The sequence below is a fragment of the Lolium rigidum genome, chromosome 7 (genome assembly GCF_022539505.1).
Source record: "Lolium rigidum isolate FL_2022 chromosome 7, APGP_CSIRO_Lrig_0.1, whole genome shotgun sequence".
NCBI lineage: Eukaryota > Viridiplantae > Streptophyta > Magnoliopsida > Poales > Poaceae > Lolium > Lolium rigidum.
In genome coordinates this window covers 79,986,645-80,058,733 of record NC_061514.1, presented here as the reverse complement: position 1 = coordinate 80,058,733, position 72,089 = coordinate 79,986,645, and the positions used below count along the sequence as shown (strand labels likewise).

General features: G+C 43.3%; 1 protein-coding gene, 2 long non-coding RNA genes and 1 pseudogene across 6 annotated transcripts; 2 read left to right on the top strand and 2 right to left on the bottom strand.

Moving 5' to 3' along the window:
* Positions 1 to 15,862: 15,862 nt before the first annotated feature.
* Positions 15,863 to 22,563, bottom strand: LOC124669655. Of its 4 annotated transcripts, none has more exons than XR_006992278.1 (5): positions 22,241 to 22,563; positions 19,097 to 19,411; positions 18,860 to 18,976; positions 16,428 to 17,409; positions 15,863 to 16,272 (listed from the first exon to the last, which is right to left on the bottom strand). It is a non-coding gene; the product is annotated as an uncharacterized LOC124669655 (long non-coding RNA). The 4 variants fall into 4 exon arrangements; XR_006992279.1 differs by having other exon boundaries at positions 18,842 to 18,976; positions 19,097 to 19,374; XR_006992277.1 differs by having other exon boundaries at positions 19,097 to 19,374.
* Positions 22,564 to 26,073: 3,510 nt separating this feature from the next.
* Positions 26,074 to 26,677, top strand: LOC124669657. Its single transcript, XR_006992281.1, has 2 exons — positions 26,074 to 26,161; positions 26,568 to 26,677. It is a non-coding gene; the product is annotated as an uncharacterized LOC124669657 (long non-coding RNA).
* A 952-nt stretch (positions 26,678 to 27,629) lies between these two features.
* Positions 27,630 to 35,024, top strand: LOC124669653 (annotated as a pseudogene).
* Positions 35,025 to 36,605: 1,581 nt separating this feature from the next.
* Positions 36,606 to 37,919, bottom strand: LOC124676941. Its single transcript, XM_047212952.1, has 3 exons — positions 37,616 to 37,919; positions 37,357 to 37,511; positions 36,606 to 36,966 (listed from the first exon to the last, which is right to left on the bottom strand). Exons 1-3 carry the CDS (start codon positions 37,785 to 37,787, stop codon positions 36,814 to 36,816), a joined length of 480 nt encoding a protein of 159 aa, XP_047068908.1. The 5' UTR covers positions 37,788 to 37,919; the 3' UTR covers positions 36,606 to 36,813.
* Between the last annotated feature and the right edge of the window lie 34,170 nt (positions 37,920 to 72,089).

Sequence of the window (72,089 nt, the reverse complement as noted above, 5' to 3'; positions counted from 1 at the left end):
AAATCTAGTATCAACCTTACTATCAAAGACTTTACTTGGCACAACAATGCAATAAAATAAGATAAGGAGAGGTTGCTACAGTACTAACAACTTCCAAGACACAAATACAAAATAAAAGTACTGTAACAAAATAAACACATGGGTTATCTCCCAAGAAGTTCTTTCTTTATAGCCATTAAGATGGGCTCAGCAGTTTTAATTATGCACTCGCAAGAAATAGTAGTTGAAGCAAAAGAGAGCATCAAGAGGCAAATTAAAAACAAATTTAAGTCTAACATGCTTCCTATGAAAAGGAATCTTGTAAATAAACAAGTTCATGAAGAGCAAAGTAACAAGCATAGGAAGATAGAACAAGTGTAGCTTCAAAAATTTCAGCACATAGAGAGGTGTTTTAGTAACATGAAAATTTCTACAACCATATTTTCCTCTCTCATAATAACTTTCAGTAGCAACATGAGAAAACTCAACAATATAACTATCACATAAAGCATTCTTATCATGAGTCTCATGCATAAAATTATTACTCTCCACATAGGCATAATCAATTTTATTAGTTGTAGTGGGAGCAAATTCAACAAAGTAGCTATCATTATTATTCTCATCATCAAATATAGGAGGCATATTGTAATCATAATCAAATTTATCCTCCATAACAGAGCGGTACTAAAAGACCAATATCATTATAATCATCATAAATAGGAGGCAAAGTATCATCAAAGTAAATTTTCTCCTCAATGCTTGGGGGCTAAAAATATCATGCTCATCAAAGCCAGCTTCCCCAATCTTAGAATTTTCCATATCATTAGCAACAATGGTGTTCAAAGCGTTCATACTAATATGTTCCATAGGTTTTTTAATTTTCGCATCAAACCATCCATGTCTTAAATCAGGAAATAGAATAAGAAGCTCATTGTTGTCAATTATGCCTAACTAGTGTAAACAAGAAACAAAAAGATGCAATTGCAGGATCTAAAGGAAATAGCTTCGAGCACACACACAACGGCAACAGAAAAGTACTTTACCCGGGACCGGAGTATGAGTGCCTTTTACCTTTCCTCCCGGCAACGGCGCCAGAAAATAGCTTGATGTCTACGGGTGCTTCTATTCTTGTAGACAGGTGTTGGGTCTCCAAGAGCGAGAGGTTTGTAGAACAGCGAGCAAGTTTCCCTTAAGTGGATCACCCAAGGTTTATCGAACTCAGGGAGGAAGAGGTCAAAGATATCCCTCTCATGCAACCCTGCAACCACAAAGCAAGAAGTCTCTTGTGTCCCCAACACACCTAATAGGTGCACTAGTTCGGCGAAGAGATAGTGAAATACAAGTGGTATGAATGAATATGAGAAGTAGTAACGGCGCCAGAAAAGTGCTTGCTGGCGTGCAGTTGATGGTATTAATATTGCAGGAAGTAAAGATGCAGTAAAACAGTAAACAAGCAGCGATAGCAGTATTTAGGAACAAGGCCTAGGGATCATACTTTCACTAGTGGACACTCTCAACATTGATCACATAACAGAATAAATAGATAGATGCTAGACTCTACACCCTCTTGTTGGATGATGAACACCACTAACTGTGTAGAATTACACGAACCCTCAATGCCGGAGTTAACAAGCTCCACAATATTCAATGTTCATATTTAAATAACCTTAGAGTGCATAACAGATCAACATAACCAAACCAAGTACTAACATAGCATGCACACTGTCACCTTCACACTACGAAAGGAGGAATAGATCACATCAATACTATCATAGCAATAGTTAACTTCATAATCTACAAGAGATCACAATCATAGCCTACGCCAAGTACTACACGATGCACACACTTGTCACCATTACACCGTGCGGGAGGAATAAACTACTTTAATAACATCACTAGAGTAGCACACGGATAAATTGTGATACAAAACACATTGCAATCATAAAGAGATATAAATAAGCACTTCACTATGCCATTCATAACAGCGAATAAGTATTCTCGTGAAATATAGCCTAAGAGACCCACACGGTGCACACACTGTCACCTTTACACACGTGGGACAAGGAGTCTCCGGAGATCACATAAGTAAAATCCACTTGACTAGCATAATGACATCTAGATTACAAGCATCATCATATGAATCTCAATCATGTAAGGCAGCTCATGAGATTATTGTATTGAAGTACATAGGAGAGAGATGAACCACATAGCTACCGGTACGCCCCGAGCCTCGATGGAGAACTACTCCTCCTCATGGGAGACAAGCAGCGTTGATGAAGATGGCGGTGGTGTCGATGGAGAAGCCTTCCGAGGGCACTTCCCCGTCCCGGCGGCGTGCCGTAACGAGACTCCTGTCCCCCAGATCTTGGCTTCGCGATGGCGGCGGCTCTGGAAGGTTTTTTCTGGTTTCGTCGAACGTGTCGAGGTTTTTAGGTCAGGGACCTTTATATAGGCGAAGAGGCGGAGTCGGAGGGGCGACGAGGTGGTGACACACTAGGGGGCGCGCCCCCCTAGGGCCGCGCCGGCCTGTCATCTGGGGGCCCAGTGGCCCCCCTCTGGCGACTCTCGGGTGTTCTGGAAGCTTCGTGGAAAAATAGGATGCTGGGCGTTGATTTCGTCCGATTCCGAGAATATTTCCTTACTAGGATTTCTGGAACCAAAAACAGCAGAAAACAGACAATCGGCCCTTCGGCATCTCGTCAATAGGTTAGTTCCGGAAAACGCATAATAATGACATATAATGTGTATAAAACATGTAGATATCATCAATAATGTGGCATGGAACATAAGAAATTATCGATACGTCGGAGACGTATCAGCATCCCTAAGATGGAGCCGGAGAGGGCTTTTGCAATGAAGGAGGAGTGGCTACCAAGCCAAAGAGGAAGAGGAATAAGAGGACCAAGAAGAAGAAGAACAAGGAGAACATGGAGATCAACCTTGAGGAGAGCGATGCTAGCTCAAGAAGGGATGGAGTACCCAACTCCGCCTCGAAGGGTTTCGCCGGCTCTAACAACCCTTCTCATGTTCTTTTTGTTGATTACTATGGACATATTCGTGCTCGCTTTATTGGTCCTCAAGAGGACAATGTTGATTGGACTATTTGGGTTCCCAAACCCCTTGTTACTAACATGCTAGGACCCATTGAAAAATGGGTACCTAAATCCAAGACTTGATTCCTTGTAGGACTATGCTTCCGGTGGCGCTAAGTGGGTGGTTGATAGTGGAGCCACAAGTCATATGACCGGAAGCAAGAATATTGTTGTCGACCTCGAGCCTTCTCACTCTACCGTATCATATGGCGACAATACGTGCTCTAAGGTATTGGGTCTTGGCAAGGTGGTGGTAACACCTGATATCTCACTTGTGAATGTCCTCCTTGTCGAGACCCTTGGTTACAATTTACTCTCTGTTCATCAAATTGCTCGTATGGGTCTATGCACATTCTTTGATGAACATATGGTGGTCCTCTTGTGGAGCAAGACACTCAATGTAGCTTTTGTTGGATATGTAGAGAACGGATTGTATGTTGTCGATTTCTCCGGAAAGACAACATCTTCCGCTCTTTGCCTATTCGCCAAAGGTGACAAGGGTTGGTTATGGCATCGCCGACTAGCCCATGTCAACATGGGGACTTTGCAAAGTCTCCACAAGGGTGGCCACATTCTCGGACTAAAAGAAGATGTCTCTTTTTGCAAATATCGTGTTTGTAGGTCTTGCGTACAAGGAAAAATGCATGGAGCTCCTCACAAGGCCAAGACTATCATCTCTACCACAAGATGCTTGGAGCTCCTACATGTTGATCTCTTCGGTCCACCGTCTCATGAAAGTCTTGGAGGAAAGAAGTATTGCCTCGTCATTGTTGATGACTATTCACGCTATTGTTGGGTATTCTTCTTCAAGTACAAGAGTGAGACTCAATGGACCATGATGGAGTTTGCCAACCAAGTTCAACGCAAGTACGACAACAAGATCCTCGCAATAAGGAGCGACAATGGAACGGAGTTCAAGAACTACACCTTAGATGACTTCCTCGGCGAAGAAGGAATCCAACACCAATACTCCACGCCATATACTCCCCAACAAAATGGGGTCGCCGAAAGGAAGAATCGAATCTTGATCGAAGCCGCTCGAACCATGATGAAGTCTAACTACAATTTTTGGGCGGAAGCTATCTCTACCGCATGCCACGCTACTAATCCTCTCTACTTTCGCAAAGGTCTTGAGAAGACACCATATGAGATCCTCACCGGCAACAAGCCAAATGTGTCATACTTCAAGGTCTTCGGATGCAAATGCTATGTGCTTGTCAAGGACACACGCCTATCTAAGTTTGATTCAAGAGCTCAAGAAGGAATTTTCGTTGGCTATGCTACGGATTCTCACGCCTATAGAGTCTTCAACAAGTCAAATGGGCGGGTTGTAGAATCTTGTGATGTGACATTCGATGAAGATGATAGGTCTTTGAAGGAGCGAAGTGCTTCTTGTGAGAAAGGAGATGCAATTCCCCCGGATGCCATAGGAAGGATGGGTGTTGGCATTCGCCGACCTCAAGAGCTACCTTCTATGAGTACCGGGGAAGGACCAAGTTCCACCCAAGTGGAGCCATCTACACCACAAGGCCAAGCTTCTTCCGTTGATCTTACAAATGCAAGCCAACCTCTACCACAACCACAACCTCAAGTTCAACCTCAACATCTACCACCTCAACAATCAAGTACAAGCTCACCTCAACAAGCTCAAGAACAACATCCACCGCAAGTTCAAGAACAACATTCACCACAAGCTCATCTACAACAACAACCGACATCAAGTGACCAAGGCCAAGCTTCAAGTTCTTCTCTGAATGGATCGGGGATGATCTTTATGGATAATACTATTCCTAGTACCCCCGAGTCATCCGGATCTCATGATGATGATGCCCACTTCAACAACAATGAAGGTCAAGGCGAGGACCTAAACCATGATGAAAGCCAAGAAGACCCACAAGAATCTTCTCCTTTAGTCGTCACTCGCCGTGAAGATCCTATTGCAAGACACTTGCGCCTCAAGTCCCATTCTTTGAGTAATGTCATTGGTGATCTAAAGAGCAAAGTAACCACCCGGAGGCAACTAGCAAACTTTTGTGAGCACCACGCCTTTGTCTCTATGGTGGAACCACTCAAAGTTATTGAAGCTCTTGAAGATCCCGATTGGTTGAATGCAATGCAAGAGGAACTCAACAACTTCAAGAGGAATGATGTGTGGACTCTCATGAAGCGACCCGATCATTGCCGCAATGTTATCGGCACCAAATGGGTCTTCAAGAACAAGTAAGATGAACACGGCATGGTCATCCGCAACAAAGCAAGATTGGTGGCACAAGGCTATTCTCAAGTTGAAGGCGTGGACTTTGGTGAAACCTTTGCACCCGTTGCAAGGCTTGAGTCCATCCGTATCCTTTGGGCCTTTGCCTCTCATCATGGCTTCAAGTTGCAACAAATGGATGTTAAGAGTGCTTTTCTTAATGGTCCTCTACATGTGTAGGTGTATGTGAAGCAACCCCCGGGATTTGAGGACCCCCATTTCCCGGACCATGTCTTCAAGCTCAAAAAGGCCCTATATGGACTCAAGCAAGCTCCTAGAGCTTGGTATGAGCATCTAAAGGAGTTGCTTGAAGACCGTGGTTTCGAAGTGGGGAAAATCGATCCCACTCTTTTTACTAAGAAAGTCAATGGGGAGCTTTTCGTATGCCAACTCTATGTAGATGACATCATATTTGGCTCGACTAACACAAAATTCAATGATGTGTTTGCTATGTTGATGACAAATAGGTTTGAGATGTCAATGATGGGTGAACTCAAGTACTTCCTCGGGTTTGAGATCAAGCAAATGGGACAAGGCACCTTCATCAATCAAGCAAAGTATCTCCAAGACATGCTCAAGCGCTTCGACATGAAGGACGCCAAGGGGATTGGAACTCCAATGCATCTCAAGTGTCAACTCTCTCTTAACGAGACCGGCAAAGCGGTGGATCCCAAGCTCTACCGTTTGATGATATGTTCGCTTCTTTACCTTTGTGCCTCTCGTCCGGATATAATGTTAAGCGTTGGTATGTGTGCACGGTTTCAAGCAAGCCCGAAGGAAAGCCACGTTGTGGCGGTCAAAAGGATCTTTCGATATTTAGTTGATACCCCACACTTCGGACTATGGTACCCAAGGGACACGGACTTTGCTTTGGTTGGCTTCACCGACTTCGATTGGGCGGGCGACAAGGTTGATAGGAAGTCTATATCCGGAGCTTGTCACTTTCTTGGAAGATCCTTGGTGTGTTGGTCCTCGAAGAAGCAAAATTGTGTCTCCGTCTCCACCGCGGAAGCTGAGTATATTGTCGCGGCAAGTAGTTGTGCTCAAATCTTGTGGATGAGGCAAACCTTGCGGGATTATGGACTCGAGTATAGCAAGGTGCCTCTTTTGTGTGACAATGAGAGCGCAATCAAGATCGCCTACAATCCGGTTCTTCATGGCAAGACGAAGCACATTGAGATACGGAACCACTTCATCCGGGATCACATTGCTCGCGGAGATATTGTACTATCCTACATTGGCACCAAGGAGCAATTGGCGGACATCTTCACAAAGCCCTTGGATGAGAAGCGTTTCATTGAGTTGAGGCATGAGCTAAATATCATTGATCCATCGAACTTTGCTTGACCGTCGTGCGCACATACCACTCCTAACCTTTATATCTAGTTGAAAGGCCTTGGATGAGAAGCGTTTCATTGAGTTGAGGCATGAGCTAAATATCATTGATCCATCGAACTTTGCTTGACCGTCGTGCGCACATACCACTCCTAACCTTTATATCTAGTTGAAAGGCACGCATGAACATAGGGGGAGTGCGGTTTAAATCTATTGAGCTATCCCTCCCCCAAGAAATCCAAAACATATGCTATTTGTCAATTGAGTGACTTATGAGCTTCGTGTTGAGTTGTAGTCTGTGAGTCCTAGATACATCTACGCGACCTCACACTACTACACTCTTACACGGTGGCTTCGGCCACCAACCTCCTCTTTGAGGGGTTTTTCGGTTCTTTGTGTTTCTTTGTGACCTTCTTTTTGTCTTTCTTCTTCTTTCTTTTTCTTTGTGTTTTTGGAGAACCTCATTCAAGCTTGTTTTCCTTTTTGGCTTTTGCAAGCTTGGTTGTATGTTCTCTTTCTCCATCCTTCTACTTTCTTCTTCCTCCTTTTTGGTGTTCTGATGCCAAAGGGGGAGAAGTTCCTATGTGGATGGGGACCTTTGTTGTTGGTAGCCTTTTGGTTCTAGTTGCTTATCTTTTCGTGTGGCTACATCAACAACCCTTTGGAGGCATCTTATGGTGAGTTTGGGTATCCTCAAGGCTATGGTATGATAACTTCACCCAAATCTCCTTGCATGATCTTATGTTGCCTCCATATTGTGCATATGCTACTTGAACATGTCATTTATCCATGTTGCATATGTGCTTGGTTTGTAGAAACTAGGGGGAGTGATGTCTCTAGAACATGTGTATTTGTATTCAAATACATATTCATGATATGCACATGTGTAGGGGGAGCTCCGTCGAGTTTTTACAAATCTAAGTATCTCATCATAATATCATATGCTATTGTAAAGTCTTGTGTTGTCATCAAACACCAAAAAGGGGGAGATTGTAAGAGCAAAGTTTAAACCCCAAGTTTTGTGTGTTTGATGACAACACTTGAGTAATCTCACCGTGTGCCGTGAGTATCATTGTTAGATTTGCAAGTGCACGGTGACCTCGCTGGACACGTCAAGATCGGAAGACTGAAGCGTAGTTGATAGGTTTTCTGGTTTTGTGTGTGTTTCGCGAGGTGACATGGCTGAAGAGAAAAAGGGGAGAGAACCAGTTTTAGCCAGGCCGGTACTACCGGTACCTGTAGCGGTAGTACCGCTACCTCTATAGGTACAGCCCCACGGTACCGCTCTGAGTTCTGCGCTGAAATTGTCCCACAGTACGAGTTGCGGTACCTCTGCGGTACCAGGAGCGGTAGTACCGCTCACGAGCGGTAGTACCACCCTTGGTATCGGTCAGGTACCGTAAACTAGTTACGGCAGTACCGCTCTTGTACCGCTCTGGTACCGCTTCGAGTCCAGTAAGGTTTGGACCCTGTTGCGGTACCTCGAGCGGTACCGCGAGCGGTAGTACCGCTCTGCGTCCACGTGGACCAGATCTGGGGGAATTCGAACTCAGAGCGGTAGTACCGCTTACCCAAAGCGGTAGTACCGCTTAGGCGAAAACTGGGCATAACGGTTGGATTTGGAGGAGCCTATTTAAGGGCTCCTTCTTCCCCAACACGTTTTTATCTCTCCTCTCTCTCTCCTCCATTGTTGCTGAGCTTAATCCTTGAGGATCGCCCCAACCATCCAACCAATCTTGCCCAAATTTTGAGGAGTGGTGGAGGAGACCCCGATCTATAGTTCTACCAAGAGAGATTTCACCAATACTTGCTATTCCTTAGTGGATCTTGGTGGTAGGGTTCCTATTGTGGGACATTGGAGGAAGTGCATCCATGGAGGCTAGCTTGGTGTTGTACTAGCCCCATGGGTTGTTGGGAGCCTCCTTGTGGTGTGGAGCTCGCCCCAACCTTGTGAAGGAATCACCGCCTCAACCGGTGCCTTAGTGGAGAAGGGGAGCACCTTCGTGGAGCTCTCTCGAGGAAGAAGGTGAGGCCTTCCTTCGTGGTGTGGCCGTCTAGTCTCTTGTGTGAGACTAGCACCTCCTCAACGCAGACGTACTTCCTATTGTGGAAGGAACTGCGGGAAACAAACCTCGCCTCATCTCCGTGCCCCCGGTTGTCCCGCTCCTTACTCTTACTATCTTGTTGATTCCTTTGCTTGTTGCACTTGTCCTAGGATCATTGTAGGATCACCGCTATCGCTAAAGTTATCACCTTTACCTTCCGTTGCACTAAAAATTGAAAAAGACTAAAACTTGTCGTAGCGCCATTCACCCCCCCTCTTGTTCGCTACGATCCATTCATCTATATCACCTGGCCGGATTTTCCGGGCCGGATATTTGCAAAATATCCGGCCCCTGAAATTTGGCTAAGGACTTTCTGACGAGCAGCTCAGTAGTCCCCTGGATCGGGGCCGGACTTTTGCCCGGAAATTCCCGAAGGCTGGATTTTTCGGGGGGGGGGATTATCCGGCCCTCACTTACACCGGATAATCCAGCCCTCGATTTGCCCCAACGGCTCAATTTTCTTGGGGGTATAAATACCCCCCTTCTTCCTCCTTGGGTTGCTGCTTCTTCCACGCTCTCTCTCCTCCATTGTTGATCTTGAGAAGCTTTCCCTATCTCTCTATCCCTCCATGATTCTTGCCCCCTTTTGAGGGAAAAGAGAGAGGAGATCTAGATCCACACTTTGACCAAACCATATCATCTCTTTGTGAGTGAATCTTTGGGATCTAGATCTTGGAGAATTTTGTGTTCTCATCTTTGTTCTTCCTCTCTTATTCCCCCAATAGCTTTTGTAGCTTTGTTGGAATTTGAGATAGAGACTTTAGCATCTTTGTGGTGTTCTTGCCATTGCATTTGGTGCATAGGTTTGAGTTCTCCACGGTGATCCGTGGTGGTGAAAGCAAGAAGGTTGTTACTCTTAGGTTCTTGGAACCCTAGACGGATTCTAGGCCTTTGTGGCGGTTTGTTGGGAGCCTCCAGTTAATTTGTGGATGTGTGCCCCAACCTTTGTGTAAGGCCCGATTTCCGCCTCGAAGGAAATTCCTTGGTGGAACCGTGACCTATTCCTTTGTGGCGAGGGTCACCGGAGAATAAGGTGAGGCGCCTTCGTGGCGTTCGGTGTGTGGTGTGAGTACCGCATCTTGGGGTGAGGCCTTTGTGGCGTTGGTGTGCATCGAGCAACCACACCTCAAGGTGAGCCTCTTGTGGCGTTCGGGAGCACTAAGCCACCGCACCTCTCCAACGGAGATTAGCACTCGCAAGAGTGTGAACTTGGGATAAATCATCGTCTCCCGCGTGCCTCGGTTATCTCTATACCTGAGCTCTTTACTTATGCACTTTACCTTGTGATAGCCATCGTGCTTGAAGTTATATATATCTTGCTATCACATAAGTTGCTTGCATTGCTTAGAATAAGTTGTTGGTGCACATAGGTGAACCATAGTATATAGGCTTTGGGCTTAACAAAGTAAACGCTAGTTTTATTCCGCATTTGTTAAGCCCATCTCGTAAAAGTTTAAATCGCCTATTCACCCCCCCTCTAGGCGACATCCGTGTCCTTTCAATTGGTATCAAAGCGAGATCTCTCATTCTTAGGCTTCACCGCCTTGAGAGTAAAGATGTCGGTTAAGGGATTAGCGCACAATGACTTGTTTATATTTGATGGCACAAATTATGATCTATAGAAAATTTATGTGCTTAATATTTTGCGGGGTATTTCTCCGGACATGGCGATTTCTTGACATGGGTTTTTCTTCTCCTAAGGATCCTCAAAATTTATCTCTTGAGGAGAAGAAAAACTCTTGCCTCGATGCTCTTACTTCTCATGTGTTTTCCATTGTTGTGAGCAATGTAGTTACTTCATCAATCATGCCTTTTGGGAACGCTCATGAATTATTGACAAAGCTTCAAGATAAATATGATGTGTCCAATATTATTGAGGATGATTGTATTGCTTCCACTTCCGGCCGTGATGAGTTCTCATCTTCATCCACTTCACCAATGTGTGACAAGACACAAGGTAATGATATGGTGAGTGGTGATGGAAATTGCAATGTTGGTATTGCGCTTACTATTGATGACCCTTCATCTGTATCTCATTGCAATGGTTCATCTTTGGACTTAAACACATCTAGCACTAGAAATGATTTACATGCTTGTGTTGATAGTCCTTGCATATCATGTGTAACTTGCTTGAATAAATCTAATGATGATATGCTTGCTTTGTCTTGTGGCCATGATAAAAATTCTTCTATTTCCTCTAGTTGTTGTGTGACTAACAATGTAGAGGAAACCAAAGATTCTATTGGTCAAGACAAGATCTTGAAAGGAGCCTCAAGTAAGTCCTCATCTTTATCTCACGGTTCTCATATATGCCTTATGGCCAAGGGTTCCACGGTGTCTCCCACCATGGAACCTAATATTTCTCGTGGTGATAAGGATGAGGATGAGTATGAAGAAGAGGATTGGGTTGTCTCTCTACGCGATAAGGGTAAGAGTGTATTCAAGATTCTTTGCAAAGATAAAATTGCATGGACAAGAATTCTGCCAAGTGGGTTTATCTTTCATGGAAATTTCTGCCTAAGGGATTATACTATTTGAGTAAAATAAAGATCATATGTGAAATCTCTTCATTGGCTCTTCATCTCCAATGGCTCTTCCAAGTAGGCATATGCATCCAAACGGGCGGGAGGGTGAGGAACAAAATCAGCGAGACCAGTTTTGATCTGTTTACCTCCATCCATCGCATTGCTTGCCACCGAAGATGTCGAAGATGTTGAACGTGCCATCGAGATCAGCTCCTTGTCGCCTTTAATTCCCACAGCCGGCGCCAATTGACAAGGTATTGACATGTCAATGCCTACAGATTGTAGACTAGGGTTTTCGTGGAAATAGAGGGCAAGTAGATCTCGAGGGTTTCAGCCGGAAAAGTACTCGACTACTAGAAAACTAGGGTTGTGTTGACAATAAAATCGATCCTTTCTTCGTCCCTCGACTCCCCCTTATATAGGAGGCGGAGCCGAGGGTTTCGTATTACACATGTTACAGATTCCGGGAGACTCTTTGAGTTCGACCCGTAAAGTTACAAATCTCTTTATTCCTAATACAATTCTATCTTTCCATACCGACAGTTAATTGGGATTCCGGGCTTCGTATTCTTGGAGTCATGGCCTTCAATAAACCCTGGGTACCATCTTCGGCAGGCCCATTGGGATGCCTATGTCAGTAAGGGAGTATTTGTGATATCTTTTCTCTATGTAAATATAACACTGAAGACAAGGAAGCATCATCCATATGCTTATGAAAACAGGACACATGATACTCCCTTCATGTGTGATGTGGTAATATACACGGAGCATCATCACTACTGTATTTGACTAACAGCTAGAGCCATGTATTGTTCAAGCACTATATTTTTATGAACCAAAATGACAGTAATGGGAATTCTGAAATAATGACGGGCTCCTGTACTTGAGACAAAACCATAGGTTGAGAGCTGCAAATATTTTATATTGAAGAACAAATAAAAAATGCTTGGGGAAACATATACAAATATAGAAAAGCAAAAGAAATCAAGAAAGAAGGAAAATGAAAAATAAAATAGAAAACAACTAAAGCATGAAGAAAAAATAGAACAAGAAATTTTAAGGGTACGAAACTAATTTAGGAACAAAAATAATACGTCAAAAGCTCCACGAGACAAAGTGTGGCAAGAAATTTAGTGACCTCAATGAATAAAACATACTCCCTCCGTTCGGATTAAATTGACGCGGAATGGTGCCAAATCTAGCATGCACTCAGTGTTGTTCCACGTCAATTAAATGTGACCAGAGGTAGTACCTTATTCACTATAAAAAAAGGAAATACAAAACTAAGAAAAAAGAAGACAACTAAAAGAAAATAACTAAGAAGAAATAATACTAAAGTAATTGAACACAGGAAAAACGAAAAATAAATACGTAGTAGAAAAGAAAAACGGGAAATAAATTTACCGAAGAAAAAGAAAAAGAAAAAGGCGCTGAGCGTGTCCTGCTTTCCTATGATTTGCACCGCTGGCCTGCACGTTCAGGCCTCGTTCGGTTGCGGGGGGTCGAATCCGCTGGTGGATTGATTCGCTCGAGTATCTGGGTGAACCCCCACGGTCCACCCATACCCCCACTAATCCCTTCCGCAAAACGCAACTACTTTTCAGCTGTTCGGTTAACCCTTGCTAGCAGCCGGCGTCGGACGCGGCGAAGGGGGGGGGGGGATGCAGCAGATCTGGAGGTTCCAGATCGAGCGCCTTGTCTTCGGCCCGGGCTCCGTGGTGGTGTGGGCGTTGAGTAAGGGCGACGAGACTAGAGCAGCTCCTCTCTCTAGTTGGTCGGGCGGCCGCCGTCGTCCCGAAGCGATCGCCGGCGCTCCTCCGTTCGCGTCGCCGCCGCCGCGGTCGTGAGGGACGAAGTGTCGATTTGCTTATGTTTTTTCTCCCTCTGTCGATCCGGGATTCTGTCCACGCGTGCGACCAAGATTTTTTAAAACCCGGTGGAACCGGCGGGTTTGAGGGAAAAACGGGCTGGTTCGAACCCCGACAGGGATTAACCGAACACGTTATCAGATTAGACCGGAATTAAACCCGGGGCGGATCCAATCTCGGCTGACCCACGGGGTTTGCATCACGATTCCAGCCGGGTTGGGACGAAACGAACGAGGCCTCGAAGAAAAAGAAAAGCACACGCAGCTCCTGCATGTAGTATGAGCGAAGGAACTGGAAAGCGAAACGAACAGAACCGACAGAGTCAAAAATAAACGGGCCGAGCCCATGAGACGGTAGAGGCCACATCTTACCGAAGAACCCCTAAATCCCATCTGAAGGTAGAAAACAGATTGCCCATATCCTATCGTAGGGCTATATAAACAGCGGCTGGCTCCTCGTCTTCTTCGCCGCCGCCGCCGCCGCAACCGCAACAACCACCACCCCTCCTCGTCTTCCTCTTCTTCGCCGCCAAAAGGAAAAGATGCTCTGCGAAAACATCCAATCCCATGCCCAAATCCAATCCCTGCATGCCCGCTCCGATGAGCTGGCCCGCTCCGATGAGCAGATGCTTGTGAATCTCGTCTCTCTGGAGTCCGTGCGCATCGCGCCCGAGTCGTATGCACTCCTCAGCCCGCTGGTGAAGAGGGCGTCCATGATATGCTCCGAGCTGGATAGCCTCTCGGTCGTGGCACGCTTGGCGCTGGAACTCCACAAGCTCGAGCATGATCTGTTACCCCAGCTCATGGATCAGGAGGCCAAGCTGGAACGGGGCGTCCTGGAAGCCCTCCTACTCATGAAGAACTCAGCACTTGCGCTCTTAGATCTGGGGGAAGCCCACGTCTTGGCCAGATTACGTGTCGAGGATCTGGACTCAGGCCAAGTCCGAATACTGGGCGTAATGCTAAAGGATTCCGCTGATCGTGTACTGGAAGGGGGTTTCACCATCCTCTCGCTTCGGGAGCACAGACTCACGTGGCTGGTCCAGCATGTCACCGCTCTGTTGGCGACCCCGGTTCGTTTCTCTGATTCTGGATCTGAGTAGACTAATAGGGTGTCAAGGTGGGATCCCGGTGGGATATCATTTTGTACTATGTAGTTCAAATTTTGACAAAAAAGTCAAATTATACTACAAGTGGGACAAAAGTGGGATCCCACTTGACACCCTTACTATCAGCTGTTTCTTGCCAGCTCGAGTATTTCTTAGGGGCGTGGCAAACAGCTTAATTACAACTGTAGGGGTAGCTCTCAAATGTTGCCTTTTCTTTATGTTCGAATGATATTATGGATTTTAAATAGTATGTATCTTGGCTACTGTTTTTTCATTCTGTGCTAGGTACAACTTGCAATTTTAAATAGTATGTATCTTGGATTTTAAATAGAGGAGTTCCTGACTTAAATCCAACAGTGGTAGCACAACATGACACATTCAGTGAAGATTTTATCTTTTTTTTTCTATGTTCGTACCAACATGAAGATTTTATCTTTTTATGCCCATGGTTGCGCCTCAAGGAGGGCGGTGCCGCCTAGGGGGCAAACTCCTCCCGCACTAGTACAGAGCAGATGCTGTTGCATATTCTACCAATTCCGATCGAACATGCATCATGCATCCAACCAATTTCTAGCAAGCAGTATGTATTTCAATTGTAATACTCCCTCTGTACTAGTGCTACTAGTTGAATGCCCGTGCGTTGCTACGGCTTTCAAGTTTTTTTTCCTCACATGTGAATATAATGGAAGTGAAACCAGTAAACCCACTTGGTATCACTTGAGAATAATGCATGTGAACATAATTCAAGAAAGAATCTTCCACTTGATTTAGATAAGTAATTGTGACTACCATTGAATTGTGATTTCACTTGAGAACACTGTTCAAAAAATCATCCGATTTAACAATTAATTAGCTGATTAATCGCTAATCGCCAGCCAACTGAGTTGACACCGATAAGCGATTTCCTCAACATTATTTGCGAATAATACAAGCTGCTTAATCCAGTAACACATATCAAGCAAATTGAATGAACACAAAAACGGAATACATAGCGGTGTATATTTGTAGGGGTGTAAACGGATCGGATCATTTTGCACATACCATATCTTTTACCATACATTTTTCTCGGATTAGAATCAGAGCGGATATTGACCGATTTCGGATTCGAACGCAGATATACCAGACTGTGGATTTGAATCGAAAATGGGGTAGACTCGGACCGAAAATAAAAATAATCGGACATATGCTCTCATTGGTAGATATAGTTATAGTTCTGGCAAATCTTACGAGGGATTTAAACTTCAAGTCTTGTGTAGTTACGAGAAAGGAGACAATACGCTGAAAATCAAGCATTGGTAGAAATTAGAGCTAAACATGCTTGCCAAATGAATTCTCTAAGTCAATAACTACTGACTTTGTGAGATAGGCATTGTTTTTTGACTCAAAAATTGGATTATCCAGTTTAAAATCTTCGGACTATCCTAATTAAATTTCAAATGATCTATATTAGCATGCTATTTGCTATACCATATCATATACCGTATCCGGAGCACCACTTCGAAATCGGATATCCTTATTTGCTATTTTTTTTAAATCGGATGTGGATACCTTAAAACGAATTCAAGACCGGTTTCAACGTGAAAATTATCCTATCCATTCGCACCACTTCACTAAATGATCTCTGGTGACTTAATTGCACGGGACATGAAATATTCTGGGAAGCCAGCACAACCTCCCTATGTCCCCAAAAACCAAGGAGAAATGTCCTGCACGAAATGACACACTCGCCGACACAGTTTTAGGCAAGTGGAAGTTCACTATACAACGAACACCTAAAACATGTAGGCTAACTTTCTACCTGCAGCTTTCCTTCTAGTGAAACGCTCATGATGAAGGTGAAACAGAAAGTGTGGTAACATACTCCCAAACGTCAACATGGAGACACAATTTCACCGGCGCCCAACCATCGAACTACGACCTTTAACACCCCACACCCTTGTAGGCATAGCCACGAGATTTTAGGATCCTCGCCGTTGCAACGTACGATCAATCTGCATCCATTAACACTAACAATAATGCCTAATGGTTAATTATGTGACTCACAAACCTCATCATGAATCTACATAATGAGTATTGCGATTACTAAATGCAAATCTCAACCAAAAAATATTATTTAATTGATATTTTTTGCTAAATTTCAAGAAAGGAGAAACATGCGTACCCACACCCTTGTAGGCATAGCCACGAGATTTTAGGATCCTCACCGAAGAGCAGTTGCAACGTACGATCAATCTGCATCCATTAACACTAACAATAATGTCTAATGGTTAATTATGTGACTCACAAACCTCATCATGAATCTACATAATGAGTATTGCGATTACTAAATGCAAATCTCAACCAAAAAATATTATTTAATTGAGATTTTTTGCTAAATTTCAAGAAAGGAGAAACATGCGTACCCACTACATATTTTTCTACAACATCTTTCGGATAAAAAATCTCACCAACCATTTTACATCAAATATATCATTAGATTCCCATTTAAAAATCATTCATGAAAAGTGCGGAGAGCGCTACTTATTAATGACTAAACAATGTACTCCCTCCGATCCATAATAAGTGATGGAACTTTAGTTCAACTAATCTAAATTTGAACTAAAGTTATGACACTTATTCTGGATCGAAGGGAGTAATAGAAAGTGTTCCCTCGAAAAAAACAACAACTAACAATCGTCAAGGAAAGCACTATTCGACCAGACTGAGGAAACCTGCTAGCCGCCTCCATCATCGTGACCACGGATGCCCTGGAAGGCAAACCTGGTCGCTAAAAATCATCTCGGTCATCCATCTTTCTCCTCAAAACAGCATAAAGATCATGTACACAATAAAATATCATATAAATCAGAAGCTCTGTTATTATGCAGGAAGACAATGTTATACCGTGAGGTAAACTATAATTTAATCTTGTGAATTGATCATGTAACCTGCTGCATTGATAGGCTTATGGACAATGAATTACCCAGGCTGACATAACTTCTTATTAAATTAAGCCTTTAACAACACCTTTGACATGTTCGTAAAGTGTAAATACACTACCTGGTTCTTGTATTTTCTTCAATCCTCATAGAATACCAACTGAAGCTAGTTCTGGAGCCTCTCGGGCATCCTCAACATGAAATGCCACAGAATGATATATATTCCTAGGAAAAAGAAAAGAAACAAATGTGTGTTAATCCCTGCATGTATCATAGAACAATGACCTGGAGAAACCAGGATCCTTCATTTGGCTGAAACAAATTTGCCTGCAAGATGTGTACATGAGGTAAATGACAATTCATATGTATTCTTTGGACGCTATCACTACAGAAACTCATGCGTGTGCAAGGCATCGTTTTAATGCTCTGTATTGCATATGTACAGCGAAAACCACATCCACATTTTAGTGGTCATTCTAATCATTTTAATACTCCCACTAACATCTTGACTCCACTAAAATTTTGACCCATTTAACAGAGAACATCCCATGACCTTAATAAAAAACATCAATACAAAACTTTTCATTGCAGTAATACAAATTAAACCAACAGTACAGTCACGCCATTCTATCCATTCTATGGCCACAGTGACAATACTGCAGAGTTATACAAAAGGTTCTAACACAGTAGGCACCGACAAAAAAAAGTGTTCACAAATAATATTATAAGACAGTTAGTTCCCTTCGATTAATGTGGTAGCTTTCCGGTAACTATAAATGGTCTATCCATGGCTTTTGTGTTGAAATACTGAGTTAAGAAGCCCCATTGTGCTTATGAACAATTGATCGAAGTGTAAGTATGTTGGGGAGTCATCGGTTGTTTCGAGAGTTAGTTTGTAAAAAGATAAGAAGATTCCTTTTGTTTGTGCATAACAGTGAAACAAAAAAGGTTCTTAATGTTGCATATACAGAACCCACATAACAACAAATTCTAAGGCATGCATCCTTCTGCGGGCCTCTCCGCCTGATTAAAATTGCTTTTGACAGGAGCTCGTGTATAAATGTATAATTTAGCTTGCTTAGTTTAGCAAACTATAATTTCTGGGTCATCAAATTTATAAAACACTTAACTCAGAGGGTAGCAGCGACAGAGCATGCCATCATCCAATACTTAACAATTGGGAAAAAATAATTCAACGAAACAAATCTAGAGGCTCACTTGAAACACAATTCTGGCCAGCAGCAAGCACTGCTCCTTAGGTTGGACAGTTTTTTTTTAAATAAGCATTTGCAAGAAGCTAGAAAATCTAGATATTAGCACATTTATTGATTATATCATTTGTGAGTCGTGACAGAACCAGCTCATCAAGTTTGCTAAAAACATTATGCTACCTGCTCATCTTCATAGTTTAGAAGATAAGCGACACACTTTACATGCAGTTTACAAGAATGATTTATTTGAATACCAGATATAATTATATACCTTTGGAAGACAAGACTTGTCTCCAAATCAATTGAATCCATACTATAGTCTTAAAAAGAGCAATTCTTTGAGGCATTAACACAAATACATAGAGTGCAATACCACAGATTGACGAGGACAGGGGAACGACAAACATATATCAGGCATATAAATTAAGGAGACATGCATGCCATACTCCGAATGGAGAATCGACCTTGGTGAGTTCGACAGGGAGAATGCCAGGCAAAACTGGAGATATGCAGCTGCTGGATAATGCTGGAGGTGGAATCTGTATTGCCTTCCGTGCCTGTTGTGGGCTTGTGGCAACCACCTGCGAGATGAGTACACCGTGTCATAAGTTCAGGAATTGGATATGCACTAAAATCATCTGACGGATTCTTCATTGAATGTAAAGCACAATAAAATACTGAAAGGTGCAAGGTCGTCGCACCTCCCCTTCCTCTTCCTGCTGCACCCCACGATCAATCCGAGGGGGAGGTGGATACGCGTCTCACTCGGGAGGTGGTGACGACGCGACAGTAAGGCCCCCCATGCTGCTGCCGGTGAACGTGTAGGACATGCAGGTGGTGACGTCGTGGGAGCAGAGCTTCGTCTTGGAGGGCATCACCGCGCGCCGCCGTGAGAGAAAGAATGGAATATGGTGAGATTTGTCGATAGCTTCGACCACAGCGGCCGGAAGAAGGCCGGCTCCCTTCTGCTCCCTGCTCCCTGGGCAGGTGAGATTTGATATGATACGGTGCTAAGCCTAAAGATAGAGATTTAGGCAAGAATTAATGATAATTAGGTAGACTTTGGGGGAGTGGTGTTTTGGAACATGGGAGCATATGCTCCCTCTATTTTGAAATGCATCTTACACATATTTTGAATTTCAAAAATATTGAAACCAAAAATTCGCATGTAAATCTTCTCGTGCTACACGCTTAGAAAGTTGTTTCATAAAAAAACGACTTATCATGTGACGTGTGTAAAAAAGACAAAACTCAGTGCTGAAAATAATGCTTTTCACAAGATAAGTTTTGTCTTTTTTATATAGACCACAAAAAATATTTGTTTTTCGTGAAACTTGACGAACGAACATATATTATGAAGATGTACATGTAAAATTTTTTGTTAAAATTTTTCGACATTTCGAAATATGATTTTTTGGTAGAGGGTGCATACGCACCCGGGAGCCGAATTGAATTTCCGAGACTTTGGTAAGTAATCTGATTTCATAAGGATTGACGGAAGGATTCATAATTCCTTGATTCATATGTATTGACGGCGTGATTGACTGAAACGGCAATTCAGATATTTGTATGGTGATTTATGTCGTGAGCGCTAACAAAGGAAAAAAAAAAGAACTGCTCCAATTTAATACTAAAGATTAAGTTTTACGGTGATTAATTGCTACCGTGCTAAAGATGGTTGTGAGATTATTTCCTTATTAATTTGTAGCATGATTATTGTTTCCATAAATGTTTGCGAACTGTTGGATGTTAAGCGGAGGCCGCGAGATTAGATCGAACGGTCAAGATGTTCTCAATCTCCTTCACCAAACGCGTTGTATGACGTACGACCAACTCAAATATAATAGTAAAGATAGGACCTGCTCCCAACCATAATACTCCCTGACAAAAAGGCTCCCAACCATTTCTCTCTAGGATAGGAGTAAGAAAATAGACATTTCTGCTCCCGATCATATTCTTCATAATGGTTAGAGACTTTCTTATTTTGGACAGATAGGACGCTCCCCTCGGTCGCCTCCTCCAGGCGACGGGGGAGCCAAACCCTAGCCCCCGCCGCCGCCACCTAGTCCCCAGCCCTCTCCCTCGTCGTCCCCCGAGGCCGCCGGCGGCTAAGCCGTCCGCCGCCGATGAAGGGGGCGGCGAGGCTCTATGCCTCTCGGGATCTCGCGCGGCCGCCTCGGAGGGAAGACGTCGCCCTGGACCCCGGAGGTCGTCGCCGTCGTGCGCCCTCGGCCTCAACGCCGCCTCCTGCTGTTCGCCGCCCGTCGTCGGCCGGCCTTGGCGAGGGATGGCGGGGGAGGGCTCTGCGGCGCCGGGGCTGCTGCGGCCGGGCCCGATCTGAGCTTCGGCGGGCCTGCGTACGGGGCGACATCGTCACGGCCTGGGCTTCTGGCGGCCGGATCCGCTGCCTCCTGCTATGGCCTGGCCGGTTTTGCGTTTCTCCGGCGAGTGGTGGTTGTTTGGTGGATGGCAGCACGGCGGCGGCCACGGCGAGGGCCTTGGGCCGGGAGGGCTGCGCGGCGGCGGCTTCGGGTTGGCCACGAGGTTGCTGCGTGAGGTCTGCGACGGTGGCGTGGCTGCGTGCGAGGGTCGTGCGACGCGGTGGTGGAGTGTCGTCGCCGGCGTATGGAGGCCAGGGCGGAAGCGGCTTGTTCCTGGGAGGAGGAGTTCGGTGAGGGGCGCGACGGGACGGCAACCTCGGTTTTCTCGGCGGTGTGGCGGCTGCGGTGGCCGCGTGGGCGGCGTAGCGGTCGGATCTGGGAGTTCTTGTCTGCGGGCTTCGGCGTTCGTCTTCGGGCTCTGTGTTGGTGTTGGTCGGCATCCCCTCTATGTGGCGTTCCGGCGGCGCCCACGGTGTTCTTCGGCGATGCTCCGTTGGCTACAGGCGCGTTGCTCCGGGGTTCGCGATACGGCGGATGCAGGTGGTGGTCTGTGCCGGTCCTCTTTTGGGCAGGCGCGAGTTTCTTGGGACTCTTCGCTGGGCGAAAGCTTTGTCTTGGCGGCCGGCCAGGACCGACGACGGTGACGCCCGTGGGCGCCACTTCCTTCTTGAAGGCGTCGTCGAAGCGGGTGTCTCTTGATCTTCGCCCGAGCTCTCCGGGGAAACCCTAGATCCCTCACGGGATCAGGCGAGGCGGCGCTCTGGTGTCGCTTTGCCTCTTGGGGCCTCGCTTTGGACGTCCACTGGTCAGAGGGGTTTGTGGAGTGTTTTGGCGGTTCGGTGGAGGCGGATTCGTCTTCGGCCAGGTGGGACGCGGCCTCGGGGTCGGTGTGGTAGTTGGAGCGGTGGCTCCGGTTTTTTCGCCTCCGCCTGTTGCGTTAAGGTGTGGTGTCGACCTGGTTGGTCGTCGACCCGTGTGGAGCGCAGCCTCGGGGCTGGCGTGTGGTGTTGTGTTGTAACGATTTTTCGGCCAGTTTTCCTCATAAACGGGCCAACTCTTTTCTCCTATATCAATGAAAGGCAAAGCTTTTGCCTCGTTTCAAAAAAAGTTAGAGACTTTCTTCAGAAAACAAAAGAGACATTGAACTGCAATAGCCTAATTCTTTAGATAAACTTAATTCTGTTACTTTGACATTCTTTGCTATACGCATGAAGCTAACCATTACTATTTGCTACTCCCTGTATATTGCTTCAGTCTACAGCTCTAGAAATGCAAGACATATATGGCATGCACTAGGGTGCTTAATACGGAAATGGCTTCTACCTGTGCAATGTCAGAGTGTCATGCATTTAGTTAATCATGCCTCAGTTATACTGTACAGGTATCAAATGGTAAATCGTGAATCATTATTCCAGTACAAGTTGAATCTGGCAGGTTGTAAGAAGGGAGGGTAGGATGAGTTACCTGAAGCTGGTCATGGTTGTGCTGCTCCGGCCCATAAAAGTGCGAGCTTTGACCTCCAAGTCGCTGGCACTGGCGGGCGTGGGGACCAAGAGGAAGGAGGCGCCGCTACCGTGGGAAGGAAGAGGGCTGACCGGTCGCCGAGCCTCCTCACTACCAGCGCCGCTATTTCGACCTCGATCTGCTGCTGCTGAGCCCCCGGAGTACGCTGGGCCACCGGAATCGAGGGATAAAGAGTCTACATTTCCGTGGATGGAGGCTTGGGGGAGAGAGCAGGGGAACTAAACAGGGGAGAGGAGACGCGGGAGAGCGGTGCGGTGGCCGGTTCGGCGCAGACGCGAGAGGGAGGCACGGCGCGGCACGGACGCAAGCGAGGCGCGGCGTGGACTCGGTTGAGGCGCGGACTCAGACGAGGCGCAACATGGGCGACACCAAGAACGGGAAGCGGCGGAGAGAGGAAATTGCACATAACACCATATGTTGGGGCATATTTTGCACAAAACCACAATCATGTCTTGTTTTTGCACAGAACACTATATTTTGTTGTAATTGTTGCACAAAACACTAAATAGGGATATTAACTCGTTTGACACACAATTAGGCTCATGGGTTGGTTATGTGCTGCCCGCGGACAGCAACGTGTATGCACGCGTCCTCTCGGAAAATCTTCGAGCCTGCCCATTAGTGGCCGAGGGAGGTGAGGAGACGTGGGCCCACGTGCACGTACAAATGCCAGCTGGTCTTAATAAATGAAGATCGCGGTCGCGCTCCAATCACTTGTCGTCCCCACGCACACACGCTAGCTTATCTTAATAACTAGGTGCAGAGGCCAGTGTTGGCCATCCTGTTGCACGGCTCCACGTGCCGCCCGGAGATCTTCCGCAGCCAAGCCCACTTCCCGCTGGATCTGCAGCGGGATTCGGTGTACACCTTCGACTCCCTGATCTGGAGCCGGTGGTTTGAGGCCGAGCACGATAATCGGTGGTAGATGATCGAGGCACACCTCGAGGGCCTCAACGACGATGATGTCGACAACGAGGCCTAGGAGGCGTACCAACCGCTGCCACCGCCGCCCGTGAAGGAGGAGGAGTACGTGCGAAAGAAAGAAGAGTGTTAGGGTACACCTTCCCTACGCCACGCCATGGACGCCCTGAGGAGCGCGCCCGATGGATTGGCCTCGAGGCAGCCATCCAGGCGTTGCAGCAGGCGTTGCCACCACCATCGTCGCCTGCGCCGGAGAATCTACCTTCCCCTCGACCATATTGCCGTTGGACTAGGGGCGGGCCCTAGTATTGAGAATGAAAAAGTGGATTCGTTCCAGAGGAGGGAGGTGACGACGATGGTCAGAGACCGAGATGGTGGCAACAGGTACGAACAGTAGGAAGAGTTATGTGGCAGGTCCTAGTCAGGGTCCACGCCGGAGTCCACGTATGTACTGTCAATGGGCTTATAGGACTAAGGGCATCTCTAACGGGGCGACGCATTTCGTATGTCTAAATTGTCCGCACGCGTCCGTTTGCATCGTCTCGCCCGGGCCCTTGCCTCCTTCCTTGCAGCGCGTATAACGAAGAGGTCTGTGGTTGCTATTCCTCGGCGGTTCGGCGCTCCATTCCGGCGGTTGGCGCGGTTGCCACTCCGGTGGTTTCCCTCCCCGCTGCTTTAATTCGTGCCGCCTCGAGCCAGGTTCGCTGCTAGGCGGGCCCGTGGGGGAAGCGCGCGAACGCTCGGCGCGACCGCGGATACGCAAACGTGTCACATATTTGCGCCGCGTATGCATCTCCGTGGACGGCCCAGACACGATGCGTCGCCCCGCTGGAGCAGGATGTAGGCGTATTTCTGACCTGCGCGGACGCAAACGGTCGCGCGGCGTCCGTTTGCGTCGCCCCGTTGGAGATGTCCTAATTATGTATCAAACGAACGTAAGGACCCTACTTGGTGTTTTGTGCAACAATTACAACAAAATATGGTGTTCTTTACAAAAACAAGGCAAGGTTGTGGTTCCTTGCAAAACATGCCCCAACATATGATGTTATGTGCAATTTCCTCCGGCGGAGAAGAAAGAAGGCCATGAAATTGGTTGGGAGAAGCGGGAGGGGGGTTTCCCAAAAAATCACGCCGGACACCTAATTCTAGTTGGAGGGAGTACTATACTATCCCATAGGATGATAATTGTGGATCCAGATAATTAATATTTCGAATTCCTCATAAATTCAAAACATTTATGCTACTCAAAAGATTATAAACATGTCTAATACAAGTAAACAAATCGACAGGCGGACATAATTCATAGAAATACAGTGATTTTTTGTTTCAATACAGCAAGGCAGAAAAACTCAGCTTTTTTTCTGTAACTAGAGTTTTTAACAGATTTCTCCTCCCTTATTTCTTCAGAATATATAATCCTTCAGTTACCACTTTATTCTTTTTGATAGGTTTCTGGACCCTATAATTTTTTGTGATTATCCTCCAGAGATGCGCAAAATCTACCTGTGAGTTCACCTTAAAGCAGAGGAAGAAACTACGTGCAACAGAATTGGATTTTTTTTTTTTTGCGAGGAAGGACTTGATTGCATTTAACCAAGTATCTTACAGATAAGCCCAGAAAAAAGAAAAATAACATTGTAACCCATCTGAGCCCTGTCGTCGTCTCCGTCGAGCAAGACGCTATGCCGGCGAATCCCGTCGCTTCTCCTCCATACGCTTGGACTGGGAGGAACCCTCATGCGAGCAAGAAGTCGACGCTCCTCGGTGCCTGAGCACCTCCACCTTGCGCAGCAAACGGCGATGCCAGCTTGGTCACCTGCAACCGCACATCCGAGATCTTCAAAAGCCGTGGCCGCCACCACTCGACCACCGGCGCAGGGGCACCGCGCACCGCAGCTCCGACGAGCCGCAGCCGCGCAAGGGGCAGCATGACCGCCACGGCGCTCCACCGGAGCAACCAGAGCGGCGGAGATGGAAACTGCCCACCAAAAGCACACCGACGAAGCCGCCATCTCCTCAGCACCGCCAGCTGCCGAACCACTACTCCCTACGCTATATACACGGCACGATCCGTCGATCCCCCATACTCCCGCCGCCGGAGCGGCTGCCGGAGGGTGAGGAATCGGCCGGATCGACGCCGGCGAGGTGGAAGCAACAGTGGTTTTCAGAAATCGCTCGATCTATTGTAGATGGGGAACGAGGTGTCGGTCCAACTCGACTCTGTTGCTCCGTAACAGAATTGGATTTCATCGGACTAAATCATTATTCAACATGGTATATGAAAGACTGCATCTTTTCATCGTGTGAACTGGATCCTACCGATGGGGATGCACGAGTGGCTAGTTTGGTTGAAAGAGATGGGGTGCATATCGGTAAAGAGGTAACCATAAAATTGCTAAACATTAATTCATGCCAGGTCCAGATTGATATTTTTCGTCCGTTTGCGTTTTGCGGATAAAAAATCCGCTCCAGCGGCTAGATGCAAAACGTTCGCAGCGTCCATCCTGACACAAACGTGGACCAAATATGCATCAGGAATGCGTCTGTACGGACGCGCGTCCGTTTGATCTGCATGCAGCCCTCTCTCCTCATTTAATCAGGCATGCGGTCATTCCTAGCCACACAAACAGAATCTTTCCCTCTCTCCTCTCTAAATCACGCATGCGGTCAAATAAATGTGTCCCTACCGCTGGAGAAGAGGCAGACGCATACGGACATATGGACGTTTTTTGTGTCTGTGCTCGACGCAAACAAACATAAATATGCGTCGCGCCGCTGGAGATGCCCTGATTGAAAAAAAGCAACAATAAATAGTGATCGTAGTCTCACTCATGCAGACGGGAGCACCATTCTTTTATGACGTTCCACATGGGCTGGAAGAGGTGGTTATGTATTACAAACAAAGATACAATAATACAGCAACATATATCACAGAAAATGGTGTGACTCTCTCTTGCCTTTTTTTTCGCAAACATGCAACCTTTATTATTAATCAATCAAGGTTACATCATCCACCAGTTGTGGATATAAGAACAGGGGCGGTTCAGCTAACCATACATTAGTTTCATAATCCTCTTGATCTAGCTAAGACATCTGCCACCTTTGAAGCTTGAATAATCTGTTTTGCCAGTTGGGTAGGACACTGCCTATTTTGCTGATGCTCACAAGTTCACAAACAATCAGAACATTTTCTCTCTATTTGGAAGCAATTTTTTTATTCAGTCTTTCCAGAATTACAGCCAATTCGGTCAGAACCAGTTTAAATGGAGCTTGTCTATTATTGCAATGTTATAGTCTACAGAATACAATGCGTGTGACATATGTCCAAGCTAATTCACATTGTCAGGTTATGCTCAAGCAAGCAATAGCAGCCTGGCTGCTAATGATTTTACCAGTGACACAGGAAGAATAAATTATATGAGTGGCTACCTCAAATTTTTAGCCTCTGCAATAAGGTAGCGTGTCAACTCTGGATACTCCATGCATAAATTTGGCTTCCAACTGTGCATTAGAATATTAGATGGGTTCCTGGAATATTCAGCATTAACACTCGATAGCAAAGTATAGTCTGTTGGCCAGCTTTCAGAAGGCAATGCATGGTTGATTGACCTTAGCTGATGCTCTGTTCTTATGTTATAATTGTTGTTATGACAGTGCTATCAAATTGTTATTATGGCTAGTCTTGCTTCAGTCTCTGAATACCAACATGTCACTTTTCTTTGTCAAAAAATTGAAGGAAAGGAGCTGATGTACGCGGTTACTTTGTGTGGTCTCTTATTGACAACTTTGAGTGGACGTTTGGATACACAGAAAGGTTCGGGCTCTGAATTTTTTTAATATAATGAGAGCACTAGTGCCCATGATCAAAGATATTGTTTGTCAGACTTTGACTAAACCCAAAACAAAGTTTGGCATTGACTAAACCCCGAACGCAAGGTAAATAATAATATAGGGAGTAGACGTTTTACTAATAGGGTAACAAAGATATTGTTTGTCAGACGTGGTAGTTGTTGTCACAAACGACAAATGAAAGTATAAAATGTGAAATCTAAAAGAAGAGGACGAAGAGAAAGAGATATGAGGGTTTTCTGCAGAACAATGGCCATTAAAAATAAAAACAATCGATCGACCCCGTGGAAGGACCAAACGTACGCTTAGTTAACCTGGACCGGAGGACCCGATCAGCTGCCATGACCATGACGCCGAATGGGACTGGCTGTCCGACACTACAGACACAGACCCGGCCCCAGCATGCTGGACCTGATTAACATGGACATCGGGGATTCGTGGAGCATGTTGTCCGGTTGATTCCGCGCTGAGTTCCACGCATCCAACTCTATCGCGCGGCACTGCAGATTTATAATCGCCTCGCACCAGCAGAATTCAATTCTCCCGAGTTTCCTAGTCCGGACTTGAGAGAGCTGGAGACACGGACGGACTGATGGCGTACAAGGCAGCGTCACTGTGGCTTCTCAAAGTTCTCATGCTCTTGTCGTCCGCGTCGGCAATCCACCGCAGCCAGTTCCCTCCTCCTCCAGACTTCTTGTTCGGGACCTCCACTTCTGCTTACCAGGTGCACCCCGACTTGCTCTTCTTTTTCCGACATTCAGTAGCAGCAGCAGCAGATTGCGATCGGAACCTGCAGTTTTCAAACACACTAGACAGTTGCGTTCACGCCTGGGCGATCCTACAATACTGTTCATCGTATAATCATGTTGTCGGCGACAAGCTGTTTTCTGTTATGTTAGTTTCTCAATTAAGTTTTGTAGCTGAATAAGTCAGACATGTTTCGCGAGGTTGCTCGTGACATCTCCTAGTTTGTAGCTATGTCGCTTTGACTGATCCCCCGGACGGCACGATCTAAGGTCATGGCGATGTGGTCGGTGCATGAGCGACGCCGTGGGAAGGCAAGGTAGTCAGACTTGTTTTGCATCCGAATCTCTAGCTTTCAGTTAGGATGTAACAACTCACCTTTTTTGATAAAGGGATAAAATGACATCTGGCCTCTGCAACAATAAAATGACTAGAGCAAATCTAGACATCAAGGATGCACGTAGCAGAAAAACAAAAGAAGAAGAAAAAAGCAAAGCCCTTGCTGAATTAATCAGAGACTGCAATAGCACCATCAGTGGTGACAGTACCTCGACTCTGAAAAGATATCTCCAAAGCAAACCTCCAAGTCCAAGAAGGTAACCGTGCTCAAATGCACTTGTTGTCCGGTCTAACCACATGGTTAGATCTGGGTTTTCACCTTGGAAAGACAAATACCTCTGACAAGGAAATGACCAGGAATCACCATTGCCAAGTACAACCGCAGAAGGACCTAATATTTTAACCCATAACTGAAACATGGAGCTCAAAGAGCACCACCAAGAACAAAGTCCGCTAGGGTCCCTACCCCCACTTGTCGAGGAAACTGCTGCAAAACACCTATCGTCTCTTCCAATCTGCTGCTATACTCTCTGAGATCTTCTCGACTCGACACGAGCATGCGAGATGGAACCTCTAGAGCCTAAACGGTCTTCATCAAACATGACCATTATTCCCAATCAACACCTTGGCAATCGCCGCAATGAAGGTGCCAAGGCTATCCCAAGGTGGATGGAGATCACCACGAGCCAATAATGGAAAATGAATCTTCACGTCATGCCGCAATCCCATTGCGGGGAAGAGCGGGCAAATAGCCCACCGCGCTGCCTACCACAGATGCTGATCCGGCACACCACAAGTGACATCCAGTACATGGTGAGCACCTCGCGATGAATCCGATTGGTGCCAGGAATCTTCAGCAAGAGGAACGCCACGACCGCGCAAGGATTCCCGCCTCGGCGGAAATAGGGTGCACTTGGTAGCTGCAGCAGAGAGCACAATAGGGCCGATGATCTCCTCTAGCAGAGGTGTTTGGGGTGATGGCGTAGGAGGCAGCTAGGGTCAGCACGTTGCCAGAACTAGGAATCCAGACCGACCGAGCACCAACAGCCCACACCCGCTGACCCGCGCATCCCCCACTGAAGGCGCGCCACTGGAGGAGACCTCCACCACCACCACCACCACCACCACCACCACTGAGGGATGTTGTCCTGGTCGTTGCGCATCAAAGAGCCGACGGTCGCCGCCCCAGCAAGCGTCTTTGTCGCCCACCAACCCCATGCCACCTTCAGCAGTTGAACCCACCTTCACGGTAGCGAGGGCCGGCGGCAGCATTGGTGTGCTGCTGGCTACGAGTGGGTCGCCCTCGGTGTACTTCGGTATACTTTGGTGTACTTATATTTCTTCTTCTCTATAGTTTTACTTGGTCTTCTATATACTTGTACTTGAACTTCTGAGTACTTTGTACTTCATCTTTTCTATACTTTGTACCTGGAGTGTATTTTTTTTTGTCGTTTTTCATTGAACAGGGACAAAATGCATATACTAGCTAGTTGGCGATGGAAGTACGCTAGCTAGGGGCTGATAGATGTATGCTGCAAACGCTGTACTCGTGCGTGTCTAGGTGAAACCTGGAAGTAGGCGAAAACTGCTCCCTGTGTTGCACCCTAGGACGACAAGTGCACGAAAGTGCGAGTAAACAGAAGTGACAAGTACATTAAAATACAAGTACACCAAAGTAAGAGTACGCTGATAGTGCGGACACCTTAGTGAAAATGTAGAGCTTAGTGCAAATCGAGTGTGCAAATTCCAATTACAACCATATTAGGCTCCGTTTGGGAGCGCAGTTTTTTTGAAGTATTTCATGAATACTTCAATTTCCAAAAAAAACAAAGTATTGAATACTTCACAGTGTTTGGATCGAACAGATACAGTGGTTTTGGATACTGAAGTATCTCCAATACTTCAGTTTTTTTGACGTTTTGTAAACTTTGGTTCCGACCTCTTTTTTCCTAAACTGAGAAACGCAAAAAACACATCTACTTCGAGGTGTCGTCTTCCTCTGTGTGGCGGCTGCGATGATGTCTTCCTCTGCGGTGGCTGCGATGTCTTCCTCATCGAAGAAAAAAGCAAGCTCAGACCCAGGAAAAGAAGGCCGGTCCTGTTCCATCCTCGTGAGATTGGCGTGAATTTTTTTTTCGATTTGATTGCACCATACGGCTGCTTGCTCTCGTGTGGAGATGGGGGAACCAAGGAGGGCGGTCGCGTGCGCCTACATGCACAAGAAGAGCAGGCCGGGCTGCCTTGCTGTAGGCAACCAAGCCGCACGCGAGCATGCCATGGCGAACTGGGCGTCGCAGCCCCGACGAGAACCAGACACACCGCCGCCGATCCCTGTTGCAATGCCGCTGCCGGTTATCATGAGCACCATCTTCTTTACACCCGTGCTCCGCCACACCACGCCAGCGTGGACCACGACGTCGTCGTCGCCTCCGCTGCAGATCCTCGGCAGGACGGTGACCGTCGTACGCCCTGCCTGAGTTCGAGGCGCTGCTTGGCGACGACGACGCCCATCCGTCAGCAGCGCTACCCGGACTCATGTGTGTTTTCATGGTTGCACATGCACCTATCGTTTCTAGTTTTATGCATACAACTAGCTGCCTGATGCCTTATATTCACCCAGCCATGCATGTGACGCACCCAGTCATGCATGCTATCCGGTCAAAACGAAGATAAAACAACAAATCCCAAACACGTTGAAGTTTTGGCCAATACTGAGAAATAATGAAGTACCAACAAACTGAAGTATTCCTTCCCGATGCACTGAAATACTACAGTTTTGCAATACTTTAGTTTTAGAAAAACTTCATTGCCAAACTAGGCCTTAGTTTTGGAAGTAAAAAATGTTTTCTCGAAACATATCTACTTTTCAAGATCTCAAAGCGGGAATCTCAAAACTGAAAACAGTTTGTAACTTAAACAAACGGTTCTCAAGATATTTCGTTTTGATATTTCAGATTCAAAAATAAAAAGGATTGTTTTTTGCATTTTTCACCCTCCGGTGTCTCTTTCTCTATCCCATCTCCACCAAATACAACAAAAACCAAAATACATATGGGTGAAAATTCGAGTACACATACTCTCAGTACAACCTTATTAGTTTTAAAAACACACACAAAAAATTCAAAACATATCATATGGGATCTAGTTTTGAAATCTCAACGCGATGATCTCGAAAGTGAAACAGTTTACAGTTTGGACAAACACGGTTATCAAAATATCTCATTTATAAAAACTAAATCTCTAAAAGAAAGAAAAAATACTGAGACAAACCCACCTCCCGGTGTCTCTCTCATCTCTCATCCCACCTTGATTTTCTTTGCGACAAGTGCCCCCACGTCTTGTGCGTGCGGGGAGTGTCCAAACCTTTGCAAAAGTCGTCTTTTCTTTAGCGATTTCATCAAGGCCCCAACCTTGTTGAGCTACCCAGCTCGTTGCATTGCGCTCTCCAACCAAACCCGATGTGGTCCAACTTCCAGGCTTTGGGTACGGCTGCTTCGCTTGTCCATCATGGAGGAGGGACTGCATTTGCTGAAGCCGTAGCCTTATGTCGAATCACCCTATAGGTTGCTGATTATATATTCTGCAGATTGAAGGTGGATATTTGGAGGACAAGAAAAGTCTAAGCAATTGGGATGTCTTCACTCATAAGCGAGGTGAAGCATGACACGGTTTCAATCTAGACATAGTTCTTTTAATCTTGTTATTATAACTTCGTTTCTTCTTATGTCCTCTTTTTTCAGGCACAATTCAGGATGGAAGCAACGGCGATATTGCTGCTGACCACTACCATCGTTACATGGTATGTTTTCTGCAAAATGCACAGAAAACCTGAGGATGGAAGGTTAAGGTGTAAAATGTAACTATCTCCTATTCCAGGAAGACATTGAGCTGATGCATTCCTTGGGTGTCAACTCATACCGATTCTCCGTAGCATAGACAAGAATTCTGCCAAGTGGGTTTATCTTCCATGGAAAATTTCTGCCTAAGGGATTATACTATTTGAGTAAAATAAAGATCATCTGTGAAATCTCTCCTTTCTGCAGGAGGCCGATTTGGGGATGTTAATCTAGATGGTGTAGCGTTCTACAATGCCATTATTGATGCTCTTGTACTAAAAGGTATTTAACACAAAACAGATGCAAAAGGAGCTAAATTTTGAAGGTCTTAATGCATACTAGTTGGTAACGATATGCATAACCAGGAATACAACCATTTGTTACAATATTTCATTACGACACTCCACATGAACTTGAAGAGCGATATGGTGGATGGTTGAGTCCCGAAATTCAGTATGTATTTGTCTGTGCATCTTAATTTACTCTCATCTCCCCAAAAAGAAGAAAAAAAAACTGAAACTTCCACCTGCTTTTCAGGAAGGACTTTGGTTACTTTGCAGAAGTATGCTTCAAAATGTTCGGCGACCGAGTAAAATTATGGGTTACATTGAATGAGCCTAACTTAATGGCAAGATTTTCTTATATGAATGGATGGTACGCACCTGGTCATTGTTCCAAGCCATTTGGAAACTGTGTCTTTGGAAATTCTTCAACAGAGCCATACATAGCAGGTCATAATATGATACTTTCACATGAAAATGCCGTGAGCATTTACAGAAAGAACTACCAGGTACTACAAATTAGGCTCTTCTTGGATAGAAAGATAAGATCTGGGTAATTAATATTTCGTTTAAGATATATGCTGCTTGACAGGAGAAACAAGGTGGATATATTGGAATTTCTGTCAGCGCGAAGTGGTATAAACCATTACGAAATAACACAGCTGATCTACTAGCAGTTGAGCGGGCTATATCTTTTAATGTTCCATGGTACTATACTATCCCATAGGATGATAATTGTGGATCCAGATAATTAATATTTCGTTTCCTTATAAATTCAAAACATGTATGCTACTCAAAAGATTATAAACCTGTCTAATACAAGTAAACAAATCAACAGGCGGACATAATTCATAAAAATACAGTGATTTTTTTTGTTTCAATACAGCAAGGCAGAAAAACTCAGCTTTTTTCTGTAACTAGAGTTTTTAACAGATTTCTCCTCCCTTATTTCTTCAGAATATATAATTCTTCCGTTACCACTTTATTCTTTTTGATAGGTTTCTGGACCCTATAATTTTTGGTGATTATCCTCCAGAGATGCGCAAAATCTTGGGTCCAAACCTACCTGAGTTCACCTTAAAGCAGAGGGAGAAACTACGTGTAACAAAATTGGATTTCATCGGACTAAATCATTATTCAACATGGTATGTGAAAGACTGCATCTTTTCATCGTGTGAACTGGATCCTACCGTTGGGGATGCACGAGTGGCTAGTTTGGTTGAAAGAGATGGGGTGCATATCGGTAAAGAGGTAACCATAAAATTGCTAAACATTAATTCATGCCAGGTCAGATTTCAAAACATGATTGAAAAAAAGCATCAATAAATAGTGATCGTAGTCTCACTCATGCAGACGGGAGCGCCATTCTTTTATGACGTTCCACATGGGCTGGAAGAGGTGGTTATGTATTACAAACAAAGATACAATAATACAGCAACATATATCACAGAAAATGGTGTGACTCTCTCTTGCCTTTTTTTTTAGCAAACATGCAACCTTTATTATTAATCAATCAAAGTTACATCATCCACCAGTTGTGGATATAAGAACAGGGGCGGTTCAGCTAACCATACATTAGTTTCATAATCCTCTACTGATCTAGCTAAGACATCTGCCACCATTGAAGCTTGAATAATCTGTTTTGCCAGTTGGGTAGGACACTGCCTATTTGGCTGATGCTCACAAGTTCACAAACAATCAGAACATTTTCTCTCTATTTGGAAGCAATTTTTTTATTCAGTCTTTCCAGAATTACAGCCAATTCGGTCAGAACCAGTTTAAACGGAGCTTGTATATTATTGCAATGTTATAGTCTACAGAATAACAATGCGTGTGACATATGTGCAAGCTAATTCACATTGTCAGGTTATGCTCAAGCAAGCAATAGCAGCCTGGCTGCTAATGATTTTACCAGTGACACAGGAAGAATAAATTATATCAGTGGCTACCTCAAATTTTTAGCGTCTGCAATAAGGTAACGTGTCAACTCTGGATACTCCATGCATAAATTTGGCTTCCAACTGTGCATTAGAATATTAGATGGGTTCCTGGAATATTCAGCACTAACACTCGATAGCAAAGTATAGTCTGTTGACCAGTTTTCAGAAGGCAATGGTTGATTGACTTTAGCTGATGCTCTGTTCTTATGTTATAATTGTTGTTATGACAGTGCTATCAAATTGTTATTATGGCTACTCTTGCGTCAGTCTCTGAATACCAACATGTCACTTTTCTTTGTCAAAAAATTGAAGGAAAGGAGCTGATGTACGTGGTTACTTTGTGTGGTCTCTTATTGACAACTTTGAGTGGACGTTTGGATACACAGGAAGGTTCGGGCTCTACCATGTCGACTTCAGGACACACAAGAGGACACCAAAATTATCAGCTCAATGGTACAGGAAGTTCCTCAAAGGTTCACTTCTGAAGAGTGAATTTCAAAATGGATCCCAGCTGCAGCAGTGCACTTCTTGAGGCACTCGTCACTGTTTTCCTTGTGCCTGACTATTATGTAAAGATCATGCTTAACATGTTGATCGGCCTATAATTTGTTCTTCTGCGCGCTAAAACTGGATATAATATGGAACTGGCAACTGGATGTAAGGGGAAATATTTTTTTTGATGCTTAGTCTTGCAGAAATGCAATCCATGCGTGTCAGACAATGTGAAGTTGTACTTGCAAGGCATCTGTATGTGTGCAAATAAATGACCAGTATTCAGGTCAGTGTTCTAAGAACATGGGCATATTTATGCGTCTGAATAAGGGTGCAAATTATGAAAGGTTTTCTAGTTACGCTGTAAGGTCACTAAAGGGGCAGCAAAATTGTCTGCAAATTGGCATAGTAAGTTTATAAAGGCTATTAGCAGATAGAGATGCCATATGAAGAGCCCCCTATGAATTCTGCATCTTAGCAGCATTGAAGCACAAAATTATCAATGTTCATGTGTGTACATGTTGTATGTACATGATGTGGTGAAACGATGCATTTAGATTTCCTATTTCATGACTATTACACAAGCATGGTTTAGCTCTATCTGTATCTATATAAATTTCCTATTTGCAGTGCAATAATGATGATAACTGAACAACCCTCACGTTTTGATCTCTTTTTTGTCATTCAAGGTACGCTAAAAAGGGCAATAGCACCACCATAGTAGAATAGCAGTTTCATGCTACCGAAAGAATGACATATTTGAGATTACCGCACATACTTGGGATACACAATAGGAAATGTCTATTGTCATGTAAACTACTGCAGGAAAGGAGCAGATGTGCCAGATAATTTTGCTTAGTGGTAAATTTGAATGGCTTTCTGGTTACACTAACAGACACATAAAATTCTCCACATATGAGGAGTCCCTCTGAATTATTTGTCTTCCTAGCATTATAAAGTACAGATTTATCTCTGTTCATATGTGACTATGTGTACTGGTTGTATGTACATGATTTGGTAAAAAAAAATATATCCCCATTTACCTGGTGAATTCCTTATGTTGCTGTATAACTATGCTCCAACTCCAACAGTTCATCACATCTGCAGCTAAAAAAATCAACAAAGTGAACTAGAAGTTGCAATATGATCAATGGATAGTTTACGTGTTACAATGTAATGATAATACATAATTCAGTTACATAATTACCTGTACTATCTTTGCTCGATGATTTTGGTAAATTTTCAAGATCATCAGTGAATACATTGCCATCTTATCAGCAAGAACTTCCAAAAAATCATCTGCAATACTTCTGTTGAATACCTGCACTTTAGGTATTCATAGTGGAGTAAAGCATCGTGAGTTTGTAACACAAATCACAAATTCTTGAAATTATACAAAGAACATGTCTTAGGTAAGTACATGTATCAAATCTGCTGCATACACACCAGTTAGCCACAGCACAACACATTGTTTCTCTGGGATACATAGACATATCATATTTCATAGAATAAATACACCGAGAATCGAATGCAAAGGTCACTAATAAAAGGGATTGTCAGTCCAAGTTCAGGGTTCCACTTTCAGTTATTCTGACGATTGAATCACTCTTTCACAATACCCGTGTGAAGTTTCTCAAGAAAGATAAATCGATGGATTTTGAAATACAGATGTACATCAAGATAACCACTGTTTCCCGCTTTCAAGATTGTTTGAAGCTGTCCCCTGAAAACATATTACATGGAACAGTACCATAGTGCTAATACAGAACTTTTTTTCACACAATCTGTAGTAAGCTAATAGATTTCATTCCACCATCTGTGAAACTGCATACCATATATAAATATAAATGAAATGTTGGATATCCACTATCAAATAGAACGGCATCATAGAGCTAGTACAGAAAGTTATCGCCAATCTGTAGCGAACTAATAGACTTTATTTCATTCATTTCTGAAATTGTACCACAGATGTTACTAAGTGAAAAACTTGATTTTCGCTATCAAATAAAGGACAATTTGATCGATACATATCTCATAAGACAATATCTTCACCTTGTCTGAGCAAAAAAGTGTGTCTACATGCAGCAGAAACTCTTCATCGTCAACTATAACTATTCTCCCTGTGTGGGTGTAGGAGGAGGGGACGAAGGCGCAGGCGTCGAAATGGTTGCCGAAGGTCCCCTTAGAGTATTTGCGCCCTTGTCATCTACAACCTCCACAGCAGCCCTCTCCTTGGCTTTTTGGGCCCTCTGAACTACTTCCTCCTGTATTTAGAATTATCCCCCAAAAGGCGACTTAGAAGTGTGAACTATCCAGTGAGGTTTAGAGAATCAAATGAAATGCATGATAAACAGTAAATCACAACTATAGATTATACAGCGATCACCAATGATTAATCGCTGAAAATAGTTGGATTATGTGACATCAAAAGGATAGAGCGTTGAACTTCTTAATGTGGAAGAACCACAACATGTAATAAATAGTGCTCTCAAATCGGAACTACATCATCATGTAATAACTTATCAGTTGTCATTGAGAATTCAAGAGCTTAACTGCTACCAGCTTGCGTAAGGAGTATATCCAGTTCTCCAGTAGCTAGATTGAACGTAATGCCCAGTAACACACTTTGCTATATCCCCGGTGGTGTGCAGTACCTGGAATTCCTGGACCTGCTTCTGCTGCTCCGCCTGCCACTGCCCGACGACGCTGAACACCTCGCCCACCACCGACTCGGCCCTCTCCGTCAGCGCCTCCGCCAAGGCCTTCCCGAGGAAGAAGGCGTCGAGGACCGCCTTGCTCTCGTTATCACCTAGTACACACGAACAGCAAGAACCACGGAGTCAGTACGAAATGCCTGTCTGTACCAAGAAAGGCGGCGGCACAGCTTCCCGCCGCGAATACCGAGGGCTTTACCTGCTTTGGGGTCGGGACGTGTGCCGCCGCCGTTGCCGCTGCCGCTGCTACTCCTGGCCGCGAACCTGGGGAGCTGTTTGACGGAAGAAGAGGGGAGAGCACTGCGGGCCGGGAGAGAGACGCGGCAGATGGGCGAGAGAGCCGCCGCCGGCGCTGTTACTACGGGCGCCATGTCGGCCGGCCTTGCCCGTGCTCTGGTGGAGTCGCGGGGTCTTCCTGCAGCGGTGGTTGGGAATCGCCGTCCAGGCCACCGGCGGACGCGAAGCCACGGATTGGGGGCAATCGAGGAAACGAAAAAAAGACACCTTTCCCGGATTTGTTTTTCTTAGTATTTGGCTGGTGTGCTACAGAAACAGGGGGCAGTTCTGTAATTACAGCTGGGCATCGTCCTCAAGCCGAAGCTCCAGTTTGGCTCTTCCTGGGTCGTGTCAGGTGTGGCTGTCTCGCCTCTAGCCTGCAGCTCCTCCTTCCTTTCCAATGCCGGCAAGATCAGCTCGTTGTTCCCACTTTTTACCATCGCCTCCACTGCAAGATTTCAAGGTCATAGTGAAGCAGAGACAGGAAGAGGCGGCAGGAGGTGACGCAGATCAACTGTTTGATGAAATGCCGGCTTCATAGAATTAAGTTGATCTTACCTGAAGAAGCTAACAGCTTTGGTCTCTGTTCTGTTGTCACTGGCGGTGAACCAGGCGATGTTGGCAAGATTACTCTAGCTCAGCAGATACAGAGTGATAAGAAGGCCAGCTCCGAGTTTGAAATGAAGATGCGGGTACAGTTTGGTCTCTTCGAAGCTCGCTGAAGGCCCTGAGATGAACTAATTGCATAGTTGGTCAGGCGGTCCAGCCAGAGTGGGGCAAGGACTACTCTGTAGCAGACGTAGAGGACCGTGCTGAAGATATTGCTTGCAACTACTTTGATGACCTTGTCATTTTGTCAATTTTATTCAGAGATTGCCATCTTGATGAAAGGTACTGTAATGTTATTTTTTGCAAGTCTCTGGAATTTTTATTAATGTCTCATAATTATGGTACACGCTTACTTCCTAGAATATCCCTATCAGCCTATGGATAAAGACTAAATATCTTCTCACAAAAACACTCGAAATCATGTGTAGAAGCCCTAAAACTTCTGAAAATATATGTATGGGGAGGTTATACTAACAAACGGCGGAGTTTTCATGGAGAGGGTAGTTTCCACTGGATATCTTCCCAGGGATGGGATAAGCTAATCATTCTGGATATATAGAGATTAAGCTGAACTGGTAGTCATGCAATGATGGAACCTCCCCCATCAGGATGCCAAAACACTTCTGGCAAGAAACTAACCGAACAGAGGAAGAAAATAGACGGCACACGCATATTGGTAATGAAATCAGCAAGGTATACTATTCTAATGATGGTTTGGTTTAAATCAGCTATTACTCAGAATATTTCTTGTTCATATTGGTCATGAAATCAGCAAGGTGTACTATTCTGACGATGCTTGGTTTAAATCGACAATTACTCAGAATATGTATTGTACTTATTGGTCATAAAATCAGCAACGTATACTAATCTGACGGTGGTCCATTAATTTTCGTTAGCTTTTGAGTATAACATCTTATAGATTGATAAGATGTTTTTATGGCATGTAAAATGGCATAGTTCTGATTTATGCTCAAGTACATGGACAATACATATTATGTAATCTACGACTAGATAGGTAACAACACCATTCAGGAAATTTTAAAGATTACATTATATCGATATGGTATATAATTGTATTAGAAATAATCACACAATTATGTGGCCATTCAAACTAGTTTATCAATACCATAGCATTTCGACGCCTTAAATGTGTGAAACTGTGAATGCAGCTTCAGTGCTTCTGCACAATTTCATGTAAGTATGAGTGCGGCTATCAGTTAATGTCACATGAAATTTAAATTTAGTGTATTATCTATTCAGTGATTTTAATTAAGAGAACCACTACAATTGATAACTCATGGTTTTCTTCTCTCGAAGCCAGTAAATTAGTCAGCATTTTTACTGCCAGTTCGGACGTCCTGCAATATTTACCAAATGAGTACTGCTTATGGTTATAACTGAGTGGCATCAAACTTTATTTAGCTAAGCCATGCATATCTTCCTATGTAGGTTAAAATTTTCTACCACCCGTGTTAGGTCATGAGATCCCTTCTAACCATAATATTCTTTAATTTGTAGGTTCCTACTGTTTAAAACTTTTAATGGAGGTAATGACAATCAGTTCTAATCATGCTATTGTGTGAGTTTATACTGTTTTAATGTTCGTAGTGACTACATGCTTTAATCTTATTCCTATTTTGATGGTTTGTGCTGTTTTAAGAACCTTCAGTGTGAACCCTAGCACTTCTTACGACAAGCATGTCATGCATGATCTTTATCATGAGCTTGCTGAGTATGTATCAACCAAATAGCGTTCCAGAATAGAAGAAATTACAATGACATGCAAGGTAGATGAAGCTCTAATGGAGGCTCATTCCAGTGAACCTGTGCAGTTCTTTGCATCCAATGACCAATATTAAAATAATCCAATAACTCTAGCCCGCGAACCATATTGGTAGTTAAATAAACTGAACACGAGGATTAATGTATTTTACTCTCTCCGTCCCATGAACGAGGGAGTACTTACTAGAAAAGATGAAGGAAATTATAGTAGTGCATAAAGTTGCCAAATCTTTCTTCTAAAATTCATCCTCATTAATTTAAATGAATAACTGAAATTTATGCCGCAGACACAGTTTTGAAGAAGTATTCATCAAATGTTGCTACATCTTTTACTGGTCTAACTTCTGCTGCTTTTCTGGCACATACCTTGACCATTAACTTTCTTTAGCCATACCAGTAGTATTTATTTCAATGCATCTGGTCTCTGAACTTAATTTCATTGAGCCAACCTTCGCCCTCTTCCATTTGTGTGACTGCTATTTGTTCCCAGTTCTTCTTTCCACTAGCTAAATTCAAAGACGATAAACCAGGCGAATTATTGGAGTTCAAGATATCCCCTCTTCAAGTTGCATACAATGAAGGTGTCCCAGCAGTCTTAGTCGATTATCTCTTCTCAAGGGATCAAATTCCTCGCTAATATAAGGCATCTTGAAGTATACATGGGTAGCTTGAAATTCTGCATGCCATGTGGAATTGGCAAATTATCAAGTCTCCAAACAATGGTTGGTAGTGACTGAGGCAGTTGTAGCACTGATGACTAGTTCAAATCTTCAAGAAGAGTCACACATCTCAGGAACTGGAATGTTACCACGGTGTAAATTCTTACAGAAACTAGATAAGCAAATCAGATCATAAGCTAGAAAGTAAATCATGTAGGTTGATATCCCACTGATCTTCCATTTTATTCCATATTTGCTGATGAGGCATCTATGTTGGATACCCTCAAGCATCATCCTGGTCTAGAGGAACTAGTTATGATGTGTTTTTCTGTGCCAGGTTTCCATATGGCCTTTCCTTTATAGAGCTTAATGCTTGTGAGAATTTTAATGATCTGACTTTTCTTGGTCTATTATCTTTGACATCGTTTGTTCTGTTCACTCACAGGCTTAAAGAATGTGAGATGAATGTCTTTTTTGTAAATATGGTGACACTAACTGCAGTGGCTGTGGTTCCAACACAGCAGAGCCTTACCATTGTTGGAGACACCGAAGATCACAAACATGGTGTCTTTGGGAACAATGGGAGGAAACTGAAGCAACAGCATCTTACCATTCTGAGATGTTAGCAATGAGGGGCTTTCCCAATATTCAGGCTTTGAAAATCCGCAAAAAGAAAATTGCAAGAATCTGCTTGAATTACAAAATTTCTTGAACCTCCAACGTTTTAAAATGGAGTCTATATGGTATTAACAATATCCTGCAACTGCATCTTATTTTCAGCTTGAGTCAGCAATCCTTCTTTTTATAGGGAAAAGAGTCACAAGGAATACATAGCAATGAAATATCTCGGATTATGTCCCCCTTTGGACTTCACAGATTGAGATTAAAGAAACAGCCGTTGCATAAGGCCTCAGGGTTGAAAATTTCGGTTTAAGCACCCATCAGCTGTTCTTATGCAGATCTATTTGGCTTCTCAACTTGATACATGCATGTAATGAAGAAAGCTACAACTTTTTCATCTATTTCAATTTCAGAACAAATCTGTGAACAGGCTTGGGTCCTAATAGTTCATGAGCCTAAGGAGATTGACTTGTTTGCATGGAATACTGATTATAAAGTTGTTTAGATGACCATCTTTGAATTCCATACACTGGATAAGGAGAGCAAAATTCAAGATCTCCAGAAGTTCTTGTCTTGAGTAATCCACGGTTACATGTAATACTACCAATATTCTTGAGTACTTGGGTAGCGGTGATCTAGATGTAAAATACGGATGACACATGTATGTTTCTAGTTGGGAATTGGGATCATGAGTTCACCAAGAAAAAAGGTTGCAGTCCTTATATTTTGCACGGTCAATACATGCGGTAAATGATATCAACTAAACTCAGCTGGTGTTCTGTTTTGAAAACAGTTCAGTTGGTGACTTGGTGTCGATATTTGTTTCTTCTATTTTTTCTATTTTCTACTACAAAAGTGTTCGTTTGAGAAGAACTGGCCACTGGCATTTGAACGATACACATTGTAATTTAAAGAGAAAATTGCATAGGAACAATGTGTGCCAAAAGAATTAACATTGCAACCAACACACATAAATTAAAGATGATATTGCATTTGGATATTTGATCACACATACGAATACATTATCATTATATCGGTCAACGGCAACTGCCGGACTTAAACAAAACCAACAAACTGGTTCTTGTTTTCGTTTCAAAGAAACGACATAGAAAATTTATTGGTAAATAAAACTCGCTAGGAAGCTCAGAAGTGAAGTTCGGCTTAATTTCCATCACCGATCCTCAGTTTCCACCACGTACCAGCGGTACGCTTCTTCCTCACGGGCAGCACACCTAGAGGATCATCTTCCCCTCGGCCATACGGTTGATCATGTCGACGCCTTCCTCAAGACGCGCAAGCACGCGCTCATCGGCGAGAAGCTCCAGCGTGAAGAGGCGCTTCCAGCCTCTACACCATTCCATGGTTTCCCCGCTAGGGCGTCCCGCAGACACCAGCCAGTGGCGCAGCGCTTTCTGCCACCTGTCGAAGAAGTAGGCCTCCAGAAGCTCCACCATGTCCTCGTGGCGCACTAGCGGCGCCCACTTCATGATCCCCTTCTCGAACGAGTCATCGTCCTGCCTCGGCGCCGTGATCCGGAGCTCCAGCAGCGCATGCGCCATCCTGGGCACGACGCCGATCTCGTCGATGAACTCCTCCCAGGTCGCCGGGCTGAACATGGCCTTCCACGGGGACACCCGCTCGTAGTTGGAAACCAAGGCGGAGCCGGTGTCCCATCCCCGCAGCCCTTCCTGGAGCTTGCGCCTCACGGTGGCGTACAGGCCCTCCAGCAGTGGGCCTGCGAGCCGGACCCACGGGCACACCTGAGGGTGGCAGCAGGTGGGATCCCAACAGCTCTGTGAGTCCCATGAATCCACAAGGGCCGTCAGCTCCGGCATGACGACTTCTTGTAGGATGCGCTGCATGGTGGAATGGGGCAGAATGTCCTCCCACGGCTCGAGGAAGCGGAGCATCCCATCAGGGCCCGTGGCCTTCCATCCCGACACCTTCAGGGCCGGAACCACGGTGTCGTCGATCAGCGCGGCGTACGGCGACGTGGCCGAGCCGTCGTCCATCGTGTTCTTGAGCATGGCGGCCATGTCCAGCCAGAGCGTGGGATCCAACAGAGGCTGCCACTTCTGGAGCATCGGGCGAACCAGCGGCGCCACGATCGCACCCGCTGCATGCGCGACGCGATGCATCTTGTACGCCTCCGGTAACCTCTCCTTCAGCCAAGTGAACTCCCAGATCACGTCGCCCACCGCCAGCTCTCCCGTGGTGCTTTTCGCATGGATCACGGCCAACGCTTCACTTATACTAGTAGCCTTGATGACCAGCTCCGGTGTCTCCTGATCATCCTGCCTAGTGAGGGCTGCTTCCCAATGCTGATGCAGTTTGGCGAGGACCTCCTCGCAGAACTCCCGGCCTTGCTTCCGGGATCCATCGGTGTCGCCCCATTCGAAGTCCTGGTACCGTGGTTGATGGCTTTTTGTTTTCCAGCCATCTCCCCATTTGTCTGCCCACGGGTCGGTGCTGGGAAGCCCGTTGTCATACGATGTTCCTTCCTTCTCGGCACCGACGGTGCCAAGGCCATGGTGCTTTGGTCGTTCGGGCACCTTGATTGGCGAGACGATGCCCTGCCCGTACTTGCCGAGGCCGGATCCCGGCTCGTAGTTCATCCGCCTCATCATGTTCTCGACCTTAGCATTGGGCGCCGCGAACGACGACACGGCGCTGCGGTTGTACTTGTACAGCGAGTGCTCATGTGTAGGGTACAGATAGTTGGACGGACCTGCTGCAGAGCTGGGGGCGGCGAAGTCGACGCGTCCGTGGAGGAGGAGGTCGCCAGGGCCGCGTGGCCGCTTCTTCGGCGACAGCAGACGGCTTTGGTCCCCGTCGTACTGGGAGCTCGCGCCGCCGCCGCCGCCGCTCGTGTCCAACTCCTTCCCAGCCACGCCGTTGCTCCGCTCGTCAGCGCCGGCGCCGGAGCCCATGACGATCGCTGGTAAGGTTGCTTTGTCGGTGGAGATTGGAGAGGGACGGGGGAGTACTGGTCGAGGTGTGTGTGTGTGGTGCATTTCTCCCTCTCGACATTGCTGCCCTTATATGGGAGCGCTCTGAGTATGAAACCATCGCAGAACTTGGATTTGGAAACCTAACTAACTGTAAGGAGGAGCGCGGCTGGCATCGTTCCATCGTATGACATTTGCGGAAGGAAACGAGGGAAGGAAACAAGCAAATTCGAATCACGCGCGCGCGGTTCAAAATTGCGCGGGTGCGGATGCGCGCTAGAATAGCGGGTGCGCCCGTTTTGAACTCATGAGATGAGATTAAAGAATTATTACCATAGTTCGAATAGATACGTACTCCGGCCGTATCACTATACTGAACGTAGTATAAAGTTCGTGCGCAACTGCATCGCGTAATTTTTTTCTTTTTGAGAATTTCCATTGCATGCCTATATATGAGACAGCATTCCCTGACCCAATCTGCATTTTTTTTTGGATAACCCTCGCCCAACACTCAATTAGCAACAGATACATCATCCATTTTACCTTTTGTTTTTTATGAAATGGCTATGCGGCCCGCGTATTTACATGGCTAGATTATTGAAATATATTATTATTTATTTTATCGAATATTTGAACACCGATTTTTGTAGTATGTTACTATGATACATTGGTGACACAAAATATTACACAAAATAAGTATAAATAACATAAGCTTTTTTATTAAATTAAATAATATTATATGCGCCGTGAGTAAACACTAAAGATAGAACCTTGTTCTGTATACTTGGACTAGGTGTCTGGAACACCAACTATGCATCCCACATCAAATCCCATAATTAGTGTGTCCTTGAGCATAAATTGACAACACAGATTACATATCTACACACTAACATACATAGTCCTACACAAATAGGACCAATTTGGCCAAAGTCTTACATAATTGCCACAAGGGGCAAGAAACTTCAACAGTCTTGGAGCGGAAACAACAAAATATAAATTATGATCACGTCAACATGCCTTTACCTTATAGGCCGTTAACTCGGAGAGCAATCCTAGTTCACAAAGATGTCACCGAACACATCTTCCATGATAGTTCTTCCTACAATATTTGCCCGCATCAACAAGTCGGGAGTGACAAGCATAAGCAGCCCATAAGGTGATGTCAAAAAAAATGCATGAGGGTCAACACAAGGAGAGGCTGCTATATAAAAAGAATTAGAGAAGCATAACAAAACATGTGGTTGTTTGTAGTTTTGTACTGCCGTTGATGGTTAATAATAGATAGACGGAATTTTCGCGAAAAAAACCATATGTGAGAGGTAGGTACATACGGGGATAGAGTATAATATTTAACATCCTCCCTCACTCATAATTATATAAGTTAAATTGGGACGAAAAATCTCTAGCTGCCTTGTAGCAAGTGAATTTCTAAAGTCGTTCATCAACTGATCTCCTGAAGGTACACCGTGTATCCAAAAGCTTTTGCACCACCCTCATGAGCAAAGTGATAGTCTATTTCAGTATGGTTTGTCATAGAATGTAACCCTGAATTCGATCAGAGGTATGTAGGTCTAGTATTATCACACAACAAATAAGCCTGTCTAGGCTGAGATACTCCGGATCCCATTTCCAAGAAAAGATTGTTGAAGCTTTGTACTTAGCTTAGGTACTAGACACAGAAACCGCATTGTTGTAGCACGCCATGAAATAAATTATGATAAAAAAAATAGCAAATAAAGTTGTATTATTTATATTTCATAATTAATTTATAACTCTATGCTTGGTTTCAAATGTTATGATATTTGAGAAAAAACTAATTACATGTGTGGAATTATGAACACCAAATAAATGTTTCTAGTGTCGCCTCTAAGATTACTTTGTTTATTATTGATGGTCATGTTTCCTGACTATGGGCAGTAGTAAAGTGTTATGAGGTTGCCAGTAATATATGAGAACAACATTGTTGGATAACACGACAATGGTGTTGGATATACCCCAGAGATATACCGTTACATAGGGTTAATGTTATCATCGGTAGTTTCTCAAGACAAGTATTAACGTTTACTAAAATTTCTTTACACCATGAGATAAATGTAGATTTGGATACCGAATGGTTACTATGAGATCGCCAAACTTTATATCGTAAATGGGTAACTATAAAAGTGTTCTTCATATACAGCGGAAAGTATGTCATAGTTCTATATTGTATTGAGATGGGAATTGCTACTACGACGATGAAGAGATGCACTCCAGGCCCACTCAAGTATTTTATGTCCGTCATCATCTAGTCGAACACGTGACTAAGTTGTTAATCACAAGAACATTGATAATACGGTATGAGTATAACAGTACATGATGGATAACAAGGATAACACAAGAATTTCACTTCGGGTTATGTAAAGTATCGAGAAGCAATATGACATGTATCTTTTGATCTTCTTGGCTTAAGCTGGATCTAATTTGGGTTGATCAAGGACTTGGTCATATCCAAATTATGTTAGATTCGAGGACACATGGATCAGATCAACATCCGGAAGATAAATGCGAATTTGGTTTGTTTCACTACTGACAATTCTCAACTTTATGCTTTCTGGTTAAGTGTTAGTCATAGTAAGTCAGCTCCAAGTCGTGTAACAGAAAGAGACATTCATTTGTTTGCCTCAGATTTCTTTTTTTCAAATAAGGTTTAGTCGGTTACCCCAAATAGTTTTGCACCGTCACAAGCCGGATATTCTTGGTAGCGGGCTCATAAAGTTGAGTTACACTACCAATTCTCTTTGGTTAGGTGGAAAAACGTTAAAAGGAGTCGTATAGAGATACGATTAGCAAGGAGATGCTTACTTGAATTACTCATCGGCTAGAAGTGATGCTAGAGCTCAGTAGCCAACTTTCTCATCTGAGGTCATAAATCACTCAGTAACCATTAGAGGGATCTTGGTTCCTGTGGGAGTGTGTGTGTCAATGTTTTTAACTTACTGTCTTTGTTATGAATACTTGTCTTAAGGGTTTTGCATATTTTCTACTGTAGGTTCCACCTACTAGTTCCCTCTAGTTATCCAATTTTGTGTTAAGGCCTATCCTAGAGAAAGAAAATCTTAACATAATCAACTTTACCAAATGGTATCATAATCTGAAAATTATTCTCAGGCAAGAAAAGAAGGAACATGTGCTAGAAAATCTTGTTCCACACGAGTCGGATGATGATGAGCCTGGAACTTTCAAAACAGACTATCATCGGGCTCGGGATGAGTTGAAAGAGATCAGTTGCCTCATGCTCACTGATGACGTTGGGACTCCAAGTGCCCAGTGTTGTGTCAGCGGAGTATTTTTCTCACAAGGGTGACTCGAGGGTTTATATCAAACTTTTGGGAACTGAACAAAGAGTATTCTCTTCTCTCTTCTTCTAGCAATTCTGCAAGTAAAATAAAAGCCTTGTGTCCCCAACTCCACCATTTGGTTATCGAGCACAATGTTTCGTGTAAGTAAATAAAAAAAAGTAAAAATAAAGCGAGTAAAACTAGATAAAATATAGTAATTAAGTAAAAATTGTAAAGGGATTGATTATTTTTGTTGTTTTGGATGCAAATAGGAAAAGTAAATATTTTTGTATTAAAATAGTGCAGCAAATAAAAAACAAGATAAAAGCAAGATAACAGCGTTTCTTATGTTAAAACGTGGACCGAAGCATGGGTTCACTTGACTATTCTCTCTTTTAAGTTGTAGTGGACAAATAATAATTCATCAATGAGATATGAGGATAGGAAATAATAACATGTATAAGATACGCATTCATATGAGCATCATGTCTTAACACAGAGATGATGCAACACATCTCTCTTATACTCCACAAGAAAGGGAAAACTCCATGCAATCTTGTATTAAGAATTAACAGAGCATGGCAATAAGTACTTTGACATGGTATTTGAATATCAAATATGCTACCTTGAACAAACAAAATCATCACTTTTGTCATGTGATGAACATAGCACATGCATTCACTTTATCCCTAGTGAGGTAGCAAAATAAAAGGCAAAACAATAGTAGATCATGAATTTGTTGTCACTATTCAATCACTAAAACCATGCTACTCCATCTAATACACACATCACGCCATAACGCTCTTGCATAGATGTTGGATCAGAACAAATACTTAAGAATGGGGTACATAATATGCATCTATCAATACATCTGTCAACACCCGTATTTTTAAGTCCATATGCCTATTATGCCATACATCGCAATCCCAGGAATATTGTTTTTGCGAGACATAATAGATTGATATCACAGAACATCATTCATTACAAACCATAATAGTCTTACATCAAGGGATCACATGATCCAGTCTTACAATAATAGTTGATCTAATGATCAATTACAAAACACAAAGCGGAAGGAACGTAGTAGCGGTCCATCTGTTCCACAGGCAACGCTTGACGTTAGGAGTAGTCTTAGTTATCATAGACGTCATGCTATCCATCCTCCCGGTACTGGTTCTCCTCTTCATAGTTTGGCCATTTGAATAGCCAGGGACAAAGCCATGAGTACTTTAAAGTACTCGCAAACTAATACTAATAGAAGTACTAATAGCTCTAATAGGTATTCTAAGCTTCTAGGTTTATTTGCACAACGCCAGTTTTATTTCATAAACACTTTAATAGTCAAAGACTCTTTATTTGTCAAAACCTACTCAAGTGGGAATATTAGTGTCATTCCCACAACTCTGTTGTGATTCAAGTCAAAATCACAATTCAAGTTCATGTCACAAGTCACCAGTCACATTTGAAAAGTTCTGATGACGGAACAGTATGGCCTTTCCAACTGTCCATGACCGCGGACGCGGCTATTCGAATAGTTTAACACTCTGTAGAGGTCGTACACTTGTGCCCTAATATTTGCAATAGTCCGTCAGGGGTAAATGGCCCTGATTTATCACACTTAGTGTGCGGACTACCAATCATAACCTTTTAATTACATACCCTAGTACAGGCACCTCTCCCGATGAGTTTGGCCTCCCAGCCATGGCAAACGCCATCCTGGGAACTGCAAAGGGCTTGGGTCAGACATTCACCTCATTTCACATCATTTCACTTTCAACGGAGGCAGCCTCGGCATAACCCCTATGACGCTTGTTCAGAGGCAACCCGTACTAACATACATAAGTTTCCAGTTAAGCTCTACCCATATTCAGGTATTGTGGGGGTACTTAAAAATTAGAATGGTATCGCATCCGAACCCAACCATCAGTTTTTGTCAAAGAGTCACCTTGTCACTTCAAAGTCATATTCACCTTCAAAACTTTCAATATAATGACTCGTCATTCCAAGGTTTTCAAAAATCAATTGACTCAAGTGTTCCCACCTAGAGTGATCAAGATTTTATTTTTAGCACTAGCAACTAGTCATGAGGGGTGCTAACTAAGTTTAGCTCTCTAGGATAAGTTTGAAGCTCTTGTAGTATTCTAGCTCTAGATCAACATTAATTATGAGAAAAGCTTTGGTAAACAAAGTAAATTATTGTAAGATAAAAACTTGGGCTTGGAAGAATAAATCTTTAAACCAAAAAGAATATTGCAAGGGTGATACGTCTCAAACGTATCTATAATTTCTTATGTTCCATGCTACTTTTATGACAATACTCACATGTTTTATACACACTTTATATCATTTATATGCATTTTCCGGCACTAACCTATTGACGAGATGCCGAAGAGCCAGTTGTTGTTTTCTGCTGTTTTTGGTTTCAGAAATCCTACAAAGGAAATATTCTCGGAATTGGACGAAATCAACGCCCAGGATCTGATTTTTCCACGGAGCTTCCAGAAGACCGAAGGGGTTACGAAGTGGGGCGACGAGGCGCCGAAACCACAGGGCCGCGCGGCCAGGGTGGGGCCCGCGCCGCCCTATGGTGTGGGGCCCTCGTGCCTCCACCGACGCTGCCCTTCCGCCTATTTATTCCCTCCATCGCGAAAACCCTATTACCAAGAGCCACGATACGGAAATACTTCCAGAGACGCAGCCGCCGCTAATCCCATATCGGGGGATTCAGGAGATCGCCTCCGGCACCCTGCCGGAGAGGGGAATCATCTCCCGGAGGACTCTTCATCACCATGATCGCCTCCGGATTGATGTGTGAGTAGTGCATCCTTGGACTATGGGTCCATAGCAGTAGCTAGATGGTTGTCTTCTCCTCTTGTGCTATCATATTAGATCTTGTGAGCTGTCTATCATGATCAAGATCATCTATTTGTAATGCTACATGTTGTGTTTGTTGGGATCCGATGAATATGGAATACTATGTCAAGTTGATTATCAATCTATCATATATGTGTTGTTTATGTTCTTGCATGCTCTCCGTTGCTAGTAGAGGCTCCGGCCAAGTTGATACTTGTAACTCCAAGAGGGAGTATTTATGCTCGATAGTGGGTTCATGCCTCCATTGAATGCAGGACGAGTGATAGAAAGTTCTAAGGTTGTGGATGTGTTGTAGCCACTAGGGATAAAACATCAATGCTTTGTCTAATGATATTTGTGTTGATTACATTATGCACCATACTTAATGCAATTGTCTGTTGTTTGCAACTTAATACTGGAAGGGGTGAGGATGCTAACCCGAAGGTGGACTTTTTAGGCATAGATGCATGCTGGATAGCGGTCTATGTACTTTGTCGTAATGCCCTGATTAAATCTCATAGTAGTCATCGTGATATGTATGTGCATTGTTATGCCCTCTCTATTTGTCAATTGCCCAAGCGTAATTTGTTCACCCAACATGCCATTTATCTTATTGGAGAGACACCACTAGTGAACTGTGGACCCCGGTCCATTCTTTTACATCTGAATACAATCTACTGCAATACTTGTTCTTTACTGTTCTTCGCAAACAAACATCATCTTCCACACTATACATTTAATCCTTTGTTTACAGCAAAGCCGGTGAGATTGACAACCTCACTGTTACGTTGGGGCAAAGTACTTTGATTGTGTTGTGCAGGTTCCACGTTGGCGCCGGAATCCCTGGTGTTGCGCCGCACTACACTCCGTCACCAACGACCTTCACGTGATCCTTGACTCCTACTGGTTCGATAACCTTGGTTTCTTACGAGGGAAACTTGTCTGCTGTACACATCACACCTTCCTCTTGGGGTTCCCAACGGACGTGTGCTTCACGCGTATCAAGCTCTTTTTACGGCGCCGTTGCCGGGGAGATCAAGACACGCTGCAAGGGGAGTCTCCCACATCCAATCTCTTTACTTTGTTTTTGTCTTGCTTTACTTTACTTTATTTACTGCTTTGTTTGCTCTCTATATCAAAAACACAAAAAAAATAGTTATTTGCATTTACTTTATTTACTGTCTTGTTTGCGCTCTTTATATCAAAAACAAAAAAAATAGTTACTTGCATTTACTTTACCTTATTTAGTTTGCTTTATTTACTACTGTTAAAATGAATACTCCTGAGAATACTAAGTTGTGTGACTTCACTAGCACAAATAATAATGATTTCCTATGCACACCTATTGCTCCACCTGCTACCACAGCAGAATTTTTTGAAATTAAAGTTCTGATGATGCTGCTGCCCATCTTAATAATTTTGTTGAACTTTGTGAAATGCAAAAGTATAAGGATGTAGATGGAGACATTATAAAACTGAAATTGTTTCCTTTCTCTTTAAGAGGAAGAGCTAAAGATTGGTTGCTATCTTTGCCTAAAAATAGTATTGATTCATGGACTAAATGTAAGGATGCTTTCATCGGTAGATATTATCCTCCTGCTAAAATTATATCTTTGAGAAGTAGCATAATGAATTTTAAGCAATTGGATAATGAGCATGTTGCCCAAGTATGGAAAAGAATGAAATCTTTGGTAAAGAATTGCTCTACCCATGGACTGACTACTTGGATGATCATCCAAACCTTTTATGCAGGATTGAATTTTTCTTCGCGGAACCTATTGGATTCAGCTGCTGGAGGTACTTTTATGTCCATCACTATAGGCGCGGCAACAAATCTTCTTGATAATATGATGATAAATTACTCTGAATGGCACACTGAAAGGGCTCCACAAGGTAAGAAGGTAAATTCTGTTGAAGAAACCTCCTCCTTGAGTGATAAGATTGATGCTATTATGTCTATGCTTGTGAATGGTAGATCTAATGTTGATCCTAATAATGTTCCTTTAGCTTCATTGGTTGCTCAAGAAGAGCATGTTGATGTGAACTTCATTAAAAATAATAATTTCAACAACAATGCTTATAGGAATAATTCTGGTAAGAACTATAGGCCATATCCTTCTAATAATAGTAATGGTTATGGTAATTCTTATGGTAATTCTTACAACAATAATAGGAGTGTACCCCCTGGTCTTGAAGCCATGCTTAAAGAATTTATTAGTACACAAACTGCTTTTAACAAATCTGTTGAAGAAAAACTTGGTAAAATTAATATTCTTGCTTCTAAGGTCGATAGTCTTGCCGCTGATGTTGATCTTTTAAAATTGAAAGTTATGCCTAAAGAAGATAAAGATATTAAGCCATTTTCTACAGCAAACGTCATCCAAGTTCGAATTAATTAGAATATTAGATTGATGGCTGAATTGCATGCTAGGTGGGAAAGAGAAGAAAAACTAGCTAAAGAGAACAATGTAGCTAAAGTTTGGACTATTACCACCACTAGTAATGTTGATGCTTCAAATGTTGCTAAACCTCCTACTATCAATGGTAAAATAATTGGTGTTAGCAATGTTTCTACTCCTAGTGCAAAGCGTGCAAAATTGTCTGAAACTGCTGAAACTGCTAAAACTACTGAAACTTCTTGTGATAAAACTGCTGAAATTTTTCAAAATATTGGGGACAATGATCCCATTGCTGTAGATCATAATGGTTTAGATTTTGATGACTGTCACATCTCTGAAGTTATAAAGTTCTTACAAAAACTTGCTAGAATTCCTAATGCTAGTGCTATAAATTTGGCCTCTACAAAACATATTACAAATGCTCTCATAAAAGCTAGAGAAGGGAAACTAAAACTTGAAACTTCTATTCCTAGGAAGTTAGAAGATGGTTGGGAGCCCATCATTAAGATGAAGGTCAATGATTTTAATTGTAATGCTTTATGTGATCTCGGTGCAAGTATTTCTGTTATGCCTAAGAAAATCTATGATATGCTTGACTTGTCACCATTGAAAAATTGTTATTTGGATATTAATCTTGCTGATAATGCTACAAATAAATCTTTGGGGGGATTGATAATGTTCGCATTATGGTTAACAATAACCTTGTCCCCGTTGATTTTGTTGTCTTGGATATTGAATGCAATGCATCTTGTCCCATTATTTTGGGAAGACCTTTTCTTCGAACCGTTGGTGCTATTATTGATATGAAGGAAGGTAATATTAAGTATCAATTTCCTCTCAAGAAAGGTATGGAACACTTCCCTAGAAAGAGAATGAAGTTACCCTATGATTCTATTATTAGAACAAATTATGATGTTGATGCTTTATCTCTTGATAATACTTGATTCACACTTTCTGCGCCTAGCTGAAAGGCGTTAAAGAAAAGCGCTTATGGGAGACAACCCATTATTTTACGTCTGCACTTTTGTTTTATATTTGAGTCTTGGAAGTTGTTACTACTGTAGCAACTCTCCTTATATTTATTTTATCGCATTGTTGTGCCAAGTAAAGTCTTTGATAGTAGGGTTGATACTAGATTTGGATTACTGCGCAGAAACAGATTTCTTACTGTCACGAAATTGAGCAGCCCCGTCTGTAGGTAACTCAGAAGAATCTGCCAATTTACGTGCGTAATCCTCAGATATGTACGCAACTTTCATTCAATTTGAGCTTTTTCATCTGAGCAAGTTAAATGCCCCAGAAAAATTCGTCTTTACGGACTGTTCTGTTTTGACAGATTCTGCCTTTTATTTTGCATTGCCTGTTTTGCTATGTTTGATGGATTTCTTTGTTCCATTAACTTTCAGTAGCTTTGTGCAATGTTCAGAAGTATTAAGAATGATTATGTCACCTCTGAATATGTGAATTTTTGATTATGCACTAACCCTCTAATGTGTTTGTTTTGAGTTTGGTGTGGAGGAAGTTTTCAAGGGTCAAGAGAGGAGGATGATACAGTATGATCAAGAAGAGTGAAAAGTCTAAGCTTGGGGATTCCCCCGTGGTTCATCCCTGCATATTTTAAGAAGACTCAAGCATCTAAGCTTGGGGATGCCCAAGGCATCCCTTCTTCATCGACAACTTATCAGGTCACCTCTAGTGAAACTATATTTTTATTCCGTCACATCTTATGTGCTTTACTTGGAGCATCTGTATGTTTTTGTTTTTGTTTGAATAAAATCGGATCCTAGCATTCTTTGTGTGGGAGAGAGACACGCTCCGCTCGTTCATATGAACACTGGTGTTCTTAGCTTTACTTTTAATGGTCATGGCGAAGATTGAAACTGCTTCGTTCATTGTTATGTGGTTGGAAACAGAAAATGCTTCATGTGGTAATTGGTAAATGGTCTTGAATAATTTGATACTTGGCAATTGTTGTGCTCAAATAGATCATGTTTAAGCTCTTGCATCATGTACTTTGCACCTATTAATGAAGAACTACCATAGAGCTTGTTGAAATTTGGTTTGCATGATTGGTCTCTCTAAAGTCTAGATATTTTCTGGTGAAGTGTTTGAAAAACAAGGAGATAGTGTAGAGTCTTATAATGCTTGCAATATGTTCTTATGTAAGTTTTGCTGTACCGGTTCATACTTGTGTTTGCTTCAAACAACCTTGCTAGCCAAAAGCCTTGTACTGAGAGGGAATACTTCTCGTGCATCCAAATCCTTGAGCCAAAACCTATGCCATTTGTGTCCACTATACCTACCCACTATGTGGTATTTCTTTGCCATTCCAAAGTAAATTACTTGAGTGCTATCTTTAAAATTTCATTCCTTGTCTTTGCAATACATAGCTCATGGGAAAATAGCCTTAAAAACTATTGTGGTATTGAATATGTTACTTATGTATCTTACTTCTTATAAGTTGCTTGTTGAGCGGTAACCATGTTTCTGGGACGCCATCAACTATTACACCTTTGTTGAATATCATGTGAGTTGCTATGCATGTTTGTCTTGTCTGAAGTAAGGGTGATTTATCATGATCAAATGGTTTGAGTATGCATATTGTTAGAGAAGAACATTGGGCCGCTAACTAAAGCAATGAATCATGGTGGAAGTTTCAGTTTGTACATCAATCCTCAATCTCCTATGATAATATTATATGTTGTTGAATGCTTAAGCATTAAAGAGGAGTCCATTATCTGTTGTCTATGTTGTCCCGGTATGGATGTCCTTAGTTGAGATCTATCAAAAACGAGAAATCAAATGCGATCTATTTCCTTGGACCTTTGTACGAGCAGCATAGAGGTACCCCTTTGTGACACTTGGTTGAAACATATGTTATGCAATGATAATCCATGTAAATCCAAGCTAATTAGGACAAGGTGCGAGCACTATTGGTATTCTATACATGAGGCTTGCAACTTATAGGATGTCTTATGCATAACACATATGATTTATTACTACCGTTGACAAAATTGTTTCTATGTTTTCAAAATGAAAAGCTCTAGCACAAAAATAGTAATCCATGCTTCCCTCTGCGAAGGGCCATTCTTTTACTTTATGTTGAGTCAGTTTACCTACTTCTTTCTATCTTAGAAGCAAACACTTGTGTCAACTGTGTGCATTGATTCATACATACTTGCTTATTTGCATTCATCATATTACTTTGTGTTGACAATTATCCATGAGATATACATGTTGAAGTTGAAAGCAACTGCTGAAACTTATATCTTCCTTTGTGTTGCTTCAAAGCTTTCTACTAAGAATTTATTGCTTTATGAGTTAACTCCTATGAAAGTCTTATTGATGCTTGTCTTGAAAGTACTATTCATGAAAAGTCTATATGATTCAGTTGTTTAATCATTGTCTTTACCATTGCTTCGAATCACTTCATTCATCTCATATGCTTTACAATAGTGTTGATCAAGATTATGATAGCATGTCACTTCAGAAATTATCTTTGTTATCGTTTACCTACTCGAGGGCGAGTAGGAACTAAGCTTGGGGATGCTTGATACGTCTCAAACGTATCTATAATTTCTTATGTTCCATGCTACTTTTACGACAATACTCACATGTTTTATACACACTTTATATCATTTATATGCATTTTCCGGCACTAACCTATTGACGAGATGCCGAAGAGCCGATTCTTGTTTTCTCGCTGTTTTTGGTTTCGTAAATCCTACAAAGGAAATATTCTCGGAATTGGACGAAATCAACGCCCAGGGTCTTATTTTTCCACGGAGCTTCCAGAAGACCGAAGGGGTTACGAAGTGGGGCGACGAGGCGCCGACACCACAAGGCCGCGCGGCCAGGGTGGGGCCCGCGCCGCCCTATGGTGTGGGGCCCTCGTGCCTCCACCGACGCTGCCCTTCCGCCTATTTATTCCCTCCGTCGCGAAAACCCTATTACCGAGAGCCACGATACGGAAATACTTCCGAGACGCAGCCGCCGCCAATCCCATCTCGGGGGATTCGGGAGATCGCCTCCGGCACCCTGCCGGAGAGGGGAATCATCTCCCGGAGGACTCTTCATCACCATGATCGCCTCCGGATTGATGCGTGAGTAGTTCATCCTTGGACTATGGGTCCATAGCAGTAGCTAGATGGTTGTCTTCTCCTCTTGTGCCATCATGTTTAGATCTTGTGAGCTGCCTATCATGATCAAGATCATCTTATTGTAATGCTACATGTTGTGTTTGTTGGGATCCGATGAATATGGAATACTATGTCAAGTTGATTATCGATCTATCATATATGTGTTGTTTATGATCTTGCATGCTCTCCGTTGCTAGTAGAGGCTCTGGCCAAGTTGATACTTGTAACTCCAAGAGGGAGTATTTATGCTCGATAGTGGGTTCATGTCTCCATTGAATGCAGGGAGTGACAGACAACCCCTAAGGTTGTGGATGTGTTGTTGCCACTAGGGATAAAACATCAATGCTTTGTCTAAGGATATTTGTATTGTTTACATTACGCACCGTACTTAATGCAATTGTCTGTTGTTTGCAACTTAATACTGGAAGGGGTGCAGATGCTAACCCGAAGGTGGACTTTTTAGGCATAGATGCATGCTGGATAGCGGTCTATGTTCTTTCTCGTAATGCCCTAAGTAAAACTCATAGTAGTCATCATGATATGTATGTGCATTGTTATGCCCTCTCTATTTGTCAATTGCCCAACTGTAATTTGTTCACCCAACATGTTATTTATCTTATTTGAGAGACACTACTAGTGAATTGTGGACCCCGGTCCATTCTTTTACATCTGAAATACAATCTACTGCAATCATTGTTCTCTGTTCTTTGCAAACAAACATCATTCTCCACACCATACGTTTAATCCCTTGTTTACAGCAAGCCGGTGAGATTGACAACCTCACTGTTATGTTGGGGCAAAGTACTTTGATTGTGTTGTGCAGGTTCCACGTTGGCGCCGGAATCCCTGGTGTTGCGCCGCACTACACTCCGTCACCAACGACGTTCACGTGATCTTTGACTCCTACTGGTTCGATAACCTTGGTTTCTTACTGAGGGAAAACTTGCTGATGTACGCATCACACCTTGCTTTTGGGGTTCCCAACGGACGTGTGCTTCACGCGTCATCAAGCTATTTTTCTAGCGCCGTTGCCGGGGAGATCAAGACACGTTGCAAGGGGAGTCTCTCACATCCAATCTCTTTACTTTGTTTATTGTCTTGCTTTACTTTACTTTATTTTCTGTCTTGTTTGCTTTCTTTATATCAAAAACACAAAAAAATTAGTTACTTGCTTTACTTTATTTAATTTAGTTTGCTTAGTTTATTTTTATTATTGCTAAAATGAGTAATCCTGAAGTTGAAGTTCGTTCGTTTAAGCAACAAGGGGGAGAGAGTTTTAAAGATGCTTGCTATAGAATTAGCGATGCTCATCATAGGTGCACTAAGAAACACTCCACTATTATTCTCCTTAGGAACTTTTATGTTGGTATCTCTAGTTGGAATAGGTATGTTCTTGATACACTTGCGGGAGGTAATTTCCTAGGCACTCCTGCTTTAGAAGCTAGTTGCATTATTGAGAGTCTAGTTGGAATACCGCCTATTAATGAAGCTAAAATTGAAATCTCTCTTGAGGATGTCATGAAAAAGTTGGAGGCCACAGAGAAAAATCTTCCGAATATTGAGACTAAATTGGGAATATTACTTGATAACACTCATAAACTTGATAAATCTCTAGGAGGAATTAATGAAAGAATTGCTATCTTAGAAACTTGTGCTATCCATGATAATCAAACCCATAGGATTGGTGAACTTGAAGAATATATGGGAACCTTGGGTTCAACTTTTTCTTCTCTTAAGTTTAAGGAGAAAGCTTATGTGGGTAAGGAGCAAAAGTTCATGTATGTCTCTAAGGTGCCTAAGCCAAAGAATTATTATAAGCCTAAAACTAATAAAGCCCTTAGTACCACTATGGGAAATTTAGATAATGAAGCATCTAAGACACCTATTGTGACAAGTTGTGCTTTTAAGGAAAATCATGATGTTCATTCTTCATCTCTTGATGTTACTTAATTTACACTTTCTGCGCCTAGCTGAAGGGCGTTAAACAAAAGCGCTTATGGGAGACAACCCATTATTTTATTTCTGCAATTTTTGTTTTATATTTGTGTCTTGGAAGTTGTTACTACTGTAGCAACCTCTTCTTATTTTTACTTTATTGCATTGTTGTGCCAAGTAAAGTCTTTGATAGTAAGGTTGATACTAGATTTGGATTTCTGCACAGAAACAGATTTCTAGCTGTCACGAATTTGAGTAGATCTCTCTGTAAGAAACTCTAAAAAATCTGCGAAAATTCATGAGTAATCCTCATATATGTACGCAACTTTCATTCAATTTGAGCTTCTTCATCTGAGCATGTTAAGTGCCTTTAAAAAATTCGTCTTTACGGACTGTTCTGTTTTGACAGATTCTGCCTTTTATTTCACATTGTCTCCTTTGCTGTGTTTGAGTGGATTTCTTTGCTCCATTAACTTTCAGTAGCCTTCGGTAATGTCCAGAAGTGTTGGAAATGATTGTGTCCTCTCTGAACATGTGAATTTTTGATTATGCACTAACCCTCTAATGAGATTGTTTTGAGTTTGGTGTGGAGGAAGTTTTCAAGGATCAAGAGAGGAGGATGATATAATATGATCAAAAAGAGTGAAAAGTCTAAGCTTGGGGATGCCCCCGTGGTTCATCCCTGCATATTTCAAGAAGACTCAAGCATCTAAGCTTGGGGATGACCAAGGCATCCCCTTCTTCATCAACAACTTATCAGGTCACCTCTAGTGAAACTATATTTTTATTTCGTCACATCTTATGTGCTTTACTTGGAGCGTCTGTGTGTTTTTATTTTTGTTTATGTTTGAATAAATTTGGATCCTAGCAATCCTTGTGTGGGAGAAAGACACGCTCCGATGTTTCATATGAACACTGGTGTTCTTAGTTTTACTTTTAATGTTCATGGCGAAAGCTTAAAGCCGCTTCATTCATTGCTATTTGGTTGGAAACAAAAAATGCTTCATGTGGTAATTGGTATATGATCTTGAATAATTTGATACTTGGCAATTGTTTTGAGCTCTCAAGTAGATCATGTTTAAGCTCTTGCATCATGTAGTTTAAACCTATTAGTGGAGAACTACCGTAGAGCTTGTTGAAGTTTGGTTTGCATGATTGGTCTCTCTAAAGTTTAGATATTTTCTGGTAAAAGTGTTTGAGCAACAAGGAAGACAGTGTAGAGTCTTATAATGCTTGCAATATGGGTTATGTAAGTTTTGCTGTACCGGTTCATACTTGTGTTTGCTTCAAACAACCTTGCTAGCCAAAGCCTTGTACTGAGAGGGAATGCTTCTCGTGCATCCAAAACCTTGAGCCAAAACTTATGCCATTTGTGTCCACCATAACTACCTACTATGTGGTATTTTTTCTGCCATTCCAAGTAAATTGCTTGCGTGCTACCTTTAAAAATTTCATTCCTTGTCTTTGCAATACATAGCTCATGGGAAAGTAGCCTAAAAACTATTGTGGTAACGAATATATCTCTCATGTATCTTATTTCTTATAAGTTGCTTGTTGAGCGGTAACCATGTTTCTGGGGATGCCATCAACCTGTTACACCTTTGTTGAATATCATGTGAGTTGCTATGCATGTTCGTCTTGTCTGAAGTAAGGGAGATTTGCCATGAGTTGAATGGTTTGAGTATGCATATTGTTAGAGAAAAACATTGGGCCGCCAACCAAAGCCATGTATCTGTAAGGGTACATTGCGCCTATGTGTGGTTTTGGTAACTAATGACAACCCCTATGGACTAATGTTCTCATTGAGTTTATATGTAGGAATATTCCATAGGTTCTACTTGTATTCCATGTGTTGGATTCAAGTATGGATGCCATGTAAATAAAGATACATCTTGTGTGTTGGCATCAAGATCATCGGTTTGAAGACATATATGTGATATGATCAAGAAGAAGAAATGAAGATGGAGTTCTTATGTGGAACTCAATATTAGCCATGCTCTATCTTATGAGAGTATGAGAAGATACAAGGTTGAGTTGGGCAAGTTCAAGATGAGCATCTCAAGTGGATAACATGCTTGAAGCTTGCCGTCCATTTGGTGATAATGGACTTGTGAAGATGTGCATTGATGCGTGTAGTTGACACGTCCGTTGGGAACCCCAAGAGGAAGGTGTGATGCGCACAGCGGCAAGTTTCCCTCAGTTAGAAACCAAGGTTTAATCGAACCAGTAGGAGTCAAGAAGCACGTTGAAGGTTGATGGCGGCGGGATGTAGTGCGGCGCAACACCGGAGATTCGGCGCCAACGTGGAACCCGCACAACACAACCAAAGTACTTTGCCCCAACGAAACGAGTGAGGTTGTCAATCTCACCGGCTTGCTGTAACAAAGGATTAACCGTATCGTGTGGAAGATGATTGTTTGCGAGAGAAAACGAGTAAAACAAGTATTGCGAGCAGTTTTGTATTTCGAGTATTAAAGAATGGACCGGGGTCCACGAGTTCACTAGAGGTGTCTCTCCCATAAGATAAAAGCATGTTGGGTGAACAAATTACGGTCGGGCAATTGACAAATAGAGAGGGCATAACAATGCACATACATGACATGATAAGTATAGTGAGATTTAATTGGGCATTACGACAAAGTACATAGACCGCCATCCAACCGCATCTATGCCTAAAAAGTCCACCTTCAGAGTTATCATCCGAACCCCTCCGGTATTAAGTTGCAAACAACGGACAATTGCATTAAGTATGGTGCGTAATGTAATCAACAACTACATCCTCGGACATAGCGCCAATGTTTTATCCCTAGTGGCAACAGCACAACACAACCTTAGGGGTTTCGTCACTCCCCAGGTGTCAATGCGGGCATGAACCCACTATCGAGCATAAGTACTCCCTCTTGGAGTTACAAGCATCTACTTGGCCGGAGCATCTACTAGTAACGGAGAGCATGCAAGATCATAAACAACACATAAGCATAACTTTGATAATCAACATAACAAGTATTCTCTATTCATCGGATCCCAACAAACGCAACATATAGAATTACGGATAGATGATCTTGATCATGATAGGCAGCTCACAAGATCCGACAATGATAGCACAATGGGGAGAAGACAACCATCTAGCTACTGCTATGGACCCATAGTCCAGGGGTAGACTACTCACTCATCACTCCGGAGGCGACCATGGCGGTGTAGAGTCCTCCGGGAGATGAATCCCCTCTCCGGCAGGGTGCCGGAGGCGATCTCCTCGGATCCCCCGAGATGGGATCGGCGGCGACGGCGTCTCGCAAGGTTTTCCGTATCGTGGCTCTCGGTACCGGGGGTTTCGTCACGGAGGCTTTAAGTAGGCGGAAGGGCAAGTCAAGAGGCGGCACGGGGGCCCACACCATAGGCCGGCGCGGCCGGGGGTGGGGCCGCGCCGCCCTAGGGTTTGGCCACCCCGTGGCCCCTCTTCGTCTCGTCTTCGGACTTCCGGAAGCTTCGTGGAAAAATAGGCCCCCGGGCTTTGATTTCGTCCAATTCCGAGAATATTTCGTTACTAGGATTTCTGAAACCAAAAACAGCGAGAAAACAGAATCGGCACTTCGGCATCTTGTTAATAGGTTAGTTCCAGAAAATGCACGAATATGACATAAAGTGTGCATAAAACATGTAGGTATCATCAATAATATGGCATAGAACATAAGAAATTATCGATACGTCGGAGACGTATCATGCATCAATAAAGCTTTCCCATCATAGTGTATGGGGGAGCATTTGTGAGTCTTCACAAAGCAACAATGATCAAGTGAGGCATTTCGGCTTGAATGGAGCGTGAAGAGCTATCATCAAGATCAAGCGGGATGCGCAAGGCAAAGGTATGACCTTGCTAGGTTTTCCTTTTACCGGTCTCAAGGTGGTTGTTGGGAGATCGGATTATAGGATAGATAGCCGCACTATCAAGAGGGGCTTTCGGTTGGGTAACTTGATCACATCGTCTTAGGGAGCTCAATCCTTTGCATACTTTGCATATCCTTATTGCTTCTTGGTGTTTCTATGTGTGAGTTTCTTGAGCTTGTTGCTAGCTTTACAACAAGCCCAAGTTCATCGAAAACGGAATCCACATGCATCTTCTATTGCGTTTTCGAGTTTGGACGTCTTCACCGTTTCTTGACGGTGGGAGACTCCCTCTCTAAAATCATCTAAAATGTTTTTGTTGGGGTTCTATTCGTCGTTATCTTTCCAACAAAATTGGTTTCATGTCAATCGGGGTCCGGACACAAAAGTTATCACAGTTTTTGTATAACATGTTTTCCTGCTCACCCGGTCAGGGACCCGGTCGGACCGGCCCATGCGTCGGCCGGTTCCGGTCAGCCGCCCGGTCAGCCGGCCTCCCAACCGGATGGCCCGGCGTGCCGACCGGTCAACCGGGCGCCTACCGGGTGACCTCCTGGACGACAAGTTACCCCGGTCGGGGTCCGGCCTGCCGACCGGTTTGGACCGGCTGGTCCGGTCTGACCGGGCCCTGGACCGGACGGCCCGGCCCCAGGCCCGGTTGACCAGCCTCCTCGACGGTTGACTCAGCCCAACTTTTCCCCAACGGTTATATTTGCTCTTGGGCTATAAATAGCCCTTCTTCCACCTTGGGTTGAGTTAGTTCTTCCCCTTTCTTCACCTCCATTGTTGCTCTTGGAAGAACTTGCTCTCCCCTTTGATTCCTCCCATAATTCTTGCTAATTCTTGAGGGATCTAAGAGAGGAGATCTAGATCTACACTTCCACCAATCCATTTCTTCTCTAAGTGAGGGGAACTCTTGGGATCTAGATCTTGGAGTCTTTTGTTAACTTTCCCCATTGTTCTTCCTCTCCAATCTCATCCTAGCATTTGTTGTTTGGGTGGGATTTGAGAGTGAAGGATTTGAACACCTCTAGTGTTCTTGCTTTGCATCATTGCATAGTGTTGAGCTCTCCACCACGATTAGTTCGAGTGAGAGACCGTGAGCTTGTTACTCTTGGAGGGTGACCTCCTAGTTGGCTTGGCGGTTGGTGCTCCGGTGATCTCTTCAAGAAGATTGTGAAGAGGCCCGGGCTTCTCCTTCGTGGAGCTTGTGAAGTGGTTGTGGAGCTTGCCATCTCCGGAGCGGAGGAAAAGCTAACCATAAGGAAAGGGCCATTATCCTTCGTGGGTGTGGTTCGGAGAATAGGGTGAGCCTTCGTGGCACGGGGAATCCTTCGTGGGACCTCCACTCCTCCAAACGTGACGTACCTTCTTGCAAAGGAAGGGAACATGGGAATACATCTTCATCTCCGCGTGCCTCGGTTATTTCTATACCCGAGCTCTCTGTCCTTGTGATAGCCATCGTGCTTGAAGTACATATATCTTGCTATCACTTGTGCTACATATATCTTGTGCCTATCTTGCTTAACTCTAGTTGCCATTGTTACACTTAGTTGAGCTTAGCATATTTAGGGTTTGTGCTTGTAAACTAAACATTAGTTTAATTCCGCATTCTTACAAGACATATCCGCAAGAGTTTGTAATTGCCTATTCACCCCCCCCCCCCCTCTAGGCGACATCTCGATCTTTCAGTATCATGGTGGAAGTTTCAGCTTGGACATTAATCCTCAAATCTCTTATGAGAATATTATCTGTTGTTGAATGCTTAAAGCATTAAAGAGGACTCCATTATCTGTTGTCTATGTTGTCCCGGTATGGATGTCCTTAGTTGAGATCTATCAAAAACGAGAAATCAAATGCGATCTATCTCCTTGGACCTTTGTACAGGCGGCATAGAGGTACCCCTTTGTGACACTTGGTTGAAACATATGTTATGCAATGATAATCCATGTAAATCCAAGCTAATTAGGACAAGGTGCGAGCACTATTGGTATTCTATACATGAGCCTTGCAACTTATAGGATGTCTTATGCATAACACATATGATTTATTACTACCGTTGACAAAATTGTTTCTATGTTTTCAAAATAAAAAGCTCTAGCACATGAGTAATCCCTGCTTCCCTCTGCGAAGGGCCTTTCTTTTACTTTATGTTGAGTCGGCTTACCTACTTCTTTCCATCTTAGAAGAAAACACTTGTGTCAACTGTGTGCATTGATTCTTACATACTTGCTTATTTGCACTCATCATATTACTTTGTGTTGACAATTATCCACGAGATATACACGTTGAAAGTTGAAAGCAACTGCTGAAACTCATATCTTTATTTGTGTTGCTTCAAAACCTTCTATTAAGGATCTATTGCTTTATGAGTTAACTCTTATGCAAGACTTATTGATGCTTGTCTTGAAAGTACTATTCATGAAAAGACTTTGCTATATGATTCAGTTGTTTAGTCATTATCTTTACCATTGCTTTGAATCACTTCATTCATCTCATATGCTTTACAATAGTATTGATCAAGATTATGATAGTAGCATGTCACTTCAGAAATTATCCATGTTATCGTTTACCTACTCGAGGGCGAGTAGGAACTAAGCTTTGGGATGCTTGATACGTCTCAAACGTATCTATAATTTCTTATGTTCCATGCTACTTTTATGACAATACTCACATGTTTTATACACACTTTATATCATTTATATCACAGTTGCTGTTGTCTGCTGTTTTTGGTTTCAGAAATCCTACAAAGGAAATATTCTCGGAATTGGACGAAATCAACGCCCAGGGTCTTATTTTTCCACGGAGCTTCCAGAAGACCGAAGGGGTTACGAAGTGGGGCGACGAGGTGCCGACACCACAGGGCCACGCGGCCAGGGTGGGGCCCGCGCCGCCCTATGGTGTGGGGCCCTCGTGCCTCCACCGACGCTGCCCTTCCGCCTATTTATTCCCTCCGTCGCGAAAACCCTATTACCGAGAGCCACGATACGGAAATACTTCCAGAGACGCAGCCGCCGCCAATCCCATCACGGGGGATTCAGGAGATCGCCTCCGGCACCCTCCCGAAGAGGGGAATCATCTCCCGGAGGACTCTTCATCACCATGATCGCCTCCGGATTGATGCGTGAGTAGTTCATCCTTGGACTATGGGTCCATAGCAGTAGCTAGATGGTTGTCTTCTCCTCTTGTGCCATCATGTTTAGATCTTGTGAGCTGCCTATCATGATCAAGATCATCTTATTGTAATGCTACATGTTGTGTTTGTTGGGATCCGATGAATATGGAATACTATGTCAAGTTGATTATCGATCTATCATATATGTGTTGTTTATGAATTATGATCTTGCATGCTCTCTGTTGCTAGTAGAGGCTCTGGCCAAGTTGATACTTGTAACTCAAAGAGGGAGTATTTATGCTCGATAGTGGGTTCATGTCTCCATTGAATCTGGGGGAGTGACAGCAACCCCTAAGGTTGTGGATGAAAGTGTTGTTGCCACTAGGGATAAAACATCAATGCTTTGTCTAAGGATATTTGTATTGTTTACATTACGCACAGTACTTAATGCAATTGTCTGTTGTTCGCAACTTAATACTGGAAGGGGTGCGGATGCTAACCCGAAGGTGGACTTTTTAGGCATAGATGCATGCTGGATAGCGGTCTATGTTCTTTCTCGTAATGCCCTAAGTAAAACTCATAGTAGTCATCATGATATGTATCTGCATTGTTATTCCGTCTCTATTTGTCAATTGCCCAACTGTAATATGTTCACCCAACATGTTATTTATCTTATTTGAGAGACACCACTAGTGAATTGTGGACCCCGGTCCATTCTTTTACATCTGAAATACAATCTACTGCAATCATTGTTCTCTGTTCTTTGCAAACAAACATCATTCTCCACACCATACGTTTAATCCTTTGTTTACAGCAAGCCGGTGAGATTGACAACCTCACTGTTATGTTGGGGCAAAGTACTTTGATTGTGTTGTGCAGGTTCCACGTTGGCGCCGGAATCCCTGGTGTTGCGCCGCACTACACTCCGTCACCAACGACGGTCACGTGATCCTTGACTCCTACTGGTTCGATAACCTTGGTTTCTTACTGAGGGAAAACTTTCTTCTGTACGCATCACACCTTGCTTTTGGGGTTCCCAACGGACGTGTGCTTCACGCGTCATCAAGCTATTTTTCTAGCGCCGTTTCCGGGGAGATCAAGACACGTTGCAAGGGGAGTCTCTCACATCCAATCTCTTTACTTTGTTTATTGTCTTACTTTACTTTACTTTATTTTCTGTCTTGTTTGCTTTGTTTATATCAAAAACACAAAAATAAATTAGTTACTTGCTTTACTTTATTTAATTTAGTTTGCTTAGTTTATTTTTATTATTGCTAAAATGAGTAATCCTGAAGTTGAAGTTCGTTCGTTTAAGCAACAAGGGGGAGAGAGTTTTAAAGATGCTTGGTATAGAATTAGCGATGCTCATCATAGGTGCACTAAGAAAAACTCCACTATTATTCTCCTTAGGAACTTTTATGTTGGTATCTCTAGCTGGAATAGGTATGTTCTTGATACACTTGCGGGAGGTAATTTCCTAGGCACTCCTGCTTTAGAAGCTAGTTGCATTATTGAGAGTCTAGTTGGAATACCGCCTATCAATGAAGCTAAAATTGAAATCTCTCTTGAGGATGTCATGAAAAAGTTGGAGGCCATAGAGAAAAATCTTCCGAATATTGAGACTAAATTGGGAATATTACTTCATAACACTGATAAACTTGATAAATCTCTAGGAGGAATTAATGAAAGAATTGCTATCTTAGAAACTTGTGCTATCCATGATAATCAAACCCATAGGATTGGTGAACTTGAAGAATATATGGGAACCTTGGGTTCAACTTTTTCTTCTCTTAAGTTTAAGGAGAAAGCTTATGTGGGTAAGGAGCAAAAGTTCATGTATGTCTCTGAGGTGCCTAAGCCAAAGAATTATTATAAGCCTAAAAGTAATAAAGCCCTTAGTACCACTATTGGAAATTTAGATAATGAAGCATCTAAGACACCTATTGTGACAAGTTGTGATTTTAAGGAAAATCATGATGTTGATGCTTCATCTCTTGATGTTACTTAATTTACACTTTCTGCGCCTAGCTGAAGGGCGTTAAACAAAAGCGCTTATGGGAGACAACCCATTATTTTATTTCTGCAATTTTTGTTTTATATTTGTGTCTTGGAAGTTGTTACTACTGTATCAACCTCTTCTTATTTTTACTTTATTGCATTGTTGTGCCAAGTAAAGTTTTTGATAGTAAGGTTGATACTAGATTTGGATTTCTGCGCAGAAACAAATTTCTAGCTGTCACAAATTTGAGTAGATCTCTCTGTAAGAAACTCTAAAAAATCTGCGAAAATTCATGAGTAATCCTCAGATATGTACGCAACTTTCATTCAATTTGAGCTTCTTCATCTGAGCATGTTAAGTGCCTTTAAAAAATTCTTCTTTACGGACTGTTCTGTTTTGATAGATTCTGCCTTTTATTTCACATTGTCTACTTTACTGTGTTTGAGTGGATTTATTTGCTCCATTAACTTTCAGTAGCCTTGGGTAATGTCCAGAAGTGTTGGAAATGATTGTGTCCTCTCTGAACATGTGAATTTTTGATTATGCACTAACCCTCTAATGAGATTGTTTTGAGTTTGGTGTGGAGGAAGTTTTCAAGGATCAAGAGAGGAGGATGATATAATATGATCAAAAAGAGTGAAAAGTCTAAGCTTGGGGATGCCCCCGTGGTTCATCCCTGCATATTTCAAGAAGACTCAAGCATCTAATTAAGCTTGGGGATGCCCAAGGAATCCCCTTGTTCATCAACAACTTATCAGGTCACCTCTAGTGAAACTATATTTTTATTCCGTCACATCTTATGTGCTTTACTTGGAGCGTCTGTGTGTTTTTATTTTTGTTTATGTTTGAATAAATTTGGATCCTAGCAATCCTTGTGTGGGAGAAAGACACGCTCCGCTGTTTCATATGAACACTGGTGTTCTTAGTTTTACTTTTAATGTTCATGGCGAAAGCTTAAAGCCGCTTCATTCATTGCTATTTGGTTGGAAACAAAAAATACGTCATGTGGTAATTGGTATATGATCTTGAATAATTTGATACTTGGCAATTGTTTTGAGCTCTCAAGTAGATCATGTTTAAGCTCTTGCATCATGTAGTTTAAACCTATTAGTGGAGAACTACCGTAGAGCTTGTTGAAATTTGGTTTGCATGATTGGTCTCTCTAAAGTTTAGATATTTTCTGGTAAAAGTGTTTGAGCAACAAGGAAGACAGTGTAGAGTCTTATAATGCTTGCAATATGTTCTTATGTAAGTTTTGTTGTACCGGTTCATACTTGTGTTTGCTTCAAACAACCTTGCTAGCCAAAGCCTTGTACTGAGAGGGAATGCTTCTCGTGCATCCAAAACCTTGAGCCAAAACTTATGCCATTTGTGTCCACCATAACTACCTACTATGTGGTATTTTTTTTGCCATTCCAAGTAAATTGCTTGCGTGCTAACTTTAAAAATTTCATTCCTTGTCTTTGCAATACATAGCTCATGGAAAAGTAGCCTAAAAACTATTGTGGTAAAGAATATGTCGCTTATGTATCTTATTTCTTATAAGTTGCTTGTTGAGCGGTAACCATGTTTCTGGGACGCCATCAACCTGTTACACCTTTGTTGAATATCATGTGAGTTGCTATGCATGTTCGTCTTGTCTGAAGTAAGGGAGATTTGCCATGAGTTGAATGGTTCGAGTATGCATATTGTTAGAGAAGAACATTGGGCCGCCAACCAAAGCAATGTATCGGTAAGGGTACATTGCGCCTATGTGTGGTTTTGGTAACTAATGACAACCCCTATGGACTAATGTTCTCATTGAGTTTATATGTAGGAATATTCCATAGGTTCTACTTGTATTCCATGTGTTGGATTCAAGTATGGATGCCATGTAAATAAAGATACATCTTGTGTGTTGGCATCAAGATCATCGGTTTGAAGACATATATGTGATATGATCAAGAACAAGAAATGAAGATGGAGTTCTTATGTGGAACTCAATATTAGCCATGCTCTATCTTATGAGAGTATGAGAAGATACAAGGTTGAGTTGGGCAAGTTCAAGATGAGCATCTCAAGTGGATAACATGCTTGAAGCTTGCCGTCCATTTGGTGATAATGGACTTGTGAAGATGTGCATCAATAAAGCTTTCCCATCATAGTGTATGGGGGAGCATTTGTGAGTCTTCACAAAGCAACAATGATCAAGTGAGGCATTTCGGCTTGAATGGAGCGTGAAGAGCTATCATCAAGATCAAGCGGGATGCGCAAGGCAAAGGTATGACCTTGCTAGGTTTTCCTTTTACCGGTCTCAAGGTGGTTGTTGGGAGATCGGATTATAGGATAGATAGCCGCACTATCAAGAGGGGCTTTCGGTTGGGTAACTTGATCACATCGTCTTAGGGAGCTCAATCATTTGCATACTTTGCATATCCTTATTGCTTCTTGGTGTTTCTCTCTGTGAGGTTCTTGAGCTTGTTGCTAGCTTTACAACAAGCCCAAGTTCATCGAAAACGGAATCCGCATGCATCTTCTATTGCGTTTTCGAGTTTGGACGTCTTCACCGTTTCTTGACGGTGGGAGACTCCCTCTCTAAAATCATCTAAAATGTTTTTGTTGGGGTTCTATTCGTCGTTATCTTTCCAACAAAATTGGTTTCATGTCAATCGGGGTCCGGACACAAAAGTTATCACAGTTTTTGTATAACATGTTTTCCTGCTCACCCGGTCAGGGACCCGGTCGGACCGGCCCATGCGTCGGCCGGTTTCGGTCAGCCGCCCGGTCATCCGGCCTCCCAACCGGATGGCTCGGCGTGCCGACCGGTCAACCGTGCGCCAACCGGGCGCCAACCGGGTGACCTCCTGGACGACACAAAGTTACCCCGGTCGGGGTCCGGCCTGCCGACCGGTTTGGACCGGCTGGTCCGGTCTGTGGCCCGGTCTGACCGGGCCCTGGACCGGACGGCCTGGCCCCGGGCCCGGCTGGATCGGCCTCCTCGACGGTTGACTCAGCCCAACTTTTCCCCAACCGTTATATTTGCTCTTGGGCTATAAATAGCCCTTCTTCCACCTTGGGCTGAGTTAGTTCTTCCCCTTTCTTCACCTCCATTGTTGCTCTTGGAAGAACTTGCTCTCCCCTTTGATTCCTCCCATAATTCTTGCTAATTCTTGAGGGATCTAAGAGAGGATATCTAGATCTACACTTCCACCAATCCATTTCTTCTCTAAGTGAGGGGAACTCTTGGGATCTAGATCTTGGAGTCTTTTGTTGACTTTCCCCATTGTTCTTCCTCTCCAATCTCATCCTAGCATTTGTTGTTTGGGTGGGATTTGAGAGTGAAGGATTTGAACACCTCTAGTGTTCTTGCTTTGCATCATTGCATAGTGTTGAGCTCTCCACCATGATTAGTTCGAGTGAGAGACCGTGAGCTTGTTACTCTTGGAGGGTGACCTCCTAGTTGGCTTGTGATGCGTGTAGTTGACACGTCCGTTAGGAACCCCAAGAGGAAGGTGTGATGCGCACAGCGGCAAGTTTCCCTCAGTAAGAAACCAAGGTTTAATCGAACCAGTAGGAGTCAAGAAGCACGTTGAAGGTTGATGGCGGCGGGATGTAGTGCGGCGCAACACCGGAGATTCCGGCGCCAACGTGGAACCTGCACAACACAACCAAAGTACTTTGCCCCAACGAAACAGTGAGGTTGTCAATCTCACCGGCTTGCTGTAACAAAGGATTAGATGTATAGTGTGGATGATGATTGTTTGCAAGAACATTAAAGAACAATAGCAGCAGATTGTATTTCATATGTAAAGAATGGACCGGGGTCCACAGTTCACTAGAGGTGTCTCTCCCATAAGATAGCATGTTGGGTGAACAAATTACAGTCGGGCAATTGACAAATAGAGAGGGCATAACAATGCACATACATGATATGATGAATATTGTGAGATTTAATTGGGCATTACGACAAAGTACATAGACCTCTATCCAGCATGCATATATGCCTAAAAAGTCCACCTTCAGGTTATCATCCGAACCCCTTCCAGTATTAAGTTGTAAAACAACAGACAATTGCATTAAGTATGGTGCGTAATGTAATCAATAACTACATCCTCGGACATAGCATCAATGTTTTATCCCTAGTGGCAACAGCACATCCA

Bases quoted from the DNA above. Each gene is read 5' to 3' on its own strand.
- LOC124676941 (XM_047212952.1), bottom strand. From the start codon at position 37,787: ATGGCGCCCGTAGTAACAGCGCCGGCGGCGGCTCTCTCGCCCATCTGC. The intron at 37,512-37,615 runs GTAAAGCCCTCG...CGTGTGTACTAG, and splicing joins ACGTCCCGACCCCAAAGCAG to GTGATAACGAGAGCAAGGCG. The intron at 36,967-37,356 runs GTACTGCACACC...TTCTAAATACAG, and splicing joins AGCAGGTCCAGGAATTCCAG to GAGGAAGTAGTTCAGAGGGC.